At 43.0% G+C, this 72,089-nt stretch overlaps 1 protein-coding gene across 1 annotated transcript; it reads left to right on the top strand.

Annotated features, from left to right (window-relative positions):
* Positions 1-14,615: 14,615 nt before the first annotated feature.
* Positions 14,616-54,073, top strand: LOC148895342 (glypican-1-like). The gene is made up of 10 exons (XM_089000787.1): positions 14,616-14,638; positions 26,946-27,104; positions 32,045-32,262; positions 32,549-32,722; positions 36,782-36,947; positions 37,029-37,159; positions 42,027-42,167; positions 45,677-45,807; positions 48,586-48,761; positions 53,250-54,073. The coding sequence occupies exons 2-10, from the start codon at positions 26,996-26,998 to the stop codon at positions 53,423-53,425; spliced, it is 1,422 nt and encodes a 473-aa protein (XP_088856913.1). The 5' UTR covers positions 14,616-14,638; positions 26,946-26,995; the 3' UTR covers positions 53,426-54,073.
* Positions 54,074-72,089: the final 18,016 nt, after the last annotated feature.

The following is a 72,089-nucleotide window of genomic DNA, read 5'->3' as shown; positions in this document are numbered from 1 at the left end:
TCCCGGTTTTGTGCATCCTCTTCTCTCACACCAGCTACCTTCATGTCCTCTTTGACCACATCCATAAACCTCCTCTTCGGTCTTCCTCTCGGTCTCCTGCCTGGCAGTTCAATGCTCAGCATCTCATCTCATCTCTCTCATCTCATTTTCCGTACCGCTTATTCCTCATTAGGGTCGCGGGGGTTGCTGGAGCCTATCTCAGCTGTCTTTGGGCACGAGGCGGGGGACACCCTGAATTGATTGCCAGCCAATCGCAGGGCACACAAAGACATACAACAGTCCTCTTCTCTGGGCACCCTGTCATACGCTTTCTCCAGATCTACAAAGACACAATGCAATTCCTTCTGATCTTCTCTGTACTTCTCTATCAGCATTCTTAAAGCAAACACTGCATCTGTCGTACTCTTTTTTTGGCATGAAGCCATACTGCTGCTCACAAATGTTCACTTCTGCTCTTAGTCTAGCTTCAACTACTCTTTCCCAGAGTTTCATTGTATGGCTCATCAACTTTATTCCTCTGTAATTAGTACAACTCTGCACATCTCCTTTGTTCTTAAAAATGGGCACGAGTACACTTCGTCTCCATTCTTAAGGCATCTGTTTACCATCTAAGATCTTGTTGAATAACCCAGTCAGGAACACCACCGCCACCTCTCCAAGACACTTCCATACCTCTGTCACGGTTTTGCGAGGTGGTGATGGTGGGTTCGGATCCCAAAAAGCAGGCAGGAGGGAGCAGGAGGTTGTTTGACAAATTGTATTAAAATAAAGGTCAGCAGTAACAAAATGTAAAACATCAAAATGATCTGAATGGAAAAAATACAAAGTAGCAAAAGAAAACCAAGTGTAAAAGTCCGCCAAGGTTAAACAAACACGTACACAATGCATGCAGCAAACAAGCAGCAAACAAACAATGAATCGGCACCGGATGATCGTGCCCGGTGTCCTTTTAAGTGTCATTGATTATAACGACCAGCACCTGCGAGGCTGTCGGCAGGGCTGACGTCGCTACCCGCTGGTCGCCAATCTGATCGGGACGACCAGCACCTGTGCAGGTGCAGGCGGGGCCGACAGCGCCCCCCGTTGGTCGCCAACCAGATCATGACAGTACCCCCCCTTCTAGGGGCTGCTTCCAGAAGTCCCAACAGTCTCCCAAAAGGTCCACTCGCCAGGGAACGGTCGGTGGAGAGGGCAACCGCTGCCTCTCCAGCATACGACGGGCGGCGGCCTGATGGGAACGGGACTCGGCCTGGGGTGGACGAAGACGCGGCACGGATCGTCGTGGGCGTGAGTGCGATCCCTCTCGCACGTTCACGCGACGGCGCATGGCTCTGCGTGGACGTCGAACTGCCAGGCAAAGAATGGCACCCCGTACGGCCGTATGGGAACAGGTCTCGGCCGGACGCCGACGTGGGCGTGAACTGCCCGGCTCCGGGGGAACGAGACCAGTCTAGAGCCGCTCCAGGATCCAGCGGTGAGTGGGGTCTCGGACTGACGTTGACGCGGACGTTGCACGGCTCGTCGTGGATGAGACTCAATTCGTCATGCACGACGACAGCGTGGCTGGACGTGGGCGTGCAATGCCAGTCACCCAGTTTCACCCTGGACGGCCACCTGGAAGGAGGTCTCGGCCGGACGTTTACGTGGACGTTGCGGCTCGTCGAGTGACGCAATTCAAACTCGACGAGGCTTGCGCTAACGTGGACGTAGCATTGCCAGGCACAGGGTGGAAATGAGACAGGTCCGATGTACCTGCGGGATCCGATGGTTGGCTGATTCATTCTGTCACGGTTTTGCGAGGTGGTGATGGCGGGTTCGGATCCCAAAAAGCAGGCAGGAGGGAGCAGGAGGTTGTTTGACAAATTGTATTAAAATAAAGGTCAGCAGTAACAAAATGTAAAACATCAAAATGATCTGAATGGAAAAAATACAAAGTAGCAAAAGAAAACCAAGTGTAAAAGTCCGCCAAGGTTAAACAAACACGTACACAATGCATGCAGCAAACAAGCAGCAAACAAACAATGAATCGGCACCGGATGATCGTGCCCGGTGTCCTTTTAAGTGTCATTGATTATAACGACCAGCACCTGCGAGGCTGTCGGCAGGGCTGACGTCGCTACCCGCTGGTCGCCAATCTGATCGGGACGACCAGCACCTGTGCAGGTGCAGGCGGGGCCGACAGCGCCCCCCGTTGGTCGCCAACCAGATCATGACAACCTCGATTGGTAAATCATCAGGCCCAAGTGCCTTTGCCCCCTTCATCCTTTTCAGCGCTCTCCTCACTTCATCCTTGCTAATGCTTGCTACATCTTGGTCCACAACAGTCACGTCTTCTACTCTTTGTTCCTTCTCATTTTCCTCATTCATCTTTCCATCTTGCCATCACACTACATCACACTAATACATTGTCATCTCTATCCTTAATTACCCGAACCTGCTGCAGGTCCTTCCCATCTTTGTCTCTCTGTCTCGCCAACCTGTAAAGATTAGTCTCACCTTCCTTGCTGTCCAGCCGAGCATACAAGTCATCATAGGCCTCTTGTTTGGCCTTTGCCACCTTTACTTTAACCGTGCGCTGCATCTCCTTATACTGCTGTCGACTCTCGTCCGTCCTCTCACTGTCCCACTTCTTCTTTGTTAACCTCTTCCTCTGTATACACTCCTGCCCCTCCCCATTCCACCACCAAGTCACCCAATGTGTAATAATAATAATAATAATAATAATAATAATAATAATAATAATAATAATAATAATAATCATCATCATCATCATCGTCATCGTCATCGTCATCGTCATCGTCATCATCATCATCATCATCATCATCATCATCATCATCATCATCATAATTCTACATTTCATTTGTAAGTGCCTTTCAAAACTCTCAAGGACACTTTTCAGTCACCGGATATTTTTTCTGCGGGTGAGCAGCGGCAGCCACACACGCCAGCGTTCACTCAACCCGGAAGTAACATAAAGTTAAAAATAAATAAATAAATAAATAACAAATATGACAAGACAAAAACACATTGAGCCATTCATTCCTCAGCACTTTCTCTACCCTCTTTGTTACATGGAGCAGTTCTAGATGAAATAGGAGAGGATCAAAGCGTCCTTTTCAGCAGTGGATCAGGGACATCATGGTGGAATGTGCACGTCTACTACAAGCTAAATGTTGAAAGCAAACATGCAGCTGTAGCATCCATTGACGAAAAGAGATTGTCTCACATCTCTTGTCCAATATAAATCTGTTTCAATTCCAAGCCGCGACAGTTCCGCATACACATCGCGCTCTGCGCTGACGCTCCTTTCTTCCGATCGCAGGCTTCTCAAGCCATGAATCCATCCAGCCGCAGACTGTCCAACAGCACCGACCTTTCCGCTGAACAAAGCGGGGCTGTGAAGATGCTACCCATTACAGAGGCAAAAAAGCACAATGGCCCCAGAGCTCTCCAGTGATGACAGTCAAATGGCGCAGACATTCCTCCCATTCAAAAACAGTACTGGCATGTTCATGCTGCCGAAAAGGCGCAATCGCTCAGCACAGTCTCCTCGACAAAAACAACAAAAAAAGCACTTGCTGACAGCTGCTTACTCGGGCGCCATATTGGAATCTTTTACTGCATGATGGTAATGGATCATATATTTTAGCAATAGGAAGGTTTAGACGGGTCCACCCAATGAATTGGAGTAAAGTGTATAGTTGATGTGCAAGTGTTGTCTTTCTGCTTCGGTTTCAATCCGAATCCTTTAACCAACAAGGCTGTGATCAGGCAGTTGGTGTACATATCGACACATTTCTCTCCTCGACCTGGTAATGGCTGCCCGCAGATTGTGACCCTAATGTTCCTCTTGTTCAAGATATTTATCCACCTTGACAGCAATAGAACAGCACTCATCACTGCTGCTGATGTGCCCTTGCTCATGCTTGTACTGCACACATGCTCATGCCCACCACACCCTGTCAAGTCAAACTACCGTACCAGAAAGGAATCGCTCAGTCACACACCCATGCACACAGACAACAACACCCATAAACCCACATTTTATTTGCCACCTTCTCATCAGCAGTACCATTATATCTCTGTTGGATTACGGTCTGATGTCTAATCTCTTGCTAATCCTGTTCAGTTAATCTTTTTATAGCAGTTTCTAGTTCACAACCTGCCATCTAACATGTGCTGAAGTTATAAAAGAACATATGTGCTTGGTAGTTTCCACGTCCCACATACATTGTTTCTCCAGCTTCCCTGCACTCATGTCCCGACTCTCCTGGAAAGATAACAGTATAGTCAGCAGAGTAGACTACAGTTGCACATTTTTTCTGGAATTAGATTATATTGCATTATTTATGTCACAGCAATCCAAAAATCGCCCTTTAAGCACAACAAATGATGAAAAAGCAACAGATTCTGTTTATATTAAGCATTTATATTTTACTGCACTTTGATGAAAAAAAAATAGCAGTTGCTCATGCTTGCTCAGAAATAGGCATGTCAATTTGCAAATGATCGTTTTTGTGTATGCGTGTGTTTGTGTGTGTGTGTGCGCGTGCATGTGTGTGTTTGTTTGTATGACTAGTCTTGTGAGGACCACTAACATTTTATACCATACGTAGTGAGGACATTTTTGACAAGTGAGGACCTTTTGGCCGGTCCTCACAAGTTTTTCATTCTAAAGGCTTCCAGAGGGTCTATATATGCATCTGTTAAAGTTTCTGAAAAGTCCTCACAAATCCACCCAAAATATTTTTTGGTGTGTATTTTCATTACACTTGGATACACACACTTTTTACTCACTGTGTGTTTATGTGTGTGTCTGTGTGTGTGTGTGTGCTCTCGTTTATATGTGGTTATGAGAACAAAAACCTGTCACGTCCTCGGGACCATTTGACGTATGGGGACAAAAATCCTGGTCCCCATAAAGAAAACATAAAAAACGTTTCAGAAAGGGTAGTCCCCAGAAGTGATGATCTGAAAAGTGGTCCCCAGAAAGCATAACAACGCGTATGTGTGTGTGTGTGTGTGTGTGTGTGTGTGTGTGTGTGTGTGTGTGTGTGTGTGTGTGTGTGTGTGTGATCTTGTTTATATGTGGTTATGGGGACAAAAACCTGTTTACACAGTCACGTCCTGGGGACCATTTGACGTATGGGGACAAAAAAACCTTGTCCCCATAAAGAAAACATAAAACACGTTTCAGAAAGGGTAGTCCCCAGAAGTGATGAAAGCATAAAAACATGTGTGTGTGTGTGTGTGTGTGTGTGTGTGTGTGTGTGCGTGGTTAATGAGAGGAAAAATTCATACCACAAAAAGTAAAATGACATTTTAACCAATTCTTACAGGGGTGAGGACTTTGAATGTACCCATTCAGAAACCTCACTCCTGCTGTTATTTCAGTTTCAAGTCCACTTTTTATTTCTGTGTTTTTCAAGAAGTTGAAGTGGGAAATGGGCGTTCAAATGTAACACTAGTTCTTCTCTAAACTTATCAGCAACGGTGATCTTCACTCCTTATCTGCAGTTATCTCAAAACCTCTCAAAACCATTGGAACATAAATATGTGTGTGTGTGTGTGTGTGTGTGTGTGTGTGTGTGTGTGTGTGTGTGTGTGTGTGTGTGTGTGTGCGTGCGGGCGTGTGTGTGTGTGTATGTGTGTGTGTGTGTGTGTGTGTGTGCGCATGTGCAAGTATGTGCATCTGTGTGTTCTTATTCAAACGTGGCTGCCCTCAAATTGTATTTAGAAATGTTTGCATCAGGACTAGAATTGTGGGATTGGGAGCGAATCACTGGTGATGTGCCGGGGTTTCAAGAAAACAGGTGAAAGAAAATTGCGAACCGCAATTTGAGGCCTGATGAAGACGCTGGAGAGACTCGTCCTCGCCCACCTGCGACCGCTGGCAAGCTCATCGCTGGACCTGCTACAGTTTGCCTACCAGTCCAGCATCGGTGTGGAGGATGCCATCATCTACCTCCTCCATACGGCGTTGCTGCACCTGGAGAATGCTGGGAGCACGGTGAGGATCACGTTCTTCGATTTCTCCAGTGCCTTCAACACCATCCAGCCAAATCTACTGGGGGACAAGCTGCGGCATGCCGGAATCGACCATCACCTCACATCCTGGATTACAGATTACCTCACAGGCCGCAGTACGTGAGGGTAAAGAACTGTGAGTCGGGCTGGCTTCTCTGCAGCACCTGAGCGCCGAAGGGAACAGTCCTGGCTCCATTCCTCTTCACCCTCTACACCTCGGACTTCAACTACAACACCCCAACCTGCCACCTTCAGAAGTTCTCTGACGACCCAGCTATTGTCGGCCTCATTACAGAGGGAGATGATAGGGAGTACAGGGGACTGACAAAGGACTTTGTGGACTGGTGCCAGCAGAATCAACTCCAGATCAACACGGGGAAAACCAAGGAGCTGGTGGTGGACTTCAGCAGGAAACAATCCTCACCTGCACCATTGAACATCCAGGGTTCGGACATTGAGAAGGTGACCTCCTACAAGTACCTGGGTGTTACTCTCACCAATAAACTGGACTGGTCAACAAACACGGATGCCCTAATCAAAAAGGGACAGAGTCGCCTCTTCCTACTCAGGAAACTGAGGTCTTTTGGAGTTCAGGGGTCACTCCTAAAGACTCTCTATGACTCTGTGGTGGCATCAGCCATCCACTATGTCATTGTCTGCTGGTCAGGCAGCATCACCACCCGGGACAGAAAAAGACTGGAGCGCCTTGTCAAGCGGGCCAGTTCTGTCGTGGGCTGCTCGCTGGACTCTCTGGAGGAGGTGGGCAACAGACGGACGCTAGCTAAACTAAAAGCTATGATGGACAGCCCCTCCCACCCCCTCCTGCCCACCCTGACAGCACTGGGTAGCTCCTTTAGCCAGAGACTATTACACCCGCGCTGCAAGAAGGAGAGGTACCGCCGCTCGTTCCTACCGACTGCTGTCAGGCTTCACAATTCTCAATGATCACATGTGAAAAAAGAAAAAAAACGGGACACTTGTAAATATGGGTTGTTGCAATATATCAAAATGCATGTCTTGATTCTGCACTATGTACAGTTTTTCTTATGGAACGGTTTTGCACATTTACATCTGCACAGTATACAGTTGACACTTTATTTTGTTATGCTTAGAATATCTTTTTTTCTATCCTTTCACCCCCACCCCTACCCCATCCCTTTTCAATTGCTGCTGTGGACTGGAAATTTCCCCATTGTGGGACGAATAATGTTATTCTGATTCTGATTCTGAAACACGAAAAAAACAATTTGCCGGGAGAGAGAGGAGCCGCTGCGTGTGCATGCGCCGCCATCTCTCCAAAGCCTCGAATATGAGTTGTCCCTCTGATATACTCATTCAAATCCTATCCAAACTGGTCACTCCTAAAGAAAATCTCAACATCTTCAGCTCTGCTACCCCCAGCTCTGCTTCCTGTCTTTTCTTCAGTGGCACTGTCTGTTGGATTATTTTTATCGTTCGCCCTTTGTTCATTGCTTCGACGGGTGTTGATGGAATTCGATGGTTAAATCATCAGGGAGCCAGGTCTTGAACAGAAAGTTGATTTAATTGGGAGAGCTCGGAGACATCGCGGTGTGGACGGAGGAGGGAGCATGGCGAGAGAGAAAGAGAAAGCAAGACGAACGGGCTGCAGGAGTATTTATGCGGCGCATAGTAATGACACGACAGGATGTGACGTAATGAAAATGCGACATCGTGTAAAGGAAGGCCGGATATGACGTATGAGGAAGTTCAAAATGTAAACAAAGACTACGGAGCGATGTTTAGAGATGTTTGTATGGTGAATTACCCTAACACTGTCTCCAGTCCAAACATCATGACTGGTCTCACCACCGTTTTATCCACTTCTGACATTGTGATGCAAAAAAAAAAAACATTGCAATAAATGCCCAATGAGCAAGAAGATACATGACATCTTAACATAATAATGATAATTATGTTTTAGTATTCTCGTCTGTTCCAGCATTAGTGTTGCCCTTGTTATCCGCTTTTACGTGTACAAACTGGTATGAATTGCTTTAATTATTTAAAACCACTCACAACTTTAAATGTTCACTTCATTAGTCAGGCAAAATATATTTTTTCTTTATTTATTGATTTTTATTGCATATTACACCAAGTGTTTATCGTGCACGGTAGTGTGTGTGTGCGCATGTGTGTACGGTGTGTGCGTGTGTGCGTATGTACGTGTGTGTGCGTGTGTGCATGTGTTTGTGTTTAGAAGAATCAAAGCTCCAACATAAATGTCCCCTCCAGTGTGAGTTTGTGTCATGAATTGCAGTGACCCGATCTTTTAAATTGTGTGTCTGGTGACCTTGATTCAGTTTAATGAGGGTACAAACAGAAGTGTGTTTTTGGATGAATTGACACAGTAGTATACCTCAATTTGGTGAATTACATGAGTCAAAGTGACACTGACTCCTTACAAAGGCATGACTAGAAAAGAAAACCAGCGACAGTTGAGATCGACATTTGCTGGTGTGACTTGTGTACTTTTGGAAACATCATGAGGGCCTTTTAGTAACATATGAACGCAGAGTGTGGAATTAAACAAGGATCTCCGAAGGAAAAAAAAGCTCTAATGAAGGCCTATTCTATTCTATGCACCTTATACATGTTTGCCGAATATTGGAAAGCTCTTGTACATTACCGTATTTTCCTTACTTCAGGCACACCAAATTATAAGGCAATACAATACAATTCAATACAAAACAATACATATTGATTTCAATGAATGACACATTTTTAAAATTTCGATAGACAGGTAACATCCGATTTACGACCTGCGCGAGTTACGACTACCCGTACTTGCGACCACGACTGCCAGACCTTTTTTTTTAATTCTACGACTGCCACCGCTAAACCCAGCAACACGACAGAGACAAAGGTCCGTGCAGGATGATTTATTAAGCTACGACACATAGCGCTGGTCCCAAAAAGAGGACCAGGAGAATAATCAAATTAAGAACACCAAAAATGACAAGTGGGGAGGAGCAATGGGAAACCCGACAATTACGAGAAGCAACTCGCACACGGTGGTGCATAAACGGAACAATCCTGAAAGGATTACGGTATGTGCGTGGGGGGGAAGGGGCTCGGACGAAGATATAGAAAGTCCAGGGCAATACAAAATACAAATACAAGTTGACAGTGTCCCGTTTTAGCGTCCTGATGAAGGAATTGACAGCACTGAAAGCGGGGAAGCGTGGCCCCGCCCCCAGCTGACAGTCCGAATGTGACAATATTGAACAAGTAGGATGTTTATTTGCCAGAGCAGCATTGCACAAAATGACGATACAAAATACAGTAAAGTCTCGTTATATCTATATTCTCGGGAGTTAGAAAAAATGTTGATATAACCGTACTGTCGATATATCCGTCCTGCGCCTAACTGCATTGACAAAAGCCGCCAAAAGAGGGCATCCAAGCGCCATATAAGAAACGGAGCTGGCCATGAGCTCGCCATTTTGTGCCTCTTTTTTTTGGGGGGGGTGAGAGATGTTCCCCGAATGTTGCCTCAAAATGGCACATATAATTCTTTAATTGATTGCAAACATGTATGCTTTCCTCTACAGTGTATTTTAATCATATTCATAACTGGATGTGTAACAAGAAAGCATATTATCCGAATCTGAAGCCATTGTTTGGATTCACAAGCAATGCAAGACGTCTTGGCGTGAAGTCATTTTTATTGGTGTTTTGCATTTGAATAAAAAGTCCTTTAATACACAATATGGACTGTATGGTAATTTTCAAAATCACGCTTCAGCAGACAAAACAAGAAACGTTGAAAAAAACGAGTGCATTCATATACAGTACAGTGGGCATGTACATAACACAACAGGGAAAGTGTGTGGCGTCACACGTGTGTATGATTTTGAAGTGTGCCTTTCAACCCTTTCATGTCTTTCAATTCCGTGATCTCCTTGATGTGCGTCTCACCCTGACGCATAGCACACGCTTGAAAATGGTATAAAAGGAGCTGTCGCGGGACAGAGAGTTTGGGCGAACCACGGGGCAGAATCATATCAGACTCATCTCGGCCTCACGCCGGGCGTCGCACGGATATCACGGCACGGCTTGCTCGACTCCACGCCACGATCAAGCTCTGCGCGTCACCTGCCTGGGAGATCTGACAACGAACCTACTTACAAATAAAGAGAAACATCAAACTCTTTATTGGCGAGCCAGCCAGGAGGACTTTTTTTTCCGTCTTCCTCAGCCCAATCAACTCTCCAAATGGAAAGAACCAGATTTCCCAGCCGCCCGTGATCCCGGCATCTTCACAGCAAGACCCCTCGAGCCGAGCTCCCGATGGTCCGCCACCACCCGTGGGCGCCCCGACCCCACCGTGAAACCTGTCGCACCCTGATGGCCAACATCGTCCAATTCGCCTGGCAACTCTGCAACTAGCTGCATCGTATATGTCCACGATCGGACATCGTCGGACATCGCTTATGTCCACGATCGGACATCGTATATGTCCACGATCGGACATCGTCGGACATCGCTTATGTCCACGATCGGACTTCGGGAAGACGCTTCATGGCCAACTCGGCCGCCGACGTCAGCGTGCTTCCTCAGCGTCCTGCAGAGCGCCAGGGCAGCGCGATCAACGCCACTGTCGCCGATGACCGGCCTGTCTGTCCGTGCCCGGCAGCATGACCAACCCCACGCTTCTTCGTCCTCACAATCCCTCATCGATCGACTCAAACTGGCAGTCGTAGAGCACTCTTTGCCGTGCTCCCGTACAACAACTTCAGGCACCACGAAACTTCCTCGGCAACCACCCTACCGACGCCTGCCATCCCCGGTGACCGTCATCTTGCCTGGCCTCACCATGTCGGAGAATGACTTTTGTTTTTATTTCTTTTTCCTTCATCGCTTTCACCGACTTCGGATCCAGGAGGGGAGCCCTGTGGCGTCACACGTGTGTATGATTTTGAAGTGCGCCTTTCAACCCTTTCATGTCTTTCAATTCCTTGATCTCCTTGATGTGCGTCTCACCCTGACGCATAGCACACGCTTGAAAATGGTATAAAAGGAGCTGTCGCGGGACAGAGAGTTTGGGCGAACCACGGGGCAGAATCATATCAGACTCATCTCGGCCTCACGCCCATCTCACGCCGGGCGTCGGACGGACATCACGGTACGACTTGCTCGACTCCACGCCACGTGCAACGCTTACATCTTACTGTATTATGTATGCAATTTAAAAAAGTCATCAATCTTCTTCTACTTCCCATTTTTACCTTTTAACACAAACACTTTAATCTCGTCTGCTACACACGAGCTAGCGTCTGAAAATGGAAATGGCTCTGCTACACGGGAGCTGGTCACATAACAAACTCACGTGACCAAGTCGATCAATGGCGAGGCCGATGGGGCGACCGATGGCGTGTATCGATATAAACATAGCAAAATGGCCAGCGGGAGATGAAAAAGAGGATTATCGTAAAAACCATGAATCGTACTAAACGGAACTAATTATACATAAAAAGACTAGAAATGTGCACGGGAAATGAAAATAGTGTCGTAATAAGCAGTATTATCAATATAAACGATATCGATATAACGAGACTTTACTGTAACTGTTTCTTAACAAATGTGTGTATATCTCATTCGCACGTTAATCGGGGGGAGGGAGGGGTGTCTACTGACGCAGAGGCGGAGCGGATGGGATCGCCACCACGCAAACGCCGCGTCGGGCTCACGGTCGGTGCCGCCGCCTCTTTGAGACAGGTGACTTCTTCTGGCTTCTCCGTTAGCAGGGAGAGCGATTTTTGGATAGCTCGCATGCGTGGGTAGTCGTGCGTATTTGGGTCAGCGGAAAGCGTGTGCGCCGACACAGTCATAAAGATCGATAATATCAAATATAAAATGGTTAAAATGACACTAAAAGTTTTAAGATTTATAAATAAACTGTCAACATTTTGGTATGTGACAGTATTCAATAGAAAATGTTGCTTAAAAGCAACAGATTTACATCGAAAACTATCCTGTCGTACAGGAGATGCCAGCGTGTCACCATTTTTTATGATCACGTGATCCTCAAGTCAGACAATTTTAATGCTTTTCGATTTACGACCGTTTGACTTACAACCGTTTTGTCGGGATGGAACCCGGTCGTAACTTGCATGTTACCTGTATAAGATGCACTACATTGTAAGCAGTGTCTGAAACTCATGACAGAAAGTTACCGGACACCAGGGCAGACAACTCTGAAACGTTTATGGCCGGGCAGGCGGCCATAAAGTTGCCTGCCCGATTTTTCACAACTTGAAACACGATAAGATGACTAATTGCAAAAAAAAAAACATTGTTGCAAAGTATTAAGTATTGATAATCAGAATACAGTAAAGTCTCGTTATATCGATATTCAATGGAGTCAGAAAAAATATCGATATAACCGGGACTATCGATATATCCGACCCTGTTTGCATGTAATTTTCTCCGTGCGTGCATAGAAATAGTATCGATATAACCGGGACTATCGATCTATCCGATATCGATATAATGAGACTTTACTGTATATAACAGAACAACACTTTAAAATTAAGTAATTGATGTACCAACCAGGTTTTGGCTTGATTCCCAACCACTCATCCATTTTTCTTGTGCTCTCTGTGTGTCTGCTTTTGAAAATGATATGCAAATGCACGACCAGATAACACTTGGGAAAGTCCGGGCATGAAGTTATTCAATGCAGGCTTCTGATTGGCTGCCAAGTATGTCAATTGCCAAACGAACCGAAATTAAAAATTGCCAAACGAACCGAAATTCTGAAATGTCAAACCGAACGAATATTTCGAAATCAGAATAAAGAAAACTTTTGATTTGAAAAAAAAAAGGGTTTTTTTTTCTTTCTGGAAAAAAATGTAGGCCACCCGGGCAGAGAGTTTCTGGAAGTTGTAAGCCGGCGTAAAAGTTACACGCCTCGGGCATCCGGACAGACATTATTTCAAACACTGTTGTAAGGTACACATTCAATGAATGACATTTTTTAAAACATTTTCCATTCATTAGGCACACTGGATTATAAGGTGCATAGTCAGCTTTTGAAAAAAATTGAAGGCTTTTAGGGCTGCCTTATAGTGCTGTGAGTGTTCGGTTCTAATTCTTGTTTCTCATCTGGTTCGGTGTTCAACTAAGTTCTGTGATAAAAATATCAGCGAGGACGATAGATGGTGAACAAAAAGCTACTTTATTCTAGTGAAACAAAAAGAAGCACATCTCTCGTTGGGGCGAGGAGCTAAAAGCACAAAGAGAAGCACAAGAGCACAAAGAGCACAAAGAGCAGCGAGCCCTCCCGCTCAGAGTAGTTTTAAACGTACACAGCAGCGATCTGTTGTCCAATCAGCTACGGGCAAGTTTGTTGGAGGAACATTTAGACTGAAACTTGATAATTGTAACATCCTGCTTTCAAAACTATTCAACTGATAAATTTCATAAAACCCTGTAGACTAAACTAAACATGCAATAACATAATATGTACTAAGCTAAACATGGAATAACATAATATGTTTACTAATCTAAGCATGAAATAACGTAATATGTTTACTAATGTGCATATGCACTCTATCAGTAAGAATGCGGTACTTTTCAACCCTGTGCATTTGTAAGCAAAAAAAAAATGGAAAGTAAAATTACCCTCCACCGTTGTGGTCGTCACAAATCAATCAATCAAATATCTTCATCTTATCAGAAACTAGTGATGGGAATTTGAGGCTTTATCAAAGCAATGAGGGCTTCCTCCCAAAATGGTTCACTTTTGGCGATGCATCGTCGGGCCTCACTTGCTCTACTGCCATCATGTGGATAATAAATGTCATGACAGACAGTGATAGAAGGCAGGGAGTTGTGATGTAAATGATGTGCGTGTGTTACTTGAAAGAACAATTGCTTTGCTCTAGACATTGACACACAAGTGCCTTACAAAACTCACCTTTCCTTCATTTTTGTTGAGGGAAAGGTGTTCTGTTGATAAGTTTTTTTAGCAAAGTTTACATTTCACCTTTTAACTCATTCACTGCCAGAAATGGGCAAACGTGTACACTCCAGTGCCAGGGTTTTTGTAATTGTCACTTGAATTCCAGGACCCACCGAATATTGACTTTTAGGACTACATAAACATTCAATACAGCGTTAGAAACCTTCAACTCTTCTTTCATCAGAAAAATGAGTTAATTCTTAAATTATATGGGTCTAAAGTTATATGAGCTGTCCAGTTTCAGTTAACAATACATCTGCTGATGCACAAACTTGGACACATCATCAGTGTTGATTCCTAGAATCACTGGGTGTTTCGGGTCTTTCAACAGACACCCTCCTCCAGGCGACCCGACCGGGGTTTGCAAGGCCCCGGCCTGTGTCCAAGTGGCATGCTACTGCTCCACTGCCCCCACGGCTCTCCCCTCCTCAACCAGAGCCATCTGGTGGCTCTTCCTGCTGCCTCCACGTTGTTGCCTATGGCTCTTCTTCGGTTTGCACCTGTTATGCCCAGTGTGCCATAGGCTTTGCTCAGGGAGTGGCTGGCAAATCCCCGACTGCCCACCTCCACCGGCATACACCTCGACCTCCAAACGTTCCTCTGACATTCCTCCACCAGCTCCTGGTACAGTAAAGTCTCGTTATATCGATATCGGATATATCGATAGTCCCGGTTATATCGATACTATTTCTATGCACGCACGGAGAAAATTACATGCAAACAGGGTCGGATATATCGATAGTCCCGGTTATATCGATATTTTTTCGGACTCCCTTGAATATCGATATAACGAGACTTTACTGTACTTCTCCTTCTTCCTTTCCTGAGCCTCCTCCATCGTCTCCTCCCAGGGAACCGTCAGCTCCAGCAAGAAGAGTTGCTTTGTGGCCTCAGAGACCAAGATGATGTCAGGTCTCAACCTGGTCTGGGTGATGTGTGCTGGAAACTTCAGTTGCCTTTCCAGGTCAACTGTCATCACCCAGTCTCGGGCCGTGGAGAGCAAACCAGTAGAGCGATTGCTTGCTGTATTCAACCTCTGTCCTTCTTTGACAAAGTGAATGGTCTTCGCAGTGGCTCGGGTGTAACGGCTTGCCGCAATCCCCTTGCTGATTGCTTCAGCGATGGATTTGAGGACCTGGTCGTGCCTCCACCGATACCGACACTCGCCCAGGGCGCCCATCGTACACCCCCTGAATCAAGAACTTGATCCTCTGTGGGTTCCATGACCAGATGTCCTTCCAGGTGACACGGCGCTCCATCGCCTGCTCCCACTTCATCCAGGCACCCTGCTGCCGCATGGCCACTGCTCTGCTGGTTCGCTCTTCCTCGACTGCAGCTCGGACCTCCTCCTGCACCAGCCTCTGCCTCTCCCTCGCGCTGGCAGATTCATAGCGGGTCGCTGTTCGGCTCCCCAGACCAGCTCTACCTTGCGCCACTGCTCCAACAATGGTCCTGTGCCTCAGTCGAGTTTCTGCACGCTCAACTGCCTCGGCTGCCCTCCATTTCCTCCCTGTCCTCACAACGATCCCTGCCCCGGACACTTTGGCATCTCTGGATCCAGAGTACTGCAGATGTTCCCGTGCCCGTGCTACGATGAATTCCTCCCTGACTGAGCTGAAGGGGAGCCTGAGCTTGTTGGTTTTCCCGTACAGCCCAATGCTACTTAGGTTGCGGGGCAGTCCCAGCCATCTGCGCAGATAGCTGCTCAGTCTTTGTTCAAAACCTTCCACCACGGTCATGGGGACCTTGTAGATTAGCAGCGGCCAGAGGATTCTTGGGAGGATCCCATGCTGGTAGACCCAGGCCTTGAATCTTCCCGGGAGGCCAGACTTGTCCACTGTTTTTAACCAGCCCTCCAGTTCAGCGCTGGTTGCTTTGATGGACTCTCTGTCATTCAGGCTGCAGTTGAAGACCTTGCCAAGAGTCTTCACTGGCTTCTCAGACATGAGGGGACCTGGTGTTGTCCCAGCCTGAAACGGAACTTGTCTGTGACTTTCCCCTTCTTTAGAACCAAGGACCTGGACTTTGCGGGTTTGAAGCTCATGCGTGCCCACGCTATGATACGCTCCAACCCTTGGAGGATCCACCTGGCTCCTGGTACAGCTGTTGTCGTCACTGTGAGGTCGTCCATAAAGGCTCTGATGGGAGGTTGCCTTACTCCAGACTTGCTAAGTGGGCCCCTGCATTCTGGTTCAGTCGCCTTGACCAGCATGCCCATAGCCAGTGCGAATAGGATGACTGAGATGGTATACCCAGTGAATATTCCTACTTCCAGCTGGTGCCAGTCAGATGTCAGCTGGCTACTGGAGACTCTCAAGCTGAACTTGCTGTAATAATCCAGGATGAGGTCTTCTGGGGAACATGATACTTCACCAGTGCAACCTCCACCAGTTTGTGGGGTATGGAGCCATAGGCATTGGTAAGGTCCAGCCTTAATACTGCCAGGTCACCTCTACTTTCTCTTGCCTCTCTGATGAGCTGGGTTACCACGCCTGTGTGCTCCAGGCAACCAGGAACGCCCGGTACTCCTCCCTTCTGCACTGACGTGTCGATGTACTTGTTGCTCAAGAGGAAGTTGGAGAGTCTTCTGGCTACAATGCTGAAGAATGCAAAATATGCAATACACACATATACACTGGAGGCATATATAGCGCTTTAACAACAGCAGAAGCTGGAACAAAGCGCTAATATGGAAAAAAAGGTAATTCTGCACCCTCGTGGAACAGAAAAGAAATTGCTAGAGATTGTGTCTGAAACTCATGACAAAAAGTTACCGGACACCAGGGCAGACAACTCTGAAAAGTTGCCTGCCCGGCCATAAAGTTGCCTGCCCCATTTTTCACAACTTGAAACACAATAAGACGACTAATCACAAAAAAAAACATTGTTGCAAAGTGTTCGGATTAAATTCTTGTTCGTCTTTCCTGGTTCGGTTTTGTCAGAAGTTCAGTGATAAAAATATCAGCAACGACGATAGATGGTGAACAAAAAACTACTTTATTCTAATGAGACAGAAAAAGGCACTTCTCGTCTCGGTCGGGGCAAAGACATGAGCACACGGACAACGATAGGAGAACAAAGAGAACGAGCTCCCGCTCTGACAAGTTTTTAAACATACACAGTGGCGATCTGTTGTCCAATCAGTTGCGGACAAGTTGATCTTCCCATCCAATCGGTTACGAACAACTCAGTGTTGGGAGGGTCTTAGATTGTAGTTGGAGCTGTTGCTTCTTTGCAACGACTATTGAACTAATAAGATTGATAATGCTATTAGACTGAAATTAAACGTGCACTAATCATAATGTATACTAAGCTAAACATGAAATAACATAATATATTTACTAATGTGCATAAACACTCTATCATTCCCTCCTGTTGTACATTTAAACATCAGTTCATACATTTCCAAAAGTTTTCATGCATGCACGTCATACTAATTGCACAGGGAACCATTCTAATCTAATCTATCCAACGTCTAATATTATTTAACTAACCATGGAGAAGGCGAAAAACCTCTATCACAATTTTGCTGCTGTGATATATAACCTCTCCATTTTTTGAGGGTTTTTAAATTTTAATGAGGAAAACTCCTTCTCGGCTCTCCGTTTCTCTTTTTTGCTTTTGTTCGTTTGGAGCAACCACTCTCTGGCCATGGTGTACTACCCCTAGCTACAACACTGGGTCCCCTTCACGCATTTGTTGATACAAAACCTTTGCGTAATTCACCTGAGAATTAGTTATCATATTCATTAGCATTTTTCTTAAGCATGGAATAATACAACCAATGACTAAGAAAATAAGTACAATCACAATTGCGAATGGGATAAACATTCTGAGCAAAGTCTTATTCCAAGAGCCCCCAAAGAGCCCGTCAAAGATCCACGGTTGATCAGGCCGGTGATCTTTGGCCATGGCATCTCTGAGATCCCTGACAACAGACAAAGCATCAGTCATGTTTATGGAATTCGCTTCTTCGGGTATGTACGTACAACAAGTGTCACCCACCATAGCACAGACGCCCCCTTGTGGGGCTGTCAAAAGGTCCAAAACCATTCTATTTTGCAGCACCATTTGTCTAATTGCTGCAATTTCAGTGTTTTGCATTTCATCTACTTCCAAACTGGCGTTTACAAACACTTGAAATCTGTAGTCAATTGTTTCAATTCGTAGCATGTTTTTAGCCACTCCAATTTGTGGAAAAAGAGCTAACATTACCTTACTTCCCGTGCTACGGTGTTTGAATTGTTCTGTAACATCAGTTCCCCAGATCGAATCATGGGGCTTAAACGACACTCTTCTTTTCACATGATGGTGCGCTGGACGACTGGTAACGATGAAAGTATTGTCAGTTACAGTAACAGGTGCGCACATACCGTAGGCTCTCGGAGGAATAAAAGAATATACTTTCCAACCACATAACCACCAAAGATGTGACGAAACAGGTAAAATGGTGACATTGATGTTTAACGGTAGCACGCATAAACATCTATTATCATCTATAAAACCTAAATTTTGACCTGTACCGTACATTGCAACGCATACTGGTAATCTCAATCCGCTCTCTGTCATAACCTGATTTTGAGTTTCCAAAATGGTGTCTAAACTTGGAACAATCTCTCCTCTCGAAGCATTGCGAAGAACTGGAAAATGTTGATCAGGTTTATGCGAAGATATTAACATATATGCAGCTCGAGCCATTTTATCTCCAAATACCTTTGAATGCACTCTTTGTTGCGTTACAGAATGTGGCATAAAAGAACAAACGAAGCAATTACTTTTCCTATTTTGTTTAGCAATTAATGTAGCATAACGATACCACGTGTTTGATAACAATGGATTCCAGTCATGTTTTTCTCCTGCAAATGGTTGCTATAATGCGTCCATGACACCTGAATTTTGGGATTTTTTGTCAGGTATTTCAACATAGGTTGTCAGTCTGATGTGCGGTTTATTTTTGAACGGCGATGTCACGACTGGTGTTGTCAAAGATGACAAGATGCATATAGTTACGGGAAAACCAGTGTGATGTTCACGAGAATCAGGACAGAGTCTCAAGTCCAGGCATCCTGCAACATCATGAGTTATAATAGCAAGTTGGATATCAGTCATTGTACCAGTTCCTGTTCCTAACCAGTTCTCTCGAGCTATCTTGACGACGATTTGTTTTGCTTCTTGGGCACAGCTATTTCGAACCCATTCTGTGTTAGGCTTAGAACGGACCACAACGGAATCCCAACCAGTGGTCCAAGCCTTCCCTGACTTGATACGAGCGTACCAAAACTCTTGGGGATAATTGCTTCCATCTTGTCGTTCTTCATTCACGAGGATGCTAAGGGGAAATGACACAATTCCTGCAGCTTCGAGTGGAAAGCAGGCTACAGGATGTGTCAAGCTTGGGCACTTTTCTGCCATCGTTGGTTGCAATGGTGGAGTTTGGCAGGGTGATGGAATGGGAGGCTTTACGTGCGTCATCTGGATTGCCTCCACTAATTCATACAGCAAGATGATGTGGACCAAACCCATGGCTATTGAGTAGTTTGGCTCCGTCTCTCTTCCACCTGCTCGGGATCTGGTTGGTGAACGATTTTTCAGTGGCTTTGATGCACCCAGGTAGATCTCTCTGCGATCTTGATGGCAGTTGGCGTGGTTATCAGCACGGTGAATGGCCCCTCCCACTTTGGTGCCGACCAGGACTTCCTCTTAATCGCCTTGATCAGCACGTGGTCTCCGGGCCGAAGCAGTTTCTGCTCCTGTGGAGACAACAGGACAGACTGCGGCAGTACACAGGCTGACTGGACCTCTTTTGTTGTAAACATTTCACACAGCCATTTTGCCAACAAAGCGCCTGGATCTGATTCATTTTCTTGCCAGGGCACACCTTCCCATAATGGGAGGATGAAAGGTCTGCCATGCAAGATCTCAAAAGGCGTTAAGCCGTTATTAGTGGGTGTTATTCTCATGTATAATTTAACCAAAAACAGACATTCAGGCCATGGTTTGCCTGTTGCCTCCATGGTTTTTCTGAGTCGATTTTTTATTGTGCCATTCGTTCTTTCAACCAATCCTGCACTCTGTGGATGATATGCACAGTGGTTCTTTAATTTAATACCCAAATGTTCAGAGATTTTGGTGATTACGTCATTAACAAAATGTGGTCCATTATCACTCCAAATTATTCTTGGTATGCCATGTTCTGGAATAATATGTTTGTATAATGCTTTTGCAACGGATAATGCATCGGATTTCTTTGAAGGCACAATTTCCACCCATTTGGTGAATGAATCAATTAACACCAAACAGTATTTATAAGAATTACTTGTGCTTAGTTCAATGAAATCCATGTGGACCACTTCAAAGGGGTGTGACCCTTGTGGAAATGTTCCTCTTTTTGGTCGCATGTTACCTTGTGGATTGTGTTTACAGCAAATCAAACAACTCCGACAAAAGTTTTTTGCATACGAATTGAAACCTCTGCTTAAATGGAATACTTTCCCTGCTATAAACACCATGCCCCCTGTTGATATATGTGAACTACCATGGCTCAATCGAGCCACCATAGGGAACATGTTTCTCGGTAAACATGGTTTGTTGTCTATTTTATACAACTCATCAACGAGCTTAGCACCATCGGCAAGCCACAAATCTTTTTCGGATTTTGTAGCCAACCCTTGCATGTCCTTTAAAACTCGTGTAGGCACTAATTCACACATTTCTTGATTGACCAAATTGAAAGTAGTTTGAGCAGCGTTCTTGGCGACTGCATCTGCTCTGGCGTTACCTGAGCTATTTCTGTCTTTAGCTCTAGTGTGCACTGCACATTTGCATACAGCTACACTTTTTGGAAGGAGGATAGCTTTCAATAAGCCTCTCAATAAATCTGCATGTTCGACAGATTTTCCGCTCGATGTAGTCATTCCTCTGCGGTTCCACTGAGCTGCAAAGCAGTGAAGTGTGGAAAACGCATATTGACTGTCTGTAAAAATCGTCACGGTTCTCCCTTCCGCCCATTTACACGCTTCAGTCAATGCAACAATTTCTGCTGCTTGTGCTGAATACGTGTTTGGTAATGAGCCATCAGCAACAATTTCAACATCGGTCACAACAGCATAGCCCACCCTGTTAGCCCCTGCATCTGACCTAGACGCAGAACCATCAACGTACAGGTAGATGCTGTCAGGTAAAGGTATGTCTTTTAAGTCTGGTCGTGGTTTGCAGTTCTCATTTATTCTGTCAACGCATGAATGTGGTTCTCCGTCCACAGGTAGAGGTATAAGTGTCGCTGGGTTAATGCTATTGCACCTCTCAACAGTTATATGTGGTTGTTCCAGCAAGGTTGTCATGATAGACAAATGTCGTGCTGGTGAAAAGAAGGTCATTTTTGTGCCTGTAATCAATAAGTCAACCGAGTGTGGTACCATCAGCGTTGTGGGATGAAAAAGTACTAGTTCAGCTGACGACTGAACTGCCAACGCTGCGGCACACACTGCTCTAACACATGCTGGAAGAGCTGCAGCTACTGGATCCAGTCTTTTAGAATAAAATGCAACTGGTCTCAGCTTTTGTCCAATCTTTTGTAACAGTACTGAAGTCATGTATTTGTCTTTGCAGTCAACTGTTTGAACAAAAGGTTTGTCATAGTCAGGTAAAGCTAAGACGCTAGTGTTTGCTATCAAATTTTTTAGTTCTGTAAATGCTTTACTGCCCTCTTCAGTCCACTGAATAGAGTCTTTCAGTGCCATCTCGTCTTGGTATATACGTGTCAATAATGCTTGAGTCACTTGTGCATAATGCGGAATCCAAGTTCTGCAATAATTGCACAGTCCCAAAAACGTCATCATCTGTTTTTTCGTCTTAGGTCGAGGAACCTGCAAAATTGTCTGTTTTCTCTTAGTTGTCAACTCTCTTCCCTTTCTTGACAAAAGATGTCCGAAGAAAACAACTTCTTCTTGGCAAAACTGCAATTTATCCAAAGAAGCTTTGTTACCTGTATTCGCTAAATATTGGAACAAAGCTATTGATACAGTCTTGTTCTCATCTTCAGTCGGTGAAGCAATTAAGATGTCGTCAACATACAAAAGAATCTGAGAAGATTCAGGATGTTTAAAATCAGCAATACACGAAGACATTTCCTGTGAAAAAATTGTAGGACTATCTGTAAACCCTTGTGGTAATCTTGTATATGTATATTTTTTCCCATTAAATGTAAATCCGAACCAATGACGTGAATTTTTGTGTAACGGAATGGAGAAAAAGGCATTGCTCAAATCAATTACTGTAAACCATTTTTTGTCAGGTTTTAAACTGTTCAATAATGTGTGCGGGTCTGGCACACACGGAGCACGTGATTGTATAGATTTATTTATCTGTCGTAAATCATGCAGCATTCTCCAAACTCCAGATTCCACTTTTTTGACAGGAAATATCGGTGTATTACATTCACAAGTTGGGTCTTCAATCAAAATACCAGCTTTCACCATATCCCGTATTACAGGGGTGATGCCAATAATAGCATCCTGTTTTAATGGATATTGTTTAAGTCTTGGTCGATAAGTCGTTTTAGGCAATACTTCAACTGGTTTTGCTGTTTTAAGTAAGCCCACATCAGTTTTTCCCGATGACCAAAGGGTGGCAATGACGTCTGGAAAGTCCTCCGCCCCTAAAATGGCCATCAGTCATAATTCTAGTGAATCGACCTTTACTGGGTCCCCCATAGCGTCAACTACGAAGGACTCCAGAAAGTTCACTTTTCTGGGTTTGTACCCTTCTTCTGTTGGTATTAAAGCTATTTGTAGTTGTTGTAACAGGTCTCTCCCCAACAAATTTATTGGACACTCTCCACTCAAGACCATAGTGACCTTGTATGGAGTTAGTCCCTCATCTAAAATTTTTATTGGTTTGGAAATCGGTAACAATGTCACTTTCCCATCTGCAGATACCACAGAAATTTGTTGTCGACTCGGAGTGACACCTGGAATGGTGTCTCTTAACACTGATCTGCATGCACCACTATCGCAAAGAAATTTGACATCCTTTTTCCCAATTTTTAGCCAATGATAAGGTTTTTCGTTTTCCGGTAAGGTCAAGGCAAGTACATTAGTCAAATCCAAGATTTCAACTGGTTTTATTGATTCCCATTTCCCACTGTTGTGCTTGTTGTCATCAGTGTTGAAATGGGGTTCCTCGCGTCAATCTGAATGTTTTGTTTTTTGTCCTTCACCATATCGCGTATTATATGGTGGAGGTCTGTAAGATTTCCCATGTTTCCTTTTCGGTATAAGTTTCTTTTTGCAGTGGCGAGCAATATGCCCTACATTGCCACAACTGTAGCATCGATCATTGTGCGGTATCCGTCTCTTCACCCGATCCTGGTATAACACGTTCTCCATTATGTTACCCATGGTAGATGCCATCACATGTTCCATCGGCGAATTTGCACCATTTCCCCACTTTTTTCTCACCACTTCTTGGGCGTGTATTGCCCACTCCATGAGATCAACCAACCTTCCAGTCCGGTGTTGGACATAATGTTTCCGAATGAAATCTCCAATCTCTGGCGTCAAATTCTGGAGAAATGTTTGCTTGAATTGGTTGACATATATGGAATTCTCATCAGCAGATTCAGGAATACAGCAGTGGTTTCGAAAAACATTTTCCAAGCGTCCCCGAAAAATGTTAATATCTTCCCCACGTAACTGTCTACAATTCTGAATCATGCCAAAGTTTGGTGTTTTTTTTTCCATAATGTTCGGATGTTTTCACAAATCAATCTCCGTTGGGTTGTCGCTTCCTCATACGTCATGTTTGTTCCCATCGATGTTTTCCCAGTAAAGTCACCTTTCACCCGGTTCCAATGGTGTCCCAAGCATCTCCTGAGAACCTTAAGTGTTTCTTGTCCATTCAACTGGTAAGAAGCACACAATTCCTCAAAATTCTCAGTCCAACTTTCTGCATTTTCAACAACATTACCTAGTCCTTTACATGCCTCTGCGACATCACTGTCGCCCCATGGCCGATAAACCAAGATAGTTTGATCATGTATGTTTGAAGAATTAGTATTTGCTACCTGAATAAGTGGTAAAGCGTCACAGTCGCTTTCAATATTCATTTTAATTCCATTCAACTCTTCAAACGGATACAATTGTCCAGAACAATTTGCTTTGCTCCTTGTACGCGAAGAGACACAATCACCAGCAATCTGATTTGCCATATCAGGTTGTAATCCTCGTATTCCTCCAGTAGGGGTCATAAGCGCTCCATTCTGCTGGTCTGCCCAACAGACATTTGGAGTCATCACCGGGGGGGCCCATCCAGGGGTGCCCACCCGCCCCACAGGGGTTGAACAGATTGCGTCCTCCCCTTTCTTCAGCCCTGCGGAGGAGGGGTAGAAGGTGGAGGACTGGTAGGAGGGGGGCTGAGGCGCCTGCCCGGGGCAGCCCCCCGCCTCTCCCCCTCGCCTCCCGTGGGGGAGCTCTGGGGATTGAAACAATGGCTGCTTTTTATTTTCCACGAACTTTTCATTAGGACGTGCAACAGATGAAGCCACAGTCTCATCGTCAGAGCTCACTTTGGAAGACATCGCGACCATTGCTTTCTCCTCTTTTTTCATTCGTTTGGCTTCAATTTCCCATTCCCTGATTTTTGCTTGCGCAATCCAAGCTTTACAGGCAATTATCTCGGCATGTATCTTTCCAAGAGATTTTTTCATCGCGGATGCTTCCTGAAGTTTTAACCGAAACATGACCTCGCTCAAAGGTTGTAGTTGCAACGCACCAGAGAATCTACTGCATTCCATCCACTTCTTGCAATAAAGTTCGCTTCCTGGAAACTTTTTGGACATAAACTCTACGTCCCTATGAATTGAGGTCTTTTTAGAAAAAATAGCACCCATTTTCACTATTGCAACAACAAAGTCCTTCTTTAACTATCACCAGAAAAGAAGCACACCTCGCGATGTTGATTCAAACCCAAGAACAAAGGGCGTGATTCGCGCCAATCCTCAGCCAGGATGCGCGTTCACGCACACACACAATGAATGCTCTTACGCACGCACACACACACACACACACGCTGGCACGCACTAACGGCTCAAATGACTTCGCCCCCACCCTTTTTTTTCTCTCCGAGACAAAGAACCTTCTCTGTGTCACTATTCTAGCATAGAACAAACCACTTTAAGAATGTATTTTTGATTTTTTTTCTTTCCTTTTGACTCCGTACTGTAGCAGCTGCCCTTTATACTTCCGCTTTTCAGAATAAAAGCGATCCACCACACAAACTGAATTCCAGCTATCACCACCTCGTGATCAATATTTTTTTTTCGGTGGAAAACTTCCGAATCACAATTCGGCGTGTGGAACCCAAACCGGACACATTTAGTTAATAAAAACAACTAAAATATGCCCCGTGCACATTAATATGCACTTTCTCCGCCGGTATACGTATTCTCATTTGGCCACCTCGCCTAACGAAAATCGCTTTACACCGGTTCGTACGTGAGTCAAGTGGAAAAGACTGCCTCTGGCCAAGAGAAGTCTCACAATACATTCAAACAATGGCTGCTAGCTAGCGCGGTACTTACTTAGTGAACTTTTGAATACTGTCGTGTTGTCCTCCAGCCAGAACGTTAGGAGCCCCACCGCCACCGGAAAGGAGTGATATTCTTCCCGTCTCTCGTGCGGACTGCACAAGTAGGCTTCAGCGAAGAGCGAAAAAATATTCGTTTCAGCCAAGGAGCAGGTTCGCCGCGCGTCTCTACGCGTCGTTTCCCGTTAAAATTATAAAACGGGCTAAACCACCGGGAGCTTTTTTGAGCTTCTTTCCCATCTCGCCTTGACTGGGTCCCCCAGGTGGTAGTCCTCACGCTAAGGCTGGTTGACTGGCACGAGTTTCTTGGCACCAATTAATGTTCGGATTAAATTCTTGTTCGTCTTTCCTGGTTCGGTTTTGTCAGAAATTCAGTGATAAAAATATCAGTAACGATTTATTCTTATGAGACAGAAAAAGGCACTTCTCGTCTCGGTCGGGGCAAAGACATGAGCACACGGACAAAGATAGGAGACAAAGAGAACGAGCTCCCGCTCTGACAAGTTTTTAAACATACACAGTGGCGATCTGTTGTCCAATCAGCTGCGGACAAGTCGATCTTCCCGTCCAATCGGTTACGAACAACTCAGTGTTGGGAGGGTCTTAGATTGTAGTTGGAGCTGTTGCTTCTTTGCAACGACTATTGAACTAATAAGATTGATAATGCTATTAGACTGAAATTAAACGTGCACTAATCATAATGTATACTAAGCTAAACATGAAATAACATAATATGTTTACTAATGTTCATAAACACTCTATCACAAAGTATTAAGGATTTTTTTTTATGAAGGATGTACCTACCACAAATGCTTCCTTGCTTAATTTATCATAAATATCCCTTGCTGATGATTTTGCTCCAGTTGTCATTTGTTCATACACTGTTCGGCATGTTGTACAATGCAATGTTTGCATTGCGTCCTTTGCTACAAGCCACGTGAACTCTTCTTTCCACGATGCTTTTAATGTACGTGTACGTTTTGCAGCGTCATAAATTTTCTTCTTTTGAATTTTGAGGTTCTGTGCGTCTACTTTGGAAAATGATATGCAAATGCACGACCTTAAAACGCTCAGGAAAGTCCGAAGCACGAAGCAGGCTTCTGATTGGCTGCCGTGTCGAGTATGCAAATGGACAAACGAACCGGTTTGTTTTCTTGCTTCAGGGATCGGTATTCGGTGAAATTTTAACCCGGATCTGTTCACAAAAGGGTTCATACAGCCAACAACCTCACACAAATTCACCATCGTACTAAAACGCAAAGACTTTCATTCATCAAAACCGAAAATGAAACGAAATGGAGGTACAGCATTTATCAAATGTTATATTGTCATTTCTCTACCTCATCAGGTGAACATCTGAGGACCTGTCCCCAGGGTCCAACCTGTTGTACGAATACCATGGAGGAAAACCTGGAGGGTTTAAGTGCACGAGAGACAGAGGCACTGATCAAGGAGGCTGGCAGGTCATTGCAGGGTGCCTTCAACACCCTCCATAGGAGCTTTGACAGTAGGTAGTGTGTCTGTGTTTCTTTGTGTGTTTGTGTGTGTGTGTGTGTGTGTGTGTGTGTGTGTGTGTGTGTGTGTGTGTGTGTGTGTGTGTGTGTGTGTGTGTGTGTGTGTGTGTGTGCACGTGTGCATGTGTGTGTGTGTCTGTGCGTGTGCATGTGTGTTAGAGGCAAAATTGGGCCAAAAAAATTCAGCCGACCCGACAGCGAGCCTGACCAATTAACTGATTTGCAGGCCTGAGCCCAAAACAAACCCAAAATTTCCCGTTATTTGTGAGGACTCAGGAGGATTTATAGAAACAGATGAAAGCCTTTGTAACAAAATCTAAATTAAACAAGACCGTAGAAACATTAACATATTTCATATTTCTGTGCAGGTTACATGAACCAACTATTTTCTATCATTGACTTTTTTTAAGAGTTGACGGAACATTTAAGGTCGTCCGTCATTTGGACGGTGTGCCACAAACCATTGCAACAACAATACGTTTTTAAGAAGCGCGTTACTTTAAAGGACAACCGACATCTCCGGAAAAGTTGCGTCCTTAATTTGTAAAATCACTTCAAATGACTTGGACTGCGCATATTTTACAAAGATTCCACAGCATATAGCTATAGTTTACGTTTTAAGACTTGCGCTGAATATTCATGAAGTCTTGTTTTCGAGTTGATGACGATGCCCGAAGTGACGTCACATTCGGAAGCCCCTGACTGAGAAAGCGACACACAATGCATTTTGGGTACTGTTTGATCTGAAAACTTTGTGTTGATCCGTGTTGATGGCGAAATAAGAAGGAAAACACATAAATAAGCGATGGTGAATCGTGTGTTGCACCAAAACTACTATTTGATACTAGTTGACACAAATTCCCAGCAGACAAATCAGCCCATTTCCAACGGAGCTTGGGCGCCATCTTGTGCATTTTCTGGTACGCTACATTGTACGCACATACGTTTTGAGACTTGCGCTGAATATTCATAAAGTCTTGTTTTCGAGTTGATGACAATGCCCGAAGTGACGTGACATTCGGAACGCCCCTGACTGAGAAAGCGACACACAATGCATTTTGGGTACTTTTTTTGTCTGAAAACACCGTGTTGATCGCAAAATTAGAAGGAAAACTGCATAAATAACATGATGGTGAATCGTCTGGCAGCCAATTGCGGTAACACGCATAAAGAAGTTGTAAGTTTACACAAATTCCCAGTGGACAAATCAGCCAATTTCATATACTGCACAAAACGCAGTACATCGGAGTCCAGATCTTCACTGCTTTCATCGCTTGTGGACGACTCAAATTGATACAGAAGGACTTCTTTAATCAAGTGCAAACATTTATGCTTTCCTCTTCAGAACTATTTGAATCATGGTCATAACTGGATGAGTAACAAGAAAGCCTCTTCTCCGAATCTGAACTCTCTGAAGCCATTGTTTTGATTCTGGAGCAAGGCAGTGTGGGACCCATAGTGACAGCACGAACAGGGGGGGCGGGACTTTCTGAATCTCCCAAAAGTTTCAAGCTCATTTGTGGAATTTTTGGGACACTTTAAGTCATTTTTATTAGTGTTTTGCATTTGACAAAAAATATCAGCCTGTGTGTTTTGGGTATTTTAGGTGAAATTGTGATGAAATTCTGTTGAGAAACAAAAAAATGGTGTCGGTTGTCCTGGAAGAGAGAAAGAGAGGCAAGTACACAGAAATACAATAAACATACATAAATAAATTAGAAAAATAAACAAAGAACAACATTCTTTTTACAACAAGTCTTCCTAAGTTTAGTATACACACATCATTTCAGTATACATTTTGACAAACATTAAACAAAAAAAAAGGCAGCGAGAGAGACGCACCGCCCAGCCCCGACCCGCCTCGAACGCAATGATTTCCATTTTGAGCCCGACCTGACCCAAATTTCGTGTCGGGTCAGGCTCGGGCTTAATATCTTACCTCGAGTTTGTGTGTGCGTTTGTGTTTGTGTGTGTGTGTGTGTGTATATGTGCATGCGTGTGTGCATGCGTGTGTGAGTGTGTGATTACATGTATGTGTGTGTGCGCGCACACGCTTGCAGAATGAACTCATTACTGGATGAGCTCGGCAACTTTATGTTTGCTTCAAGGTCTAGATGGTCACAACTTCAATCGTACTGGTGCATGTGTGAGGGGGGGATGTGTATGTTAAACCCGTCCAGCGGACCCCTAACTGGATGTTATAATGAGGGCAGAGTCAGGCAGACACAATGAAACATGATAAGCCGATCCACTGATCCCTAACGACACACACTCACACGCACACACATGAACAGGAGATGTCCCCTGGGGCAATGGCTGGTTCAGCTCATGAGCAGATGACCCGCTGAGAAGGCAACTCTGCAAATCTGAGACTTAAAGGAATGGAGGGAGAAAGAGAAAGGAGTCAAAAAGACAGATGACCCAAGAACTATGGCAGAATGCTGCAGGTGACAAACATGTCATCATGACTCATGTGAATCAGTCTTAATCAATTTGATGGCCAGACAGAGACTGTCGGTCACTGTGGCTTCAATAAGTAACCAACCGTTTATGACTTTCACAATCTTGTATCACAAGGAAAAATACCCCTTTCATGCTGTGACTGTGACCACTTAAAAAACCTGCAAACATTGCATATATGTGTTACTTTATTTCTTATAAATTCAGACTTGGACGAGAAAACCGATGCATTGATACCGGCACGATATTGACACCCAGCATCGGTATCGGGTCTTGCCTGTTCCTTATTTCAAGCGAGTTAGCTATTTTCTGTCTATTTAATATTTATTAGCTGGCTAGCTAACTATCTAGCTGGCTGGCTAGCTATATAGTAGTAAGTACCTCAACCCCTCCCCCATCTCCCCCAAAATTGCATGATAGTATCCTTTTTGGGAAGTTTTTGTTCAATTTAGCATATTTTAGTTATCTGTTAGCTGTATCGCTATATACTTTAGCTAGCAATGCTCTTCACAAGAGGAGAGGGCCAAAAGGGGAAGGGGGACCTGCGTCTCCAGCACATATATACCAGAGGAATGACATAATTTCGAAGGAACCAATCAGCTACGAGATACAAGGGTGAATTATGTCTGTGTAAGCTCTCAGTCGTACAGGAGTGGTCCATCGATGGGAAGGTTTCTTCAGCCGTCATTGGTCCCTGTCTCAGGTTGGGGGTAGCAGAGGACTACTCCCTGCGGCTACATTGATTACTTCTATTGTCCTGACTGATTACTTCTATTATCCTGCCTGAGTATGAGGTCTACGACTAGCTTGATTGGCCCATTTGCTCAGGTATCACCTCATCAGCATGACTAAGCCTATGTTGCCTAAGAAGTCTGTTGTACGAACGATCCAAATTGAACCTCACCCCACCATAGTGAAGGATTTTGCTATTTTATGAAACTAGCTTTTTTTACTCCCCTTTCGAACCATCTATTTTTTTGCTAAGATTTTAACCTAATTGTTGTCAAATAAGTGGTTGCTATCTTTTAGGTGCATATGTACTGCCAATTGAGGCCCACTAGTATTATCCCTGCTCCCCCCAACCTGAGAGCAGGGACCAATCATAGCAGTCTGGCACCGCCACGTCTGGACAGTAGGGAAATATATTCAGTGGTACCTCGGTTCTCGAATGCCTCACTGTTCGAACAAATCGGTGTTCGAACAAAATATTTGAGATATTCTTGCTTCGGTGTTCGAGCATCAATCGGTGTTCGAACGCCAATATGACGCGTGAGTGCGTACGCGAGGGTGGGGAGCTTAGCGGCGCACGGGTGTATCGCTCTCTCCGTGACCAACTGTTGTCGCTAGCGGACGTGCTGCATTTTGCTCTAGCGTTTAATATAGGTGTACAAAGAGTTTTAGCCCCTAATCATGCCTCCAAAGAAAGTAAGTGCTGCTTAAAGTGACAAAAGAAAAGTAGTGCGTACAACTATTGAATTTAAGAAAGAAATAATCGCAAAATATGAAGGAGGTGTGCGAGTGTCTGATCTGGCGAGGGAATACAGCATGGCGAAATCTACGATCAGTACGATATTAAAGAATAAGGACGCTGTGAAATCTAGTGATGTTGCTGTGGGAGTGAGAGCAAGTGTCAATGGATAGATATTTTAAGAGAAAAGAACATCCTGTAGCCGAGTCATCCGAAGCTGTCACGTTCCGAGCGAGAGTGACGGCAGATGACTCGTCGGAACGTAGTGGAGTGTTTGGGATCCCAAAACAGACACGTACTACCTAAGCAGGATGTTTATTCACAAATCAAAGAAAACACAGCGAGTAAGAAGGCAGGGGGTGATCCGACCCGCTTACTACGCCAAAAAGCAAATGGCACACGAGGGTGCAAAATTACGCAATTCCGGAAGATGACATAAATTTACGGGACGCAGGGAAAATACCTCGGACCGGATACACTCGCGCATCGAAGGAAGAGTCCAGGTACGTTGGCGAGTTGAGTCAATCATCCGGCATTGGCGAGGTGATCGCGAACCGTATAAATGCCCCGTGTCCGTGATTAGAGAATGACAGTGGGTGGAGAACGGCCGTGAGAGGCGTCCCCTCCCCCCCCGCTGTCAACTCGCAAGTGACAGGAGCGGTGTTTGAAAAAAAATCGCTTTTCGAACAGGGTCCTGGAACGAATTATGGTCGGGAACCGAGGTACCACTTTATGTATATATATATATATATATATATATATATATATATATATATATATATATATATATATATATATATATATATATATATATATATATATATATATATATATATATATATATATATATATATACTGACATATACTGACATATACTGACATATACAAATAACTAAACTACATACATATATAGTTCTATCCATTATTGAAAAATGCAATTAAAAATTATTCCTCAGAATCATGTGTGCTGTTAATGTGTTTTTTTCCTCTTTGTCCTCCTTTCAGCCTATTTCACTGAACTTCACAGTCGCTCTGAACGCTCCCTCCAAGAAGCGTTATCTCCCCTCGGTGCCCTATACTCCCAAAATACAAGACTTTATGGTGATTTGTACTCTGACTTAAAACAATACTACCGCGGTTCCGCTCTTAACTTGGATGAGACCTTGAGTGAATTCTGGTCGCGCCTTCTGGAACGCACCTTTAGAAGCTTTACCCCCAATAATGTGAGTAAGAATTCCATCTTCATTTGTCATTTTAAGAGGACAAGGTGAAAAAGTGAACAGAAAAATTGTTCTGATCATTACCAGATTTTGCCTTGAGCCAGTGAATTCTGATAAAATAAAGAAATGGACAAAACTAGGTTCCGAGTAACAATTTTAATCTGTAAAGCAATTTGCATTATAATTTCTGTGTGGAGCATGCTCTCTAAATAAAGTGTTTATGTATTGATTGATTGATTCATTGATGTCTAAACCTCTCTGGTATGCACCACTGTCACCATCCCTGCAGGTCACCCTGTCCGAAGACTACTTGGAGTGTGTTGCTAAGCAACAAGAGAACTTGCGACCGTTTGGCGATGTCCCCAGAGATATGAAAGCAAAGGTCATACGGGCATTTGTCACAGCCAGGTCATTTGTCCAAGGGCTGATCATCAGTGGCGAGGTTGTCAGATGGGTCTCACAGGTGTGTGTGTTCATGTATGACTGATTTTCTGGGAACATCAGTCCAAACAGTTCACAGTGTGAGGACAAATATAAACAGTAACTTTTTGACTTTGAATTTTGATTTGTCATAAGGCTGTGATTTGGTTGTGATGATCCCAGAATCATTATCGGAGGGATTCATTTTAGCACACCTACGATAGGTGAAAATATGTGATTTTGAATGTCGATATGGAGTTCCAGGGGGGTAATAAAAAAAAGTGTTTTTTCATTTAATGTTAGTTTTCCCTGCATGTGAATGTTTTAAACACATTGAAACTCCCAAACAAATCAACACATGTAATCATATTAAATTCCTGGTGACCATTACTGTTAAACTGACACAACAAAAATAAATCTAACGTTACATATTTGAACCCATAAATGTTGTAGCAAACCAAACATTTTTTTCCAACAAATGTCCATTAGCTGAATGCTAATACATGATGTTAAAAGACACGAACGGGCTAATGGGAAGAGAACGAAGATGGCAAGGTAATTATCCACCTGACAATGCTTTAACAAAGATCAACAACACACAAACAGATCCATCAGCAATACTCACAGCCACAAATAACACACACACTCGAGGGAAATGATCAATCGTACACTGTAAATCTGTGAAAAAAAATATTACATTTTCTAAATTGTGATGTAGAGGATTTTCAATGACAGACTTTACAAGTTATCCCTGCGAAAAATATTTTGGCTTCCAATCATCAGATTTAGTATACAACTCTATTGTATTGTGATACCTCGGCTTACGAATACCTTGGCTAACAAATTTTTCGGCTTACGAATGTTAAATTCACGAGAATTTAATCTTGGCAGACAAACTATTTTTCGGGATACACACAGAGCGCCACAATGAGTGATGTGTCGTTCGCGAACGAGTTCTCTTGACAAGGAAATGGCAGCCGACTATTTTTTGTCCTCTATTCCCTGCCCCCAGTGGTTAAAACCGCACGTGATTGGTCACGAACGCAGCAGTGAGGGGGCGGTGGTTACAGAAACATAGAACTGCAAATGAAAATAGATTAAAGCAGCACGTGATTGGTCAAGAACGCAGCAGTGAGGGGGGTTGACAGAAACACAGAGCTGCAAATAAAAATAGATTAAAGCCGCACGTGATTGGTCAAGAACGCAGCAGTGAAGGGGGGTACAGAAACACTGCAAATAAAATAGATAGGCAGACGACAGAGAGAAAGTGAGAACATGGATAGAAAACAGTGAAATTTGGACTAGTTTCAACTTTATTGATAGTTCAAAGGCAGACTTTAGACTGCAAGGTTAAAATATCCCATCTCCACAAATAAGCCGCACCAGCCATCTGTACACATGATGCAAAAAGCTATCAACCCAGCTAAACAGAAGACAATTGATGAGGAACTACGTAAAATTATCGCAGAGAAAGCACGGCAACTTCACTTGGATACCGTCAAGAGGCAACCTGGAAGTTTGTCATCCATTGATGATTTCAATGCTAGCCACGGATGGTTCGAGAACTTTAAGTGTCGTACAGGGATTCATGGTGTCATTCGTCAATGGTGAGGCAGCTAGTTCTGACGATAAAGCTGCCAAAGCTTACAAGTAATATTTCCTCAAGATGGCCACTCCATTCCATCAAGCCATCAACGGCCATCACAAAGGCAAATGAAACGACTGTATTACACAGTACAGTTTATTTCTTTAATTACAATACCATAGCACATTTATTATACATAAAATAAGGTATATTTTGTGTAGGTTTAAGGCTTAGAAAATTAGAAAGTAGAAAAGTATGTTTTATGGGAACCTGTCAACGGATTATTTTCATTTTAATGGTGTCCTATGGGAAATTAATGTTTGGGATACACACTTTTTACCTTACACGCTCTGTCTCGGAACCAATTAAGTTCATAAGCCAATGTATCCCTGTATTTCATTTTTCAATTTCTATTATTGACATTTCAGAGCACAATGACCCTTTTCATTTTTTTATCTTGCTTGCTACAGATACAAGTTATAAGAGTTATAAATCATGGCATACAGTCCAGAATACATCTGTGTAAGCTCTCAGTCGTACAGGAGTGGTCCATCGATGAGAAGGTTTCTTCAGCCGTCATCTGTACAAAAGTGAAGGTTTCGGACGTTTCGCCTCCTATCCAAGAGGCTTCGTCAGCGAACTAAAGTCTGACTGGTCGTATCGGCCCCATTTATATATCCCTAATGTCCAGACCTGGTGGCGCCGGACTACCCCCCTTTCAAACCATCTATGTTCTTTCGCTAAGATTTTAACCTCATTGTCATCAAATGAGTGGTTGCTAGCTTTTAGGTGCAAATGTACTGCCGATTGAGGTCCACTTATATTATCCCTGCGATGTTGATAAAGTCTTTTTTTGAGAATTTGTTGAGTCTCCCCAATGTACTGCTCTTTACAATTGTCATTCTTACAATGTATGGAATAAACTACATTACTTTGTTTTTTATTTGGTAGCCTATCTTTTGCCTATCCCCAGCAGCAGTCTCAGTGGTGAGGACGAGGCTGCTGGCGGATGTTTCTCTGCATGAAAGAACCAAACTTAAACCGGATCACATCTGCCAATTATTAGAAATCTGCCTTAATACTACGTATTTTCAATTTCGGGAAACATTTTATAAACAAATTCATGGTTGTGCTATGGGCTCACCAGTTTCACCCATAGTGGCTAATCTTTACATACAAGAGATGGAGAAACAGGCCCTCACATCCTTCCCAGGGACAAAACCTAGACATTGGTTTAGATATGTGGACGATACTTTTGTCATAATTAAGAAACAAGAAATTCAATCCTTCACAGATCACCTCAACTCTGTAGACTTCAACATTAAATTTACTCGTGAGGACATTCAAGAGAACCAACTAGCCTTCTTGGATTGTAAAGTAATTATAAAAGAGGACAGAGCGCTAAAAACAGAAGTCTTTAGGAAGGCTACGCACACTGACCAATACTTACTTTTTGACTCTAACCACCCTTTACAACATAAACTAGGAGTTATCAGAACCCTCCAGCATAGGGCTAAACTAATACCAACTAGCACTGAAGGTAGAGAAAAGGAGTCAAAACATATCAGGAGAGCACTCACTAACTGTGGGTACCCTCAGTGGTCATTCAACAAATGTCAGAAAGAAAGAATAGGGAATGAAACCAATAATTCTCAAGATACAAAAAGGAGAGGTAGCAGTACCGTACATTGCAGGAGTTTCTGAAAAATTACAGAGTCCTTTGGCAACATAAAATTCCTACTTATTTCAAACCGATAAACACGTTAAGGCAAAAATTAGTGCATCCAAAAGATAGGCTACCAAATGAAAAACAAAGTAATGTAGTTTATTCCATACATTGTAAGAATGAAAATTGTAAAGAGCAGTAGATTGGGGAGACTCAACAAATTCTCAAAAAAAGACGTTATCAACATCGCAGGGATAATATAAGTGGACCTCAATCGGCAGTACATTTGCACCTAAAAGCTAGCAACCACTCATTTGATGACAATGAGGTTAAAATCTTAGCGAAAGAACATAGATGGTTTGAAAGGGGGGTAAAAGAAGCGATTCTTATAAAACAACAAAATCCTTCATTAAACCGGTCTGGTGGGGTGAGGTTCAATTTGGACCGTTCATACAATAGCCTGCTTAGGCAAAACAGGTTAGGCAACTTTCGTAATGCAATTGAGGGTCGTTATGCTGATGAGGTGATACCGGTGGGAGTGGGGGTAATAGGCCAGTCGTTAGTCAGGAATGTAGAAACAATCAGTGGCGCCACAGGGAGGGGTCCTCTGCCCCCCCAACCTGAGAGTAGGGACCTATCATAGCTGTGTCCGGCGCCACCAGGTCTGGACATTAGGGATATATAAATGGGGCCGATACGACCAGTCAGACTTTAGTTCGCTGACGAAGCCTCTTGGATAGGAGGCGAAACGTCCGAAACCTTCACTTTTGTACAGATGACGGCTGAAGAAACCTTCTCATCGATAGTCCAGAATACAGTTTAACTAATTACAGTACATCATTCCTCTCCAGGTTCCTCTGAGCCCAGAATGTGTGAAGGCCTTGTTGAAACTTGTTTACTGCCCACATTGCCGTGGTCTTGCCTCTGTCAAACCCTGTGCCAACTACTGCGCCAATGTTGTGAAGGGCTGCCTGGCAAACCAAGCCGATCTTAACCCTGAGTGGCAGAATCTTATTGGTAAAAAATATCCCAACATACAAGTCCAAGGCAACCTGATTAAAATGATGGCATATCGAGCAATTGCAATCGAATTTTCAGATACCATGATACAAGTGGCATCGAGTTTCAGCACAGAGCCCAGTCTTGATGTGGTTGTGTCATCCATGCCGTCTCAAGTGTTTGAGGCTGTCCGCTTGCTCACGGAAAATGTTGACACCATCTCAGCCAAAGTAAGTTACCATTATTGAACATTTCTTTCTGTACATTGCAGTGTCTGAAACGCATGACAAAAAGTTAGCGGACATTAGGGCAGACAACTTGGAAAAGTTGCCTGCTCGGCCATAAAGTTGCCTGCCCCATTTTTCACAACTTGAAATAAGATGACTAATCGAAAAAAAAACCATTGATGCAAAGTATAAAGGATTTTTTAAATTAAGAAGTACCAACCACAAATGCCCTCTTGCTTAATTTATGGTAAATATCCCTTGCTGAAGATTTTGCTCCAGTTGTCGTTTGTCGTCATGGTGCACAATGAAATGTTTGCGTTGCCTTGTCTGCTTAAAGCCACTGGACTGTCGTTTCTTTCTGAATGTTTTGAAAGGCGCTTAGAAAGAGGAGTCCACGTGGCGTGTAGCTGTTTGCTTGGAGCTTTTGCTTTATTGAATACTGTTGGATTATTTTTATTGTTTGCCCTTGGTTCATTGCTTCGACGGGTGTTGATGGAGATCGATGGTTAAATCATCGGGGAGCCAGGTCTTGAACAGAAAGTTGATTTAATTTGGGAAAGCGCGGGGCATCGCGGTGTCGGCCGTGGAGGGAGCATGGAGAGAGAGAGAGAGAAAAAACGGGCTGCAGGAGTATTTATACGGCGCATAGTATATGACGCGACAGGATGTGACGTAATGAAAATGCGACGTCATGTAAAGGAAGGCAGGATATGACATATGAGGAAGTTCAAAATGTAAACAGATTACAGAGCGATGTTTAGAGATGTTTGTATGCCGAATTACCCCAACAAATACAACAAACGTTTGATTTGGAAAAAAAAAAAAAAAAATTTCTGGATGACGTTGTCGGCCACCCGGGCCGAGACGTTTCAAAAGTTGTACGCCCCGGGCCTCCGGGCAGACGTTATTTCAAACACTGGTACATTGTCTGCAAGTGTAAATCCAACATGGTTAGTATGAATTTCTTGCCTTAATGGACAAATTATGTTCGGTCTTAAATGCATTTTTCCTCAAGTAGGTGTAAATTAGGTGAGTCACATAGACTCTGACGATTGCAGGAAAGTACTTGCTTTAGCTTGGCAGACATTACAAGTATGTAAGTATTACAAGCCCGAACCAAAAGTACTCTTTTGGTTTGGGCAGGGCTCAGTATGTTGAAATGTTGAAATGGCTATATTGCACCAAAGAAAAACATAAACAAGAGCCATTGAAGCCACTACAAAATACACTAAGCCTCATAATGGAGGCAACGCATGATGTATGTATCTTTATTAGCTACATTAGCCTACTATTAGCTGAACAAAGCGCCTCCTGTCTTGTATGTATACTTGATGACTGAGTAGGTTCATCGATTGCAGGGACAGGCAAACCAAAATGTTAAAAGAGCCATATTGGGCCCAAAAATAATATGTCGCGCCACAAAAAAAAGCCTTATATTAGCCTTCTAATTAAGGCAACACATGCGGTATATACCTCTATTCGCTGAATTCTAGCCTACAATCAAAATCAATAAGTTGTTTAGAAATACATAATGGGCCTTCATGATTAAATTAAAGGACAACCATTTTTTGTTTCCTAACTTACAACAGAAAAACGTTTTATAGCATCTAAAATACCCAAAACACGCAGGCTGATATATTTAGTCAAATGCAAAACACCAATAAAAATGACTAAAAGTGTCCCAAAACTGCTTCAAAATGACCTTGGAAACAACCAGCACATGCGCCAATCCGAACGTGGCAGTCTGCCACTGATCGGGATGACCAGCACCTGTGCAGGTGCAGGCGGGGCTGACAGCACCAACCAGATCATGACACGAACAACTGTAAGCAATAAAACATTGTCTTTTCCATGAACTGATAAATTTGTAACCTGGCTAATGAGCTCTTCCTGTTAAGGAGTTTCAAGTCGTAAATTGCTCGTGTGATAAAGGAGTTTCCCATGTCCTAAATTCTGTCCCAGGCCAGATCTCCTTGATGAAGATGAAGATTTAACAAACTGTGTCTGTTGACCTCAGATTGACCCCAGGTTGTCTGTGCTTCAATTGTGTATTCGAGTCACATATGTTGACTAAGCATATAACAGCATGAAACTTTTAAATATGATAACTTCATATTCTCCATCCAAGACATACAACTATACAGATAATGTAATTTTAAATAGGTGGGTTTTGAAGGTGGGAAAATAATCAATATTCTCGATGTTGGGAGGAAGACAGTTCCAGAGTATGGGGGCAGAGAGGCCGAAAGCCCTGTCCCTCATCTTGCTGAGGCAGGGGGCAAACTGTTAGAGTTGAAATGAAGAAATAATTGAAACTCACACAAAAAGGAGGGAAGACATCCCTTTGTTGCTTTTTTACTTGCAAGGAGAATAGACAAGATAGAGTACAGGGTACATCGTTCACACCTATTCTAAACAATCTTACTACCCTTCCCCTTTATTACAGTGACTGGCCTTGGTAGATAGTTTCTCATAAACAAGATATTCTATTACTCTAATCCATGTTTCTTTGGCCGACAGTTGGGTCACTCTGCCATCCAGTCGTTGAAGATTATCCGAAAACATCCCTCCAACTTTCCCTTCCATTCCATCCAGAATACTACCTCTTCACAGCACACATTAATAACTTCACACCGACATTGAATTTATAGTTGAATGATGAAGTGGGAACGTGAAAGACAAAGAAGATAGGTGAATGTGTGATTGATTACATGTATGATTACATGGTTGAGCATTTTTACATTTTTACTATTAGCATAAGCATTCATTTCAAGCAGAATCAATGTCTCATCTCATTTTCCGTACCGCTTATTCCTCATTAGGGTCGCGGGGGTTGCTGGAGCCTATCTCAGCTGTCTTCGGGCACGAGGCGGGGGACACCCTGAATTGGTTGCCAGCCAATCGCAGGGCACACAAAGACATACAACAGTCACTCTCACACTCACACCTAGGGACAATTTGGAGTGGTTAATCTGCCTGCCATGCATGTTTTTTGGAGTGTGGGAGGAAACCGGAGGACCCGGAGAAAACTCACGAACATGCAAACTCCACACAGGGAGGCTGACCGGGACGCGAAACGGTGACCTCTCTTCTGAACTGGCGACCTCTGCACTGTGAAGCCGGTGTGCTAACCACTCGAATGTATCATATGCAAATGTATGATAACGAAAACAACAACCCTAACACACACAGAGGTGGAGGGAGGATGAGGATCTGAGGGAACGAGATGGAACAGAAATTTGAAAAAGGTCAGATAGGTATGGGAGGACAAGGTTATGGATGCTTTGGTACTTAATACTTGGGGCTGAAACAGGACCACTGTTGAAAAAAATGTCATTTATTGTGTTACAGATTCAGTTGTATAAAGCAATACGTATTGCATTGTATTGTATTATGCCTTGATACTACAGTATGGAACCCATAAAAAGGACTGAACTCCACTGTCATTCCGACAGCTAAATGTCATATTTTTGTGAAATGTGTTGCAGTCATTGTTAGGTGTAAATCTTGTTGTTGTTTTTATTTTCCAAATCCACTTTTTGATGTATTAATAATCAATATATATTAAAACGAATTCCTTTTGAAGACTAGTTTTATTGTAATGCAGTATATTAATCAAGCAGCACCGATCGGAAATTGATTTAATGTTTATTTTGTCCAATAAACGAAAACGTTGACAAATCTATTCTACTACCAAAAAAAAAAGAACATTTTAAATACTGTATGTCTATGGGGACATCTAGAGGCGAATTTTATACTTCTACTTTTCATAGTCACTATGCCAGAGATGAACTCTGATGCACTCGTCAAGTATAAGAAAAGAACAAACACATTATTATTATTATTCTTATTCTTCTTCTTATTATTATTATTATTATTATTATTATTGTTGTCATGCAGCTGTCTATCTGGTCGTCTGTCTGTCTGCCTATCTAGCTAGCTACCTAGCTGGCTATCTATTTGTTATCTAGCTACCCATTTGCTATCTATTCGCTGTCTTGCTGGCTATATATTAGCTATCTAGCTGGCTATTAGATATCTATCTGGCTAGCTATCTAGCGGGCAAGCTATTAGCTATACTGTATATTAGCTAGCTTTATATCTATTTGAGTTACTTCCGGGGTGAGTGAATGCTGTCGTGTATGGCTGCCGCTGCTCACCTACAGAAAAACTTCTTCTCTGACAGTTTTTGATGGGGTGATTCTGGTGTTTGTTTCGTGTACATGATCTTTAAGCATGTTCATTGTTTGTTCTGCCATTTTGTTTCACGTCTCAAGTGCTAATAGCTATCTATTCGCTAACTATTAGCTATCTATTCACTGGCTATTAGCTATCTATTCGCTAGCGAATGCCTATCTATTCGTTAGGTATTAGCTATCTATTCGCTAGCTATTAGCTATCTATTCACTGGCTTTTAGATATCTATTCGCGAGCGAATGGCCATCTATTCGCTAGGTATTAGCTATCTATTCGCTTGCTAGCTTGCTATCTATTTGAGTTTCTTCCGGGTTGAGTGAACGAACGCTGGCACGTGTGGCTGCCGTTGCTCACCCGCAGAAAAAAATATCCTGCTACTGTAAAGTGACTTTGAGAGTTTTGAAAGGCGTTTAGAAATGAAATTTATTATTATTATTATTATTATTATTATTATTATTATTATTATTATTATTATTATTATTATTATTATTATTATTATTAGTATTATTTAACACTAGTAATTGTGTATTTAATCGAACACAGACTCGCTCCAACATGACAAACTTGCTGTTCTTGACAAAGTCAAGATATCCCATTTGTTATTTTCCTTGTTGTGAAATACTAAAATGTGCTTGAAAATAAGCCTGCAACATTTGAATTTATCCCAAAATAGGTGTACCAAGCCTGTGGCCCTCCAGTTGAGCCAGGCACGGGGAGTCAAACACTTCTCGGGCCAAAGAAAAAAAAGAATGGTTCTTTGACTGCTTCAGAATACAAACCTTCTCCTACTGCAGGGCTCAGACTCGAGATACAGGTATGGAGCTCACTTCTTACCCAATGGAAAGAAAGTCATCTTACTGTGTGAAATTGATCTTCCTTTTTTGACTGGTTTCTCAGTATAGACACATGTATTATCCAATATTTCAACAACACGAGTCAACAGAGAATTTTAATCAGACATAGCTTTTCATGTCCCTTAATTTATTTTTCACACTGAATAAAGAAACGTCTACGTAATTTTTAGATGGATTTTTATTTAGTTTTTTAGGTTTCACCTATAACCATTGATAGAGTGTTTTTATGCACATTCGTAAACATTATGTTATTCCATGTTTAGCTTAGTACATTTTATGTTATTTTATGTTTAGATCAGTACATATTATGTTATTGCATGTTTAATTTAGACTACATGGAATTATGAAGCTTATGAGTTGAATCGTTGTGAAAGCACTTTAAAGGACAACCGCCGTCACTTTTTTTGTTTTTTAACTAACATCAGAAAAACGTTTGATAGCATCTAAAATACCCAAAACACGCGGTATGATATTTTTAGTCAAATGCAAAACACCAATAAAAATGACTTAAAGTGTCCAAAATCTGCAAAAAAAATGAGCTGCGAATTGGGCATTTTCAGAAAGTCCCGCCTCCAGTTCGTGATGTCACGCCAAGACGTCTTGCATTGTTGGAGAATCCAAACAATGGCTTCAGATTCGGAGAATATGCTTTCTTGTTACACATCCACTTATGAATATGATTCAAACAGTTCTGAAGAGGAAAGCATACATGTTTGCAATCGATTAAAGAATTTATTCCATGCCATTTTGAGGCAACATTGGGCAACTATGGATCAACAGAAAAGAGGCACAAAATGGCGTCCTCCAGTGGCCACCTCCGCTTCCACAGGCTGATAAATGCCTTATATGGAGCTTGGACTCCCTCTTCTGTCGGCTTTTGGGTGCAACACGGTTCTCAAACCAAACATGTACAGCAAAATACATTGACGTGATGGAAGGACGCTACAATGCGTCTTTTTTACGGTCAGGGGGCGGTCCTTTCATGACGTCACGTATGAACTCGTCACCAACTCAAAAACTAGACTTCCTGAATATTCAGAGTGACTCTTAAAACGTAAAATATAGCTATGTGCGGTGGAATCTTATTAAAATACGCTCAGTAGAAGTTATTTGAAGCCATTTTAGAAATTATGGACACAACTTGTCCAAGTCACGGTTTGCGAGGTGGTGATGGTTCGGGTTCGGATCCCAAAAAGCAGGCAGGAGGCAGCAGGAGGTTGTTTGACAAATTGTATTAAAATAAAGTCAGCAGGAACAAAATGTAAAACATCAAAATGATCTGAATGGAAAAAATACAAAGTAGCAAAAGAAAACCAAGTGTAAAAGTCCGCCAAGGTTAAACAAACACGTACACAATGCATGCAGCAAGGAAGCAGCAAACAAACAATGAATCGGCACCGGATGATCGTGCCAGGTGTCCTTTTAAGTGTCATTGATTATAACGACCAGCACCTGCGAGGCTGCCGGCAGGGCTGACGTCGCTACCCGCTGGTCGCCAATCTGACCGGGACGACCAGCACCTGTGCAGGTGCAGGAGGGGCCGACAGCGCCCCCCGTTGGTCGCCAACCAGATCATGACAGTACCCCCCCTTCAAGGGGCTGCTTCCAGAAGTCCCAACAGTCTCCCAAAAGGTCCACTCGCCAGGGAACGGTCGGTGGAGAGGGCAACTGCTGCCTCTCCAGCACACGACGGGCGGCGGCCTGATGGGAACGGGACTCGGCCTGGGGTGGACGAAGACGCGGCACGGATCGTCGTGGGCGTGAGTGCGATCCCTCTCGCACGTTCACGCGACGGCGCATGGCTCTGCGTGGACGTCGAACTGCCAGGCGCAGAATGGCACCCCGTACGGCCGTATGGGACCAGGTCTCGGCCGGACGCCGACGTGGGCGTGAACTGCCCGGCTCCGGGGGAACGAGACCAGTCCAGAGCCGCTCCGGGATCCAGCGGTGAGTGGGGTCTCGGACTGACGTTGACGCGGACGTTGCACGGCTCGTCGTGGATGAGACTCCATTCGTCATGCACGACGACAGCGTGGCTGGACGTGGGCGTGCAATGCCAGTCACCCAGTGTCACCCTGGACGGCCACCTGGAAGGAGGTCTCGGCCGGACGTTTACGTGGACGTTGCGGCTCGTCGAGTGACGCAATTCAAACTCGACGAGTCTCGCGCTAACGTGGACGTAGCATTGCCAGGCACAGGGTGGAAATGAGACGAGTCCGATGTACCTGCGGGATCCGATGGTTGGCCGATTCATTCTATCACGGTTTGCGAGGTGGTGAAGGGGGGTTCGGATCCCAAAAAGCAGGCAGGAGGGAGCAGGAGGTTGTTTGACAAATTGTATTAAAATAAAGTCAGCAGGAACAAAATGTAAAACATCAAAATGATCTGAATGGAAAAAATACAAAGTAGCAAAAGAAGACCAAAAGTAAAAGCCCGCCAAGGTTAAACAAACACGTACACGATGCATGCTGCAACCAAGCAGCAAACAAACAATGAATCGGCACCGGATGATCGTGCCAGGTGTCCTTTTAAGTGTCATTGATTATAACGACCAGAACCTGCGAGGCTGCCGGCAGGGCTGACGTCGCTACCCGCTGGTCGCCAATCTGATCGGGACGACCAGCACCTGTGCAGGTGCAGGCGGGGCCGACAGCGCCCCCCCGTTGGTCGCCAACCAGATCATGACAGTCCAGAGACGTCGGTTGTCCTTTCAGTCATTTTTATTGGTGTTTTGCATTTGACTAAAAATACAATACTGCATGTTTTGGGTATTTTAGATGCCATAAAACGTTTTTCTGATGTCAGATCGCTGGTGCGTTCGTCAACACAAATTTGGAAACGGGTAAAATTGACCCGTAACATAATTTGAGGGTTAATAAAGTTTTCCATATATACAGAAGGCACACCACATTAAGTCGCTACAGTAGAGGCTGCGGTTACGTTTTACATACCCCAGCATGGACCACGCACCGCTTCTTCTACAGGGGGAAATGGAGTCATGTCTGCTGACAGTAGTTGCGAGACCTGTTGTGGCTCAATATTACTTCACACATAAGGCACATAAAATATGACCCTGCACCTTATAAGCTGGTACAGTTTATAATATGTAGCTTATAAGGCGCATCAACTTATAATAATAATAATAATAATAATAATAATAATAATAATAATAATAATAATAATAATAATAATAATAATAATAATAATAATAATAATAATGTATCATATAAAATATATCATAAATGTAAGGGTCATCTTTTGAAGAAAATGAAGGCTTTTGGGTACACCGGAAAATACAGTACATATTATATAGTTGGTGTAACTGTCAATGTGATTGATTGTCTGCGGCTTGCCTAAGAACTGACTGTACTCCTGTATTCCGTCCGTTCTTGAAATGGACGGAAATACGTATTGTAGATTGATGCCAAATAGTTTTCCTTTGGATTATGTGTTTGAATGTCATCTTCAGGTGTTGGATCTCTCCAGTAAATTAAGGGAAATGAGGCAATATTGGCTGCAGCTCTCCATAGCACTCTGCAGCAAATTGGCAGCAGGTGGCGCCAACAAAGATCAATGCTGGAACGGCATTACCAAAGCCAGGTTTGAAAGAAACCGCCAAGCATCTTGAACTGTCATTGTGTGATGTTTATTTATCCTCAGCCTCTCATTACAATTGCACATTCATTTGGAGAGTAAAAGCGGTCTGTATTTTTTTTGTCACAGCTGCACAAATTGTTACAATTCTGTTATGCAACATAACTTCAGAACTCAAACACGAACACTTATTCCACCTATCCATTATCGAAATGGTTTATCCTCACGAGAGTCATGCAGGCTATCCAAGCTGTCATCGAGCAGTCAGCAAGGTGCACCCTGAATTGGTCACACACAATTGCAGAGCACACACATAGATGAACAACTATTTACACAAAGGGACAATCCGACAATCCGAAGCGTATTAACTTGCCATGTATATTTTTTGAATGCGGGTGGAAACCGGAATACCCGGAGAAAACCCACAAAGGCATGCGTAGATCATGCAAACTCCTCACAGGCCAGAGCTGGAGTTGAACTCTGCACAATTGCACTGTATGGCGGTCGTGTTAATCAGTAACCACTGGGCTGCCAAATTCAAATACAGTGATACTCTACTCTCTACACGAACGACTGCACCTCAACGCACCCAGCTGTCAAATTCATAAAGTTCGCAGACGACACCACGGTCATCGGTCTCATCAAAGACGGCGACGAGTCTGCGTACCGACAACAAGTGGAGCAGCTGGAGCTCTGGTGCAGCCGTCACAACCTGGAGCTGAACACGCTCAAGACAGTTGAGATGATGGTGGACTTCAGGAAACATCCATCACCACAGCTACCCCTCACACTATCCAACTGCCTGGTGTCAACCGTTGAGACCTTCAAGTTCCTGGGAATCACAGTCTCCCAGGACATGAAGTGGGAGGTCAACACCAACTCTATCCTGAAAAAGGCCCAACAGAGAATGTACTTCCTGAGGCTGCTAAAGAAGCATGGCCTGCCACAGGAGGTGCTGCAACATTTCTACACGGCTGTCATCGAATCCATCCTGTGTTCTTCCATCACCGTTTGGTTCGGGGCCGCCACAAAAATGGACAAAATCCGACTTCAACGGACAGTTAGGACGGCGGAAAAAATCATTGGCACCGCCCTACCCACTCTCGAGGACTTGCACACTGCAAGAATCCAAACTAGGGCGCGGAAAATCCTACTGGACCCTCCGCACCCTGCCCACCACCTTTTCCAGCTACTCCCCTCAGGCAGGCGCTACCGATCCATGCGCACCAAATCCAGCAGACATTTAAACAGCTTCTTCCCCCAAGCCATTAACTCTTTGAACTCTTTCAACAGTAGCCAAAATGGAACTGTATAGTGCCACTTAGCAGTTTTTTTGACAACGATACTAGTGCAGCGTGTTCTACCGGAAACAAATTCCTTGTGTGTTCTACATACTTGGCAATAAAGATGATTCTAATTCTGATTCTGATTCTGATTCTGATACCTTGGCTTACGAACTTAATTGGTTCCCAGAGAGAGTGTGTAAGGCGAAAAGTCTGTATCCCAAAAATTAATTTCCCATAGGAAACCATTTAAATGACAATAATCTGTTCCCAGGTCCCCATAAAACATAATTTTCTACTTTCTAATTTCTAAGCCTTAAAACTACACAAAATATACCTTATTTTATGTATAATAAATGTGATATTGTATTATAATTATAGAAATAAACTGTATAATAAAGTCATTTTATTTACCTTTGTGATGGTCGTTGATGCCTTGATGGAATGGAGTGGCCGGTTTCATCAGCATTAAACACTTGATGAGGAACGGAGCCTTCTTATTTCACTATCTTGAAGAATGATCCCTTGGAGGTGCTTTTTTCTGCGATCATTTTGCCTAGTTCCTCATCAATTGTGTTCTGTTTAGCTGGGTCTATAGTTTTTTGCAGTAAATGTACAGATGACTTGTGCAGGTTATTTGTGGAGCCTGATTTATGGGATATTTTAACCTTCAAGTCTACACTCTGCTTTTGAACGATCAAAGTTGAAACAAGTCCAAATTTCACTGTTTTCTATCCATTTTATCACCGTTTGACCTTTGTTTTTTTTTCACTTTTGTTTTTTTGCTCCCTCTTCTCCCTTTCGTGTGTGCGTGTTCTCTCTCTCTGTCGTCTGCCTGCCTCTTTAATGTTTACCCCCCCACCTCACTGCTGCGTTCTTGACCAATCATGTGGCTTTAACCGAAGACTGGGGGTGGGGAATAGAGGACAAAACAGTCGGCCACCATTTTCTTGTTAGGAGAACAGGCTCGTTCGTGAATGACACATCACTCATTATGGCAGCTCCGTGTGTATCCCGAAAAACAGTTCATTTGCCAAGGTAAAATTTTCATAAATGTAATGTTAATAAACTGAAAAGTTCGTAAGCCAAGGAGTTCATAAACTGGGGTTTCACTGTACTAAATATTTTATTTATTCAGATATATTCATGGAAAATTGAAAAAAAACATGCACTTTTCCTAAAACAGCACATGATCAAAACAGCAAGAGACTTGGAATTCTAATTTATTTTATTTATTTGGGTCTTGGCAGCCAGTTCAGGGTCTACTGTGCCCCACACCCAGCGACAGCTTGTATCGACCTCAGTAAGCTCACAAACAATTCAGAGAGTGAAATTATTTGACAATCACTCTGTTAATTTTGCACTAAACCAATCACTTATTGTCTCACTCACACACTCACCCACTCTTTCAGAACTTTTTGGTGTTGCACTAAAATTTGGACAGCCCCACAAGCTTCTTTTAAGTCATTTTTTTTCTCATTCTTTTTCATTTCTACGGAAGATATCTTCCTGAAGTGATGGGGGATGGCCTGGCCAATCAGATCAACAATCCAGAGGTGGAGCTTGACATCACCAAGCCAGACATGACGATCCGGCAACAAATCATGCAACTCAAAATATTGAGCAACAGGCTAAAAAATGCCATGGATGGGAATGATGTGGATTTCCAGGATGCAAGTGAGTAGATTTTTGGAGGAAAAAAGATGGAAGATTTTAGTAATTTACACAATACTTGAATAATGGACTGTATTACTTCCACTGCAGCTGCGGAGGTGGGTATGACATGAAACTTAATTGCTTTGATTGTTGATACATAATTGATCAACATTGAGAGTATGCTAATCTGACATTCTGAATGATTACGTAAATAAATGTTGAATGAAAAATCAATAATCATTTCAAATGGAAAGGATAAATAAACATAAATGTTTGTCAACTTTCAAATAATAAAATTGTTTTCTTGTATATTTAAAAGACACCCCACACCATTTTTTTGTTTCCTAACTGACATAATAAAAATGTTTTATAGCATCTAAAATACCCAAAACACGCAGACTGATATTTTTAATCAAACGCAAAACACCAATAAAAATGACTTAAAGGACAACCGACGTCTCCGGACAAGTTGTGTCCATAATTTGTAAAATGGCTTCAAATGACTTCTACTGAGCATATTTTAATAAGATTCCACCGCATATAGCTATATGTTACGTTTCAAGACTCGCACTGAATATTCAGGAAGTCTTGTTTTTGAGTTGGTGACGAGTCCGTATGTGACGTCACTAAAGGACCGCCCCTGATCGACAAAAAGACACATTGGAGCAGTCCTTCCATCACGTCAATGTATTTTGCTGTACTGTTTGGTCTGAACACCTTGTGTTGCACCCAAAAGCCGCCAGAAGAGGGCGTCCAAGCTTCATGGAAGGAATTTATCAGCCTGTGGAAACGGGCTGCTTCATTCCTTACAACAGCTCGGTGGACATTTTTGGGTGCCACGTTCCCCCCCGCCCGTTTGCCTCAAAATGACACAGAATCAATTCTTTAATCGATTGCAAACATGTATGCTTTACTCTTCAGAACTATTTGAATCATATTCATAACTGAATGTGGAACTAGAAAGCATATTCTCCAAATCTGAAGCCATTGTTTTAATTCTCCTGCAATGCAAGACGTCTTGGCGTGACGTCACAAACTGGGGGCGGGACTTTCTGAAAATGCCCAATTCGCAGCTCAATTTTTTGCAGAGTCATTTTTATTGGTGTTTTGCATTTGAATAAAAATATCATACTGCGTGTTTTGGGTATTTTAGATGCTATAAAACATTTTTCTGATGTCACTTAAGAAACAAAAAAGTGATGTCGGTTGTCCTTTAAAGTTGCCCAAAACTGCCACTAATGAGCTCAAAACTGGAGAGATTCAGAAAGTCCCGCCCCCATGTTTGTGACGTCTTGTCAGGAACCTCTTTCACAAACTGCCTTGTTCCAGAATCAAAACAATGGCTTCAGAGAGTTCAAATTCAGATATCCTTTCTTGTTACTCATCCAGTTATGAATCTGATTCAAATACAGTAAAGTCGCGTTATATCGATATCGGTTATATCGATAGTACTGCTTATTACGATACTATTTCTATGAACGCAAGGAGAAAATTTACATGGCGCAGGATTGGATATATCGATAGTCCGGTTATATCGATATTTTTTCCGACTCCCGAGAATATCGATATAACGAGACTTTACTGTAGTTCTGAAGAGGAAAGCATAAGTGGTTTGCTATCGAGAAAAGAAGTCCTTCCGTATCAATTCGAGCAGTATGCAAGCGACGAAACCGGTGAAGGACACGACATATGAAGCATATATGAAGCTCCGTAATTAGCAATATAGCATCAACTTCGGTGATATGTGGCATATAAGGACATGAATAATAAATAATAAGCTACAAGATGTCAACATCAATGTAGATTGTTTAATGGTTGTGCATGCAAAAAGTTGTTTCAACTTTCAATGAAAAGTTACAAATTTACGTATAAATGGAGCTCTATTTTACTTATATACGTTCAACAAAATCATTTAAGAGCTGGATGATCAGCCTTGAGAGGAGGAGAAACAACACGAGAGGTTAGCTCCTCGTTCTCCTTTGACTGGTGCTCCACTGCTATGAGCTAACAGCAGCTGGATGTTTGTCCGATCGGTTTGCTCCACTAATATGGCGATTGCTCTCTTTCACCACTGGAAGCAACTTGTCCCCCTTTGTCAGGCTAAGAGGATGACAGCGGTTATCCAAGCGGCTAATCGTTAACTCCGGTTAGCTCCTCGTTCTCCTTCGGCTGGTGCTCTACTGCTCTGGTCTGTTGGAAATGGCTAGTTTGTCAGCTGGGAATTTGTGTAAACGTACAGCTTCTTTATGCGTGTTACCGCAATTGGCTGCCACACAACGATTCACCATCACGTTATGAATGTAGTTGATAGAGATTAGACAGAATAAGAAGTTATCATATTTAAAGGACAACCGACATCACTTTTTTGTTTTTTAACTGACACCAGAAAAACGTTTTATAGCATCTAAAATACCCAAAACATGCAGTATGATATTTTTAGTCAAATGCAAAACACCAATAAAAATGACTTAAAGTGTCCAAAATCTGCCAAAAATTGAGCTGCGAGTTGGGCATTTTCAGAAAGTCCCGCCCCCATTTCGTGACGTTACGCCACGACGTCTTGGCATTGCTTGTGAATCAAAACAAGGCTTCAGATTCAGAGAATATTATTTCCTGTTACACATACAGTTATGAATATGATTGAAATAGTCCTGATGAGCAAAGCATACATGTTTGCAATCGATTAAAGAATTTATTTGGGCCATTTTGAGGCAAACGGGCGGGGGGGAATGTCTCACCCAAAAAGAGGCAGAAAAATGGCGACCAGCTCCGGTGAGGAATGAATCAGCCCGTTTCCACAGGCTGATACATTCCTTCCATGGAGTTTGCCTCCCTCTGCTGGCGGCTTTTGGGTGTAAGACATGGTTTTCCAAAAAAAACAGTACAGCAAAATACATTGACGTGATGGAAAGACGCCATAATGCGTCTTTTTTACGGTGAGGAGGCGGTCCTTTTCTGACGTCACGTACGGACTCGTCACCTACTCAAAAACAAGACTTCTTGAATGTTCAGCGCGAGTCTATAAACGTAAAATATAGCTATATGCGGTGGAATCTTATTAAAATACGCCCAGTAGAAGTCATTTGAAGCCATTTTACAAATTCTGGACACAACTTGTCCGGAGACGTCGGTTGTCCTTTAAAAGTTTCATGCTGTTATATGCTTAGTCAACATGTGTTACTCGAATACACAATTGAAGTACAGACAACCTGGGGTCAATCTGAGGTCAACAGACACAGCAACTTAAACCGTCATTTTCATCTCGGAGATCTGGCCTAGGACAGAATTTAGCCCTTGGGAAACTCCTTTTCACCGAAGCAATTACGACTTGAAACTCCTTCAAAGGAAGAGCTCACTAGCTAGGTTACTAATTCTCTGGCAGTAGTTCAACACAGTGTTTTCAGACGAAACAAAGTACCCAAAATGCACTGTGTGTGGCTTTCTCGGTCAGGGGAGTTCCCTCGGAGACGTCACTTGCGGCATCGGCATCAACTCAAAAACAAGACTTCATGAATATTCAGCGCGAATTTTAACAAGTAAAATATAGCTAAATGCGCCAGAATCTTTAAGACGACTTCAAGACGGCTCCGCGAGAGTGGCTGCCTTTCCAGCAGCTCCTGTATTTTGCATTTCTACTTTAATTTTTTTCATAATTTTGCTGCTATGAAATGTACATTTCTCCACTGCGAGAAGAATAAAGGCAAATTCAATCCAATTCAATCTTTGTAAAATGCAGTCAGTAGAAGTCATTTGAAGTGATTTTACAAATTATGGACGCAATTTGTCGGCAAGTGTCGGTTGTCCTTTAACAAAGATTTTGGTGAGTAACGTGACTCCAACATATACTTTCTTGGCACTGCTATGCCACAGGATGACTACAGTACTGAAACGCCTCAATTCATTCAACAATTCCTTGGCACCGAGATGCTGCAAGATGGTGCCCATTCAATCAGTTTCAATTCAGTTTTCTTTGATAGTTGAGTTTTCCATTAGTTGGATAACCCCCCAATCCTATCTGTTAGTTATCTATTAGCTAGATATTAGCTGGCTAATAGCGGTCCAGATGGCTGAATAGCTATCGAGCTAGCTAGCTATTAGCAGTCTGGCTGGCTGGCTGGTTATCTACCTCGCTATCTGCTGTGTTAGCTATCTATTAGCTAGCTAGCTTTGTATCTATTTGAGTTATGTCCGGGTTGAGTGAACGCTGCCATGTGTGGCTGCCGCTGCTCACCCTCAGAAAAACGTATCATGTGACCTTGAGAGTTTTGAAAGGAGCTTATAAATTAAATGTATTATTATTATTATTATTATTATTATTATTATTATTATTATTATTATTATTATTATTATTATTAATTCATTTCACAAGTGCCACAGAGTGCCACTCTAATCAAAACAGATGGAAAACGTACTGTATGCAACCAAAACATTTCTGGCTACAACGAGGGAGGCACATTTAGGATAACGGTGTAACACAATACAAATGTATTTTATGCTGCTTTGATTCAGGTGATGACATTGGCGGCTCCGGAAGTGGGATGTGCCTCGGCGGTCAGTGTAGTCGAAGCAAACCAGGACTTTACAGCTACCCTCAAGACGTCAACCAAGTCATAGGCGCAGGCACATGTCAGAGGCGCCTGTGTAGCCTCTTAGTGCTGCTCCCACTCCTGCTACTTTGTCAATGATCCTTTGCTGCTGGACTCACAAGTCCATTGAAGGATTACTTCATCATCACTCAAGAGCTGGAGTTCAGAAGAGAGAATATTGGATTCCAATTGGATTCACTTTACAAAACATAATGGGAACAATTTTGTGAAGCCAAACAAAAACTGTCAGTAACAACAATCTCAGTTTGGTGTTGCTGTGTTGTACTACACAGTGATACCTATGTTTACAAACCCCTGGCTTACGAACTTTTTGGTTTACGAACCTTACATTTATGAAAATTTTACCTTGGCATACGAACTATTTTTCGGGATACACGCGAACTGTCACAATGAGTGATGTGTCGTTCGCGAAAGAGCCCGTTCTCCTAACAAAAAAAATGGTGGCCGACTGTTTTGTCCTCAATTCCCCGCCCCCAGTTTTCCGTTAAAGCCACGTAATTGGTCAAGAACGCAGCAGTGAGGGGGTGGGGGTTACAGACAGAGAGAGAGAGTGAGGCCGTTCTCCCAAAAACACATTGGCATCTTTGGTTAAAGCCACATGATTGGTCAAGAACGCAGCAGTGAGTGGGGGGAGGGGGGTTAAACATTAAAGAGACAGGGAGACAACAGAGAGTGTGAGAAAACACACACACACACACACACACACACACACACACACACACACACACACACACACGAAAAGTGAAAAAAACAAAAACAAAAGTGACATGGTGAGAAAATGGATAGAAAACGGAGAAATTTGGACTTGTTTCAACTTTGATAGTTCAAAAGCAGAGTGTTCACTGGAAGGTTGAAACATCCCATCATTCACGCTCCACAAATAACCCGCACAAGCCATCTGTACACTTGATGCAAAAAGCTATGAACCCAGCTAAACAGAACACAATTGATGATGAAAAAGGTAACATTATCGCAGAGAAAGCGCCTCCAAGGGATCATTCCTCAAGATGGTGAAAGAAGAAGGCAACGTTCCTCATCAAGTGTTTAATGCTGATGAAACCGGCCACTCCATCTCATCAAGCCATCAATGACCATCACAAAGGTAAATAAAACAACGTTATTATACAGTACAGTTTATTTCTTTTATTGTAATACCATAGCACATTTATTATACATAAAATAAGGTATATTTCGTGTAGTTTTAAGGCTTACAAATTTAGAAAGTAAAAAACTACGTTTTATGGGGACCTGGGAATGGATTATTCATATTTTAATGGTTTCCTATGGGAAATTAATGTTTGGGATACACACTTTTCGCCTTACACACTCTGTCTGGGAACCAATTAAGTTCATAAGCCAAGGTATCACTGTACTTTGATTGTGTTTGTTGAGCTGGTTTCAATGAATTCCAAGGAAGACGAAGATGAGGAAAAGGTGATGTTAGGTAAGATGAGTGATGAGTGAAAAGTCAACAGAATGTTTATAATGATCAATTGATGTCCTACATGATGCATTATGGTCCCCCCACCTGGAGGGATTGAGTTCAGTGAAATGCTGTGGTGTCTTCAAACCTTTTTTCTTGTATTTTATTTTTAGTATTTCTTTTTTATCTGGTGTTGAAGATGTGTACCGAAAACAGCACTGTAGAAAACATTAATGTATACTGTATATGTATAACCAGTGTACATGTTCTCATCCGATGGAAACCAAACTGGTACGCAGTAAGCCACGGATGGACAATTATAGGCCAACACACGATTTGGGAATGAATCCCTCATAAACTGATGCGAATGTCAAGATTTTGTGGTATGAGTTGGCTAGAACAAACATTTGGTAGTATTTGTTTGGCCTGTGGAACAATGATCACCATCGTTCAATGTTGTGATTGCGAATTTTACTGATCTCATCATCATAAATTCAGCGTCTTTGATGCAAAAGCTCAGACTTCCTGAAATGCATTATTCAAATTTGTTGTTAGCCCCCCCCCCCCCCCCCCACACACACACACACACACACACATAGCACATTTCACGTCGCATAACAGAGGGGATATTCGATGGAATGCACACATGCTTGAATTTACTGATTCATATGACATTAAATAAAGAAACACATCAGGATGAGGATTTCTACAAAAAAAATATTAAGGATACTTCTTACCAGGACGATCAACGGCCATAGGTCAGTGTCATCCAATAAAAATTGCGCTTTCCGCCAACTGCCGCCCAAACAGGAAATGAACAGCGAAAAAGCGAGAAAATTGATTTAGTTTTATCGCTGTGCCAGATGCAATCATCAAAAGAGCCATATATGGCTCGCGAGGCATGGGTTCCCGACCGCTGATGTCATTTAGGTTCCAAATGATATGAATTGATAATTCATTGAAAAATATTAGAATATTAGAAACTAGAATTTCCATAATTGTAACAATATGGTTGAGTAGAACGACAGCACTGTGGCCTGTGTGCGGGCTCGCATTGTTTATTCGATAAGTGGTGAAGAGTTCCGACAGGAGAATGCTCATTATAATAATTGTTGGAAGATACGTACACATAATTAATATCACTCATCATAAAAATTAAATACTTTGCTCACTGTATGTCACACACATGTCTTTTCATACATTCAGTTTAATATACAGTAAAGTCTCGTTATATCGATATCGGATATATCGATAGTCCCGGTTATATCGATACTATTTCTATGCACGCACAGAGAAAATTACATGCAAACAGGGTCGGATATATCGATAGTCCCGGTTATATCGATATTTTTTCGGACTCCCTTGAATATCGATATAACGAGACTTTGCTGTACATGTAATGTGGTTGGCTGCATGGCAAACGGACCAGGAATGCTGGAGAAAGTAATTTGCACGACCTGTGCTGGTGGGCAGTTCTTTCCTTTTTGATACAGGATTCCCAAATTGTACCACTGAGGATTTATTTTATGTTGATGTCATACATTTCTTTTTTATATATACAGGTAACATCCGAGTTACGACCAGGTTCCGTTCCGACAAAACGGTCGTAAGTCAAACGGTCGTAAATTGAAAATCATTCAAAATGGCCAACGCGAGGGTTATATGACAAGAGTATACGATGTCAATCTGTTGTTTTTAAAGAACGTTTTCTATTGAATACTATTATATACCAAAATGTTGACAATTCGTTTATAAATCGTATAACTTTTAGTGTCATCTTAATCATTTTATATTTCATATTATCGATCTTTATTACTGTGTCGGCGCACATGCTTTCTGCTGACCCAAATACGAACGGTTTCCCACGCATACGCGCTCTTGAAAAATCGCTCTCCCTGCTAACGGGGAAGCTACAAGAGGTCACCCAACACACACGCTCGGACTTTGGCGGACACAGAAGGAAAAAAGCCTCAAACGGTGGCGGCGTGGGCCAGCGGCGCTCTCGTCGCGCCGACCCCGAGCGCCGACGGCCGACCCACCCCCTCGCCCCGGAGCAGAACGAACTGTCATCGTATCGGTGGCATCGCGTCGGTGGCATCACGTCTGTGGCATTGCGTCGGCGGCATCGTGGCGCATTCTCGTTGACGCAATGACAGTTCGTTCTGCTCCGGGGCGAGTGGGCAGTCACGCGCACCCAACCGCCGATGCCCATCTGCCTCGACTTTCACCTTGGACGGTGGACACCACGCACCCCCCTCCGGTGCCATTACACGGTCACTTGCTGTGCGACAATGAGATACTGGCTGGCCAAAATTGCACTGCGAGGATGTTGCGGTGCCTGGTGAAGAATTAAAAAAAATAGGTCTGGCGGTTGTGGTCGTAAGTACGGGTGGTCGTATGTCGCACCGGCCGTAACTCGGATGTTACCTGTATATAAAATATATATTTGTATACACTGTATATATTTGTCGTTGCTATATATATATCCTCCCACATTCCAAAAACATGCTTTATAAGCTGATTGAACACTCCAAATTGACCATAGGTGTAAGTGTGAGTGTGAATGATTGTTGGTTTCTGTGTGCCCTGCGATTGGCTGGCTACCAGTTTGGAATGTCCGCTGCCTGCTGCATGCAGACAGCTGGGAAGGGCTCCAGCATCCCTGCGACTCTAGTGGGGAATAAGCGGTTCAGAGGATGAATGAATGCATGCATGAAAAAAATAATTGTAATTCTAATATTTAATTCTAATATTCTAATATTTTTCAATGAATTATCAATTCATATCATTTGGAACTAAATGACATCAGCGGTCGGGAACCCATGCCTCGTGAGCCATATATGGCTCTTTTGATAATTGCATCTGGCACGGCGATAAAACAAAATCCATTTTCTCACTTTTTCGCTGTTCATTTCCTGTTTGGGCGGCAGTTGGCGGAAAGCGCAATTTTTATTGGATGACACTGACCTATGGCCGTTGATGTCGAAACAGGTAAACGGCCTTTTAAATAAGCCTGACGAGTAAAAAAATGACGTTGAATGGACGGAAGTATTCACATTTGTGGACAAAAAAAGTTCTGCCGTGATTCTAATTTGCAATGAAACAATACCATGAATGAAACAGTTGAATATCAGTGGCACTTTGACAAGCCCCAGGCTAACGTTAGCATCAATATACTTATGTGATAAACAGCAGGAAGCAAGCGTGCAAGCTAATGAGCAGTGTGCAGGCTAGCGAGCAGTAACTTCGCCTCTGGACCCGGCAAGTTGACTTTCATTCCGATCATTTGGCTGGCATTCCGATTTTTACCAATCATGAGGAACGGAAAACCATTCATTTTAATGGTGAGTATAATCACAGTTATTTTAAATAATGCATTCTGAGATATTGTTGAAATCACGTGCGTGCGTGTTTGCGTGCGTGTTTGCTTGCATGCGCGCGTGTGCGTGTATGTGTGTGCGTGTATGTGTGTGCCTCTCACGAAAAAAAAAAAAAAAACATTTCTAAACATTTTACTTTTATGGCTCTCTGAGTCAAAAATTTTCCCCACCCCTGATTTAGGGGTTTACCTCATACTTGGCATTGTTTGAATTGTTAATGACGCTGTTTTTGCTTTTACTGCATACCTGTCAACTTATACGTTTTCCTCGTATTTTATACGTTTTTTCATCATTTTGAATTGTGTACGCTGTGTAACAACTTTTATACAAGAAAAAAAAACGATTTTAATAAGACCGATCTTGTTTTACCCATTTCGGCTCTAATCCGGATCGTCTCGGTCACTGGTAGCAAACGACAACACGTTCGTCAATTATTAATATTGTCACGGGTTCCGCGGTATACCAGCAAAAGTTACCCTCGATCTGGCATTTATTTTCTGTGGTTATCGAGTATTTGTGGATGAATGCATGCGCGTCACATTGTTTTCGTTTGATTTTGTATTTTCGTTTCCATATTTGAAGTCCGGCATTTGTGTTGCAATCGAGGAAGCAACTAGTTATACCGTACAAGTAAGAATAGGAGAACCGCCAAGTAAGAACAGAAAAACTCTAGGATCGGGTCACCACCAAAAAGAATGGGAGAGTCTCCAAGGTGAATATGCTGGATGGATAAGATCGTCGACAAAAGGTCCTCAGTTTTCGTTCTGCGTTCCATGTAAAAAGGATGTAGAAGTTGCTGCAAGTGGATTTTACGATCTAAAGAGCCACTTTAAAACTGCCGGACATGTGGAAAATGTAGCCAAAATCAAGTCTCATGTTCCATTGACCAAACACCTCGCATCTAGTGCTGATACAGCGGCATCCCGCAAAGTAAAACATGCTGAAATTCTCTTTTATATAAGTAAATAATTATGTGTTGGGTTGTGTTTGTAAGGTTTATTATCGCTTAATATGGGGAATTGCAATCATTTATAAGGGGAGCAAAAGTAGTACTCGATCATATGTATATATTTCTTTTCGTTGCGTATGGTCGATTATGAAAGCATAATGTGTGCATGCGCGGTAAACTGCATTTCCGCTTGTGATAGCGTTTTTTTAATAATTTCAAATAATGTACGGCGTACTACAACTTTTATAAGGGAATTGTAATCATTTATAAGGGCAGCGATTAGCCAAGGTTGACAGGTAGGACAGTTCGGTTATATGCAGGTGATTCCCTGTGATTTGATTTATAGTTGATCACCAAAAGCATTTTGTCGGTATGCGTTTTTAAAGATGCCACATACTGTTTGTCATGATTGTTGGTATTGATTTACAAAAAGTTGAGAGATGTGGTGACATTTGTTGTTTTATTTCGGTTTGACCACTCGGAGGCGCTCGTCTTCCAGGGGTGACCATGCGGGATCCGTGTCCATTGGGCTTCGATTTGGAAGGTAGGTCAGGCGATACAAGGAAGATGATTGGTTACTGAGCTGCCATCGTCTTCTTCAATTGGCCAGAAAAGTGTTGGAGAGGCGGTAATGACAGAAGCGGGAGAACCTTCAGTGTGCGCTACTCAGTGGATGTCCACCGCAGTCCTCTACATCTCTCTACATGGCAATGTGATTCTTCCCGTGGAATCCCGATTTGTGCATTCAGTGGGATATTGCCTGTATACGCCCTGCGACGGGAGAGGACAGGGGGATGCTAAAAGGAGCCATGCTGGCCACTTTAAATGCGGTTCTTCTGCTTGTGATCACTTCAGTGTGTGCAGTGGAAGGTAAGTCTGTCGCGGGACACAGAGATGGGGCGAACCACGGGGCAGAATCATCTCAGACTCATCTCGGACTCAGACCCAGACAGACACAGCGCTCGCAGAGACCTGCTCAGCATCGCACGGAGTTTCACAGCACGACTTGCTTGACTCCACGCTACGATCAAGCTCTGCGCATCATCTGCCTGGAAGATATGACAACGAACCTACTTACAAATAAAGAGAAACATCAACCTCTTTATTGGCGAGCCAGCCAGGAGCATTTTTTCCCTCCTCCTCAGCCCAATCAACTCTCCAAATGGAAAGGACCAGATTTCCCAGCCGCCCCTGAACGAAACAAATATTCTGAGGTCTCATCTTACTCTCAAAGATAAAGGTGTGAAATAACTTTTATTTTGAAGCACATTCTCATAATTTAGTCCAATATTCATTAATCGGTGCTTTGGGTTAGACAGTCGAGACTAATTTGTCCCCCTCATTTAGTTTTACTCACAAATATGAATGCACCTGAATGGTGTCCACATGAGCCGCACATCTTGTCTGTTTCATATACAATTTTAAGAGCTTTATCAAACATTCCTCCTATATGAAGGTAACGGTCATATTTGATGTCAAAGGTATTAAATCATAGTTTACTAGAGTGGCTTCTAAAACTGAACTGCAGAACACAATCGTACAAATGATAAAACAGGCATGACCACGTTTCGCTACTCATGTCATAAAATAAAGTAAGTCAAAAATGAGCAAATTCTGTCACCCAAAGCAGTGCAGGTCGGAGAAGTAAGCACATATATTTTGTCTGCATGATATTCAAATGCAAAATAAATTTCAAAAATTATTCAAAATTCAAAAAAATAACTACATAAATATTATTGTATTCAGATAGATGACTGAAAAAAACTGCCACAAAATGAGCTTGGAACGACGCAGATTCAGGAAAATCCCGCCCCTTGTTCGTGATGTCACTCGTGGTCACACACTGCCCTACTACAGAATTAAAACAATGGCTTCAGAGAGTTCAGATTCGGAGAAGATGCTTTTTTGTTACCCATCCAGTTATGAATATGATTCAAATGGTTCTGAAGAGGAAAGCATAAATGTTTGCAATCAATTAAAGAAGTCCTTCCGTACCAATTTGAGCCGTCTGGACTCCAATGTAGCGCCCAGAAAAGACACAAGATGGCGCACAAGTTCTGTTGGAAAAGGGCTGATTTGTCCGCTGGGAATTTGTGTAAACTTACACATTCTTTATGCGTGTTACCGCAATTGGCTGCGACACAACGATTCACCATCATGTTATTTACGTAGTTTTCCTTCTAATTTTGCGATCAAAACGGTGTTTTCAGACGAAAAAAGTACCCAAAATGCATTGTGTGTCGCTTTCTCGTTCAGGGGCGTTCCTTCAGCGACCTCACTTCTGGCATCGGCATCAACTCGAAAACAAGACTTCAAGAATATTCAGTGCGAGTTTTAAAACGTAAAATATAGCTATATGTGGTGGAATCTTTGTAAAATGCAGTCAATAGAAGTCATTTGAAGTGAATTAACAAATTATGGACGCATCTTGTGAGGAGGTGTCGGTTGTCCTTTAAATAAGCAAGCAATTTTTGGGGGTGTGTGGGGAACTAGACGGAGTACCTGTATTATTTGAGGGCTTGTTTTAGCCTTATAAGGAATACCCATATTTTCCGGTGTATTAGACGCACCCAAAAGCCTTGATTTTCTTCAAAAGATGACCCTGCTGCTTATACGCAGGTGCGCCCTATATGTGTACAAGTAATATTGAGCCACAACAGGTCTCGCAACTACTCTCAGCAGCCACCAACTCTATTTCTCCCATATGAGAAGTCATAGTAATAATAATAATAATAATAATAATAATAATAATAATAATAATAATAATAATAATAATAATAATAATAATAATAATAATATAGTGAGACCTCAACTTACGAACTTAATTGGTTCCCAGACAGTGCGTGTAAGGCAAAAAGTGTGTATCTAAAAAAAAAATCCCATTAATATGGGAATAATCCATTCCCGGGTTTCCATAAAATATTATTTTCAACTAAATAAGCCTTAAAACTACACACAACCTACCTTATCCTATGTATAATACATGTGCTATTGTATTGTAATGAAAGAAATACACTGCATTGTATCATAAAGTCACTTTATTTACATTTGTGATGGTCATTGATGGCTTGATGGAATGGCGTTCGAGGTCAAAGGTCAAAGGGACTTGCTGTTTGGAAAGAGAGGCACATTACATGAGGACTGTAATTAAAGAAATAGACTGTGCTGTAAAATAAAATTTTATTTACCTTTTTGATGGGCGTTGATGGCTTATGGAAGGAGAGTTACCTTCCATAAGGACTGTTGGTAACTTAACCTCTGGTGTGGCTTCTCTTCTTTCTTCTTTGGAGACTCCTCAGCATTTTTGCTGATTAAAAACCTCTTAATTGACACCTGTTGCTTTCTGACTTGTAAGGTCTTACGAAGCTGAGGCAGCACATTATTGTTCATCATGTTGATGATTGTCATAGCCACAGTCTTTTCTGGATGGAACTGCACATCATTCCACTTTGCCAACATTGCCTTTATGAGCTCACTTGATGCTGCAGCCATCTCCTGCTCCTCGCCCTCAGATGTTCTCGAACTATCCGATTCTGCCTTTAAAATCCTCAATAAGAGCTGAACTTCCAGGTTGGCGCATGACGATATCGCCGTGAATTAGCCGTGCTTTCTCGCATAAAATAGCTTTACTCACGCTGTCGCCGGATAGGTACTTTTCGTTAATCCAAATTAACAGAAGTTTTTCAACTTCTTCGATTGCCAGAGACTCTCGCTTTGAGAGCACGGAAACACCTTCAGCAACACACGCACCTTTAATGGCTTTGTTTTCTTGCAAAGGATGGTAGAAATGGTTGACTTAGCATAGCCGTGCTCGCCCACTAAATCACACAAACGCACACCTCATTCATGGTTTTCAATTATCTCCTTCTCAGCGACGGTGATTTTATTTTGTGTCTTCTTGCGGTGAACACGAGCCTGTGGTGGTTTTTTTTGTCCCACCATAGTAAAATTATCAGCAAAAAGTTCCAAGTAGGCGATCGACGTGTGTATTCAATGAGAGAGGGTGTGGAAAGTAGCGCCGGCTGGAGCGCTGTTCGGTCGTGTGCTTCCGCCGAAGATCACTCCGCCAGATCTGAAGGTCGTGTGCTTTGGTGTTCCAGCCATGGTGGATGTGTAATATGAAAATAGTGCTTAATATGAGGTTTAATTTTCATAAATTTGACATTCGTAAGACGAAAAGTTCGGAATATAAGGTGTTCGTAAGTTGAGGTCTCACTGTAGTAATAATTGGATTGGATTGGATTGGATTGGATTTGCCTTTATTAGTCTCACAGTGGAGAAATTTACATTTCACAGCAGCAAAGTGATGAAAGGAATGAAAGTAGAAAAACAAAATACATGAGCTGCTGGAAAGGCAGCCACTCTCGGGGCGCCGTCTTGAAGTCAAAAGAACAAAAAAACTAAATAACAAATAATATGACAGCATAGAGACAATATGACAAAACAAAGCTTTGATCCTCTCCTCTTTCATCTAGAACTGTTTCATGTCATCACAAAGAGGGTACAGCAAGTCCTGAAGAATGAATGTCTCTCTGTGTCTTTGTTTTGTCATATTGTCTCTATACTGTCATATTATTTGTTATTTAGTTTTTTTTTTTTGTTCTTTTGACTTCAAGACGGCGCCGCGAGAGTGGCTGCCTTTCCAGCATCTCATGTATTTCGTTTTTCTACTTTCATTCCTTTCATCACTTTGCTGCTGTGAAATGTAAATTTCTCCACTGTGAGACTAATAAAGGCATATCCAATCCAATCCAATCCAAAGACACAGAGAGACATTCATTCTTCAGGACTTGCTGTACCATAATAATAATAATAATAATAATAATAATAATAATAATAATAATAATAATAATAATAATAATAATAATAATAATACATTTCGTTTCTAAGCACCTTTCAAAACTCTCAAGGTCACTTTACAGTCACAGAAAAAAGTTTTTCTGTGCGTGAGCAGCGGCAGCCACACGCGCCATCCTTCATTCAACCCGGAAGTAACTCAAATAGATAGAAATCTAGCTAGCTAGCCAATAGATAGCTTATAGATAGCCACTAGATAGCTACCCAGATAGCTAATAGATAGCTAGTAGCCAGCCAGACAGCTAGGAGACAGCCATTAGATAGCTATTAAATAGCCAGCCAAATAGCTAGCTAGATCGCCAATAGATAGCTAGATAATGCGTAACACCAGCCTCTACTGTAGTGCCTTATGACGTGGTTCGCCTTATTTTTGGAAAACTTTGATATCGATGAAAAGGTTTCTTCAGCCTTTATCTGTACTTTTTTGAAGCGAACTAAAGTCTTACTGGTAGTATCGGCCCTATATATATATATATATATATATATATATATATATATATATATATATATATATATATATATATATATATATATATATATATATATATATATATATATATATATATATATATATATATATATATATATATATATATATATATATATACATGGCGGCGCCGGACTGCTCTCTTTACATCTGTCCCAACCCCAGCAGCAGTCTCAGTGGTGAGACTGCTGGCGGACGTTTCTCTGAAAGAACTTAAACCGGATCAATAATAATAATAATACATTTAATTTCAAGCGCCTTTCAAAACACCCAAGGATACTTTACAATAAAAACATTAAAACAAAGCACATAACAATAAAACCATAAGTAAAATGATACATAATAAAATAGCAGATTGAACTAGACATTAAAAGCAATTTTAAACAAATGGGTTTTGAGGTGGGACTTGAAAATAGGGAGGGAGTCAATATTACGGATGTTGGGTGGAAGTGAATTCCAAAGTTTGGGAGCAGAGCAGCTGAAATCTCTGCATCCCATCCTGGTGAGACGGGCAGAGGGCACATAGAGGTGAAGGGAGGATGAGGATCTGAGGGACCGAGAGGGAACAGAGATTTGAAGCAGGTAAGAAAGATAGGGACGGGCAAGGTTATGGATGGCTTTGAATGTAAACAAAAGTATTTTGAATTCGATACGATATTTAACAAGTAGCCAGTGGAGTTGCTGGAGGACAGGGGTGATGTGGTGAAAGGAGGGGTTCTAGTGATGATCCGGGCTGAAGAATTTTGGATGAGTTGGAGTTTATGGAGAAATTTCTGATTGATACCGAAGAGAAGTGCGTTGCAATAATCGATGTGGGAGGTGACGAGACTGTGGATAAGGATAGCAGCGGAGTGAGGGGTGAGCGAGGGACGCAGACGGTTAATATTACGGAGGTGGAAATAAGCAGACCGAGTTATGTTATTTATATGGGACTGAAAAGATAATGAGCTATCGAGGATGACACCCAGGCTCTTGACCTGAGGGGAGGGGGACACGGTTGAACTGTCAATTGTGAGTGAGAAACTGTTAGTTTTTTGGAGGGTGGATTTGGTACCGACAAGGAGAAGTTCGTTTTTTTTCACTGTTAAGCTTGAGAAAGTTATGGGAAAGCCAGGATTTAATTTCTGAGAGGCAAAGTGAGAGGGATGAAGGTGGAAGAGAGGCGTCGGGTTTGCTAGAGAGGTAGAGTTGGGTGTCATCCGCGAAGCAGTGAAAGTGAATGCCAAACTTACAGAAAATATTGCCAAGAGGAAGTAGGTAGATAATAAAGAGAAGTGGCCCCAGGACAGACCGTTGAGGCTCACCAGAGGACACAGGAGAGGACCGTGAGGTGAACGAGTGGATTTGGATGAATTGTGAGCGATCAGAGAGATAGGAATGAAACCAGCGGAGTGGCATGTGGGTGATGCCTAGGGTGGAAAGTCTGTCGAGCAGGATAGGGTGGGAAATGGTGTCAAAGGCTAAGGTCAGGTCGAGAAGGATGAGGATGGAGAGTGAACCGGCATCGGCTGCCATAAAAAGATCATTCGTGATTTTTATGAGAGTACTGTGGCGGGGGCGGAAACCAGACTGGAATTGTTCATACAGGTTATTGTGAGTGAGGTGTGAGTGAAGCTGTAATTGTGTTTGTCTTTCCGGGACGAGCGGACGCTGGCGCGCTTTGGCTGCCGCTGCTTTCCCGCGTAATGTTTTTTACCTGTTTTTTACCTTCTTTTAGCCTTTTAAACCTCTTTTTAGCTTTTTTATGGTTCACGAACCTCTGGAATTACCAGACAGCCACCAAACGAACGTTGGCTATCGATCCATCTCATGATTCCGGTCGCTTATCCGGATCACTGACGAAGCCGCGTTATCATCTCCACCCACCTGTTCCCGCTGTCGAGGGCTACCTGGCCACTGCCTCCCTCTGGGTGTTGCTGGTGAATATCATGGCGCTTCTCCATCGGCGGCTACAGCACTCGGCGGCGGAGCTGCTGAAGTTCCGCTCCCGATGGACGAGCGTGCCACCGGCGATTCTCCGGTTTCCGGAAATCGCTCGTCGCCCTTCACGGAGGTATATCCACGGCGGATCACGTCGAGGCTTTCACGTCGATGGCTCCAAGGATATCACCTCCCTGTGGTCATCCGTCCGCCAGCCGCGCAGAGGGAGTAGCCGCACGATCGACCACCGTATGGTAGCCGGCCTGGCTAGGTCGGCTAATGCGCCTCGTCGTGGGGACGCCACCAGCGTCAACTTCGGCCTCCTCAACGTCCGCTCGCTTACGGGAAAGGGGTGTCTTATCCAAGACATTCTAATTGACCGTAAGCTTGACTTTTTTTTTATAACTGACACTTGGCAAACGGCGGGAGACTTCTCCGAGCTCAATGGCGTAACTCCACCAGGCTTTGTTTACATTGCTAAGCCCCGCCTCTCAGGCCGCGGAGGTGGACTTGCGATACTTTACCGCAAGAACTGGTGAATCCTTCAAGTTTCTATCCAGGAAACCCAATCTTTTGAATGCCTTGCGTGTAAAATTTCTGGACCCTCACCCACCATCATAGCCACTGTATACCGTGCACCAAAACCGCATTGTGACTTTCTAAAAGAATTCTCTGAGGTCCTCACACACCTCTCCATCCTGTCACCTAATGTAATTATTCTCGGGGACTTCAACATCCACATGGACAATTCCACTCTTCCCCTCACTAAAGACTTCACCTCCTCACTCGACAGCTTTGGTCTGCACCAATTCTCGGATTTTCCCACCCACATAAAAGGCCACACCCTGGACCTCATCTGCATGTCTGGCCTTACCCCTAAGAATTGCACAGCTGATGAAATCCCTATAACAGACCATTTCCTGGTTTCATTCAATGTTTCCATCACTCTCTCTCTCCCCAAACCACCCCGTGTCATCACATATCGCAACAACAAGGACATCAACGTTGCCACCCTTGCTGAGATGATTGCCACCCTGACTCTGGACCACAACTCTTCTCCTGATGAACTTGTCTCCCGGTACAACGCGGACCTTACGAACACCCTCAACGCCCTTGCTCCTGTAAAGTCCCGGTCTGTTCAATTTACCCGACCTGCACCCTGGTTCACCCCCCATCTCCGCTCCATCAAGACAAAGACTCGCCAACTTGAAAGACTTTACAGGAAGTCCGGGCTCACTATCCACAAGGACATGTATGCAACTCACCTTACCCTTTATAAGGACTCTATCTCACGCGCAAAATCGCTATATTACTCTGGACTCATTGATTCAAATTCTGGTAACTCACGGGCCCTCTTTTCCCTCTATCACAAAATCACACAATCTCCTATCTCTCTCCCCTCACACTTTTATTCCTCTGAGACATGCAACACTCTGCTGATGTTTTTTAGCGAAAAGATCAACAAAATCCATCAGCACCTCGGGTTCTCTGTCCGCCCCCCTCCTCCCAGCCTTTCTACTCCTTCCAAACTTTTTTCCGCTTTTGCACTCACCCATCCCTCTATAATCTCAGACATTATCACCAAATCCAAGAACTCCTCCTGTCAACTCGACCCCCTCCCCACTATCCTTATCAAGTCCTGCCTACCCTCTCTTCTCCCATTTATTTCTACCATTATTCACTCCTCATTATCAACTGGAATTGTTCCTATACCACTCAAAACCGCAGCTGTCACTCCAATCTTGAAAAAACCTGGCTCAGACCCAAACCATTTCAATAACTTACGTCCAATTTCCCACCTTCCATTCATCGCCAAAATTCTTGAAAAGACAGTTGTGTCCCGGCTTCACTCACACCTCACTCACAATAACCTCTACGAACAATTCCAGTCTGGTTTCCGCCCCCGCCACAGTACTGAATCGGCTCTCATAAAAATCACGAATGATCTTTTTATGGCAGCCGATGCCGGTTCACTCTCCATCCTCATCCTTTTCGACCTGACCTCAGCTTTTGACACCATTTCCCACCCTATCCTTCTCGACAGACTTTCCACCCTAGGCATCACCCACACCCCACTCCGCTGGTTTCATTCCTATCTCTCTGATCGCGCACAATTCATCCAAATCAACTCGTTCACCTCACGGTCCTCTCCGGTGTCCTCTGGTGTGCCTCAAGGGTCTGTCCTGGGGCCACTTCTCTTTATTATCTACCTACTTCCTCTTGGCAATATTTTCCGTAAGTTTGGCATTCACTTTCACTGCTTCGCGGATGACACCCAACTCTACCTCTCCAGCAAACCCGACGCCTCTCTTCCACCTTCATCCCTCTCATGTTGCCTCTCAGAAATTAAATCCTGGCTTTCCCATAACTTTCTCAAGCTCAACAGTGAAAAAACTGAACTTCTTCTTGTCGATACCAAATCCACCCTCCACAAAACTAACAGTTTCTCCCTCACCATTGACAGTTGTACCGTGTCCCCCTCCCCTCAAGAGTCTGGGTGTCATCCTCGATAGCTCACTATCCTTTCACTCCCATATAAATAACATTACTCGGTCTGCTTATTTCCACCTCCGTAATATTAACCGTCTCCGTTCCTCGCTCACCCCTCACTCCGCTGCTATCCTTATCCACAGTCTTGTCACCTCCCGCATCGATTATTGCAACGCACTTCTCTTCGGTGTCAATCAGAAATTTCTCCATAAACTCCAACTCGTCCAAAATTCTTCAGCCCGGATCATCACTAGAACCCCCTCCTTTCACCACATCACCCCTGTACTCCAGCAACTCCACTGGCTACCGGTTAAACATCGTATCGAATTCAAAATACTTCTGTTTACTTTCAAAGCCATCCATAACCTTGCTCCTCCCTATCTTTCTGACCTGCTTCAAATCTCTGTTCCCTCTCAGTCCCTCAGATCCTCATCCTCCCTTCACCTCTATGTGCCCTCTGCCCGTCTCACCACGATGGGATGCAGAGCTTTCAGCCGCTCTGCTCCCAAACTCTGGAATTCTCTCCCACCCAACATCCGTAATATTGACTCCCTCCCTATTTTCAAGGCTCATCTCAAAACCCATTTGTTTAAAATTGCTTTCAATGTCTAATTCTCTCTGCTATTTTATTATTTATCATTTTACTTATGGTTTTATTGTTATGTGCTGTGTTCTATTGTTTTTATTGTAAAGTGTCCTTGGGTGTTTTGAAAGGCGCTTGAAATAAAATGTATTATTATATTATTGTAAATCTTACCCACCAAAATGTATTTTGTTATATGCAAGAATTAATATCACAACAGTGGCAGTGGATTTGGAGGTCACTGAAAATGTGTTGCACTGACTCCAATTTTTTTCTGAAATTCACATAGATTATTTTTCCTCGATAGCTTTTGAAAGATGGACACATACCATTTTTTCTCTGTCGGTGAAAAAATGTGTCACTTAGATTCACTCATCACTGCATCTTTTTCATCTTTTTTCTTATTTCTGTTGCAGCAAATCATGTTTTAACTCTTTGTCCAGGTCCAGGCCTGGAGGGCCACTGTCCTGCCTTTTTTCCATCTGACCCATTTTCAACACACCTGATTCAGATGATCAGATTATCAGACAGCACTAAAGCAGTATCAAAACAGTCCTGATGATTTGAATCAAGTGCGTTGCTCCTGGCAGAACTGGAAAACAGGCAGAACAGCGGCCCTTGAGGACCGACTTTGGACACCCCTGCATTAGATGTTCCATTTGTTCCATTTTCGTATCCCAGCATTGATTGGGCAAAAATCAGATGATGCCCTAAATGGGTTGTCACTCAAATCACAGGACACACACCGATACACAGACAACATTTCACACTCACATTCACACCATAACTGAGTGGGAACCAGAGCCCCATCACCTGCACACTAGTCAGACAAATACATCATTCCACCATTCGCAATCACATTCTTTATTTTAGCCAGCTTCAGCTAAGGTGATGCTTTGTGTGTTGCTGATTATACTGTAGATCAGGTGTGTCCAAACCCGATATTGAAGGGCTGCTGTCTTGCCTGTTTTCCCTGTTTTCTAGCTGTAACACACCTGATTCTAACAATCACAGGGATGAGAATTTTCCGCCGATCAGCGGATTTCCGAGTTTTACAGACCAAAATGACCAGATAAAACGAAATATGTATTCTCACTTTTTCACTGTTCATTTCTTGTTCGGCTGTCGCAGGTTGCCGGAAAGCGACATTTTTATTGAATGATCTTGATTCAGGTGCCGTTGGTGTCGAAACAGGTAAACGCCCCCTTTTGAATAAGCGGACGAGTAAAAAAGAAATCTGATTGATTCGCCTTTGTGGAGAGAACAAGTTCTAATTTGATAGATTCTAATTTGCAATGAAACAATACCATCGATGAAACAGTCGAATGTCAGTGGCACTATGACAAGCCCCATGCTAACATTATCATCAATACTTACAGACATTTTTCTCATTTGTCATTCTCATCCATGTGAGATAGAAACGATTGAGATGATGAGAGAACCCAGTTAAATGTGTATCAAGGTTTAGAAAAATACATTAATCGTTTGGCTTCTCCTATCTCCCTTCTCTATCTGTTCACACTCATTCTAACCCCCCTACCTGCCTGTTTTTTGACACACTCATGTTTTCTCAGTGGGAGGAGGTGAGTGGCTATGATGAGAACCTCAACACCATCAGGACATATCAAGTGTGCAACGTGTTTGAGCCCAGCCAGAACAACTGGCTCCTCACCACATATGTTGACAGACGGGCAGCACTGCGCATCTATGTGGAAATCCGCTTCACTATACGAGACTGTGCCTCCATCCCCAGTGTCCTAGGCTCCTGTAAAGAGACGTTCAACCTTTACTACTTGGAAACAGACCGTGCTGTGTCAGAGGGCATCCGAGGGGTTGAATACTGGGCAAATGCCCCCTTTCTTAAGGTAATCACACCTGACATATTGACATGTACTATGAGTCAAAATGGGACGAAAGAATTAAAATATAATTAAAAATTAGAATTATAGTAGAATTAAATTTTTAAAAATAGGGTCTAGAGGTCATGGTCGCAAGTACGGGTGGTCGTAAATCAAACCGATCGTTAGATGTTAGATGTTACCTGTTACCTGTAGTTAGAAAGCTAGCCAGCCAGCTAGTAGATAGCTAATAGAAAGCCAACAGATAGCTAGCTAGATAGGTCACCACCTAGATAGCCGTATAGCCAATAGAAAGCTCGCGAGCCATCCAGCAGATAGCCAAAGGATAGCCCACGATTCATCCTTTGGCCACATGTGATGCAAGATTCTAGTTGAGCTATGTTTAAAATTTAAAGAGGAATGCTAACCGGCACTTGTTCGCTGCGATTAGAGAACAGGTATTTTGGGTGCTCTTCTCAGCTTTACTGTTCATGCTCTACATTTTTGTCAATAGATTTGCCTACAAAATGTAACGCATGTCCCAGAGCAGGAGTGTCAAAGTCATTTTTTTGCCACGGGCCACATTGTAATTATGGTTTCCTCTCGAGGGCTGTTATGAATTTGGGGAAGCCATTATAATGTTTAATCCCCTCCACATATTACGTATAGAGCGCATAACATATTAATGAATAACTAGTTTTCAAATCTGAACTCAAGAATAACACTGATATTGTGGTTTACATCCAAAAATATGACATTTTAGTTCGGATTTTAGCAAGCATCATGGAACTTCACAAGTTTGATTTGCTTTTGCG

Source organism: Hippocampus bargibanti, linkage group LG07, assembly GCF_051943395.1.
Source record: "Hippocampus bargibanti isolate YZ-2025 linkage group LG07, ASM5194339v1, whole genome shotgun sequence".
In the NCBI taxonomy this organism is placed as follows: Eukaryota; Metazoa; Chordata; class Actinopteri; order Syngnathiformes; family Syngnathidae; genus Hippocampus; species Hippocampus bargibanti.
This window is presented reverse-complemented; position numbering and strand designations above follow the sequence as displayed.

Coding starts and splice junctions, on each gene's coding strand:
- LOC148895342 (XM_089000787.1), top strand. CDS start 26,996: ATGGAGGAAAACCTGGAGGGTTTAAGTGCACGAGAGACAGAGGCACTG. Junction 27,105..32,044: donor CCTCCATAGGAGCTTTGACA/GTAGGTAGTGTG, acceptor TCCTCCTTTCAG/CCTATTTCACTGAACTTCAC. Junction 36,948..37,028: donor TGAGTGGCAGAATCTTATTG/GTAAAAAATATC, acceptor TCGAATTTTCAG/ATACCATGATACAAGTGGCA.